The following is a 72,089-nucleotide window of genomic DNA, read 5'->3' as shown; positions in this document are numbered from 1 at the left end:
CTATAGTGAGAGTTTAAATGCCTTCTACAAGGTTTGTGAGTTATGATAGTCAACTATGTCTCCTTGGAACCTAGACCGCGTCGATACTGAAGCAGCATGGTAAGGCCGTGGAACCAAGTTATGCAGTAGTTTCTCAAAGAAAGATACTGAAGCAGCAGGCAATGGCTGCTATGCGATGAGAACGCTTGAAACGGTCTTAACATCTTCAGTCTATTATTTATTATATACTATCTATCTAGGTGTTTGATTATATGACCAAGTACATACTAGCTGCATGCCTAGCTCGTGTTCCCGCGTACTCTATATTCTACGCTTTCACCTACCGCACGTGTTTCTTCAACCCACCTGGCCATGAGTTTGTATATATAGGACCCAACACAATATGTATAATCTGATGCCATTTCGATCGGATGGGATCGACACGGAAAAGAATTCTATAAGACCAAGTCTCACGGGTTAGCAGGTGAAATCCATCCTGATAGATAACACGTGGCATTCACAAATCATAAAGTATCTAATCTCTCCTCATAAATCACAAAGCATCTATCACACCTCCCACCTGAAATGAAGGGGGGGGGAGGGGGGATTAAATGCTTTATGATTTGTGAATGCCACGTGTCATCCATCAGGACGGGCCTCACCTGCTAACCGTGAGACCTGGTCTCATATAATTTTTTTTCCAGATCGACACTGTAGCCATGCTTCTCTTTGGTGCGTTGGGCTCCTTTGGCAATCGTGTCTTTGCTGCATTTGTCAAAGCCAGGACATATGTACCTCAGTTATTAGTTATGGTGCCGTAAGGTAAAAACTCTAGCTTTGGCCTTTTATTTTTGAACCTGACAGTGGCAACACATTTTCTAAAAAGAAGGATAAACTCGGGCCTCTGCATCAAGTGATGCACGCATCCATATATTACTTATTATTAAAAAAATTCAGCAGCAGAACAACACTGACATGAAAACTAAAAATATCCGAGGCCACATGCCTCGCAATAGTAACTGCACCAGACATGCACTAACCCTATTATAAAATAAAAAGAAAGAAATCTTCACACGTGCGCCGATAATGACAAGTCCAACCCAAGGTCGATCTTCGGATTTCATTTCCAAAGCCAAGTTTCGATCCGCCACCTTCAGCAATGGTACCACGCAACGCGTGTCGATATAGCGTGATCAGAGTTCTAGTGTTTCCATCGGAGTGTGCATGCTCATCGCTAAAGTTGCTTCTACCACCAACACTTGTCCGCTACCGACACCTCGCTAGCCAGATATTGCAGTAGGTGAAACCGGAAGACAAAGACGTCCCATGTTGCCTCGCCTCCGGTCTCCGTCGCACCACCTTCGATACAATAGGAACAGGCTAAGCATGACAACTCTGTCAAACCCACCATATAGCATCTGCCGACGGCAAGCATGACTTGACGTCTGCGCATGAGATATCATGCATAGCACCTGCTGGTGGCAGGCATGCCATGACGCTTCCAGAAGAGATACATGTGTCACCCGCCGAGCCGCATCAAACCCGATTTGTTGGTGGAGGGGGCGTCCCATACCTCCGCCATCCTCATAGAAGCCGTCAGCACCACAAGACCCAGCCTCCACGCCATACACATGACCACGGGGGCCGCCACCACCGAAAAAGGCGGGTAGCCGCCCCATCGCACCCCATCGGACGACACTGCAGCGAGCAAGAACATGGCCAAAACGCCGTCGCCGGACCGGCTGGAGGCTACCGTATTGCCACACGACAACAACCACTGACAGCCACCACCTCACCGCCGCAAGTCGCTGCAGACCCCGCTCCAAAGGCCCGATGGCACGAAGAAGACGAGGCGGCCGCGACCTAGCACCGTTGCCTCTGGTCCCTCCAATCGTTGCAAGGTCCAAACACGATGTCCTCAAGAGGGATTACGACACGGAAGCACGACCGTCGCTCGACCCCGAGAGGCACTGAGCATAGACATGCATGTGTGTTGTCTCTATGTTATAGTCTCAAATCGCCTAGTAGCAAATTACATTGTGCATCAAGGGCTAGTTGAAAAAGATGGTGTTTCAAGGCTCGCCTCACATTAATACTTTTAGCGCATGCACCACAAATAGTTTCAAATGGATTAGAGACATCTATCCAACAATAATGATTATGTATCTATTCTTCAAGACTTGTTTATCGTTTTCATCAAAACTAGTCCCCGTCACCGGCACTATCTAGCCTTTTATTCCAGTAAAACTTTAATTCAATTTAAATATATATTATCAGTCATTATCTAAACCTTGTTTTTACAATCTAGGATGATGCAAAGTCAGTCATTTGTTCCGCTGAATGTTCGTGGGCTGAATGCCAATTTCCCAATTTCAAATTTTATAACTCTGTGGTACTAAAGCATTACTTCTTGAGCTTAATGTCATAGGAGTACTTTTTTGCCATAAATATATTTTGCTTTTAGGAGAGTTGTTACTTTTGATTCTTGAAATTTAAAAGCTGCAATTTTAATTAGTTGTGAATTTGTGATCCAGCTGGAATTCAGGTTGTTGAAAGCTGACAATTTTAACAGAGGAAGTTAGAGGCTTTTTTAGAGAGAGTTGAAATGCAACTGGGCAGTTGGATCTACGTCAGAAGGTATGTGATTGTGGCAGTCTACGTCATGTCTTGTAGACCGCGTCAATACTGGAGGAAAAGGAAAGGAAACACGTGAAAAGGTCAGCAGGCCAACAACACAGCCCGGTCTTCAGATGTTCAGTCGATCGATGATTATCATAGACTCCTACGTGTTTGAGTATGACCAAGTATGTACCAGCTTGCTTGTGTTCCCACCTACACAACATTCAAAGTCCAAAATCCAGGCACGTACGATAATAGTCCAGGCTTCCACCTACCGTACACGTTTCTTCAACCCACCAGGGCATAGCCTGTACTGTATATATATAGGACCCGACACAACCACCATGGGAAGCAAACACAATCTCCGCTCAAGGACCAATACAACAGCACCTGCATTATAATCTCCTCTGCTAGCTCTCCTTGCAGTTCAAACCTCAATGGCTGCCACGAGAACCATTTTTCTTGCAGTTGCCGCGATGACCGTCCTGAGCACGGCGTCTGCGGCAATCTACAACGTGGGGCAGCCGGGCGGCACATGGGACCTCAGCACCAACTACGGCACATGGGCGTCCTCCAAGAACTTCCAAACCAATGACCAGATCGTCTTCAAGTACTCCCCTCAGGCACACGACGTCCTCGAGGTCAGCAAGGCAGACCATGAACTCCTGTAGCACCGCCAGCCCTGTCACCACCTTCAACTCCGGGAATGATGTTGTCACTCTCACCGCCACCGGCACCCGCTACTTCATCTGCGGTTTCCCTGGTCATTGCGCTGGCGGCATGAAGGTTAAGATTGATGTCATGCCAGGCTCCTCCTCTACGTCACCCGCCCCGGCCAGCGGCCCAAGTGCAAGTAACGCTCCCCCGCGGACACCTGTCTCTGCTGCCACCAATGTGGAGGCCACGGGTTTCGGCCTCACCGTTTTGCTGGCCGTTGTCGGCCTCGTGGCTTGAGTGCATCTCTGTAGACGCAGGCACATGTGTATTTTATGTAGATTCAAGTAATTATTACTAGCAACTATCTGTGTGTATGGTCAAGTAGTTATGTGTATGTTGGACGTATTCGGGCTTTGTGTATTGCTGATTCATTTTGGAGGATTTATTAATACAGATTCTTTTTGTCTTATACAACATTTCTCTTGACACAGGTTAGTTCTTGTGGATTGTGAATATTTGCATTGATCGTATGCCGTAGCATATATAGGGTACATATAATAGAGTACCTATCTGAATTTTGGACTTTGAATGTTACGTGGGAACACAAGCAAGCTACGCAGCATGCAGCTACTACTTGGTCATCATAGTGAAACACGTATAGATATATAATAGATAATAGATCGATAGAAGATCTGAAGACCGGGCCTACTGACTGCTTCACTCGTTGCTTTTCTTTTCTTCGGTATCGACGCGGTCTACGCGATGTAGACTATCACAATCCATGTCCCTGATCACGTACATCAAGGGTTCGTTGATCAGCATTCAACTCGAACTTCTCTTCTCTCAAAAAAGAAAAACTTTTAACTTTGTTTATTCAATATTTCATCTTTACTACCTGAATTTCACTTTAGAACTAATTATGTTACAACCTCTAGTGATTTATTTTACACCTTTCAAGTTTCAACGACAAAAAAAGTCACAACCTCCAATTTAGAAGGAGAACGATGAACAAAATTCCAATGTTCAAATCAAGAAGTAAAGCTTTCATACAATATACAGTTAAGTTAACACGTTTTAAATTGCATCCACACACACACACACACACACACACACACACAAAACACGTTTAGAATTGGTAGAATGGAGCTATCAGCTGGCATGTTGAACCGTGCAATTGAGCCATAGTGCATCATCCTGGATTGCAAAATAACATCATCGAGTGAAATAATATTGTGCGACTCATTATTAAACTGAATTAAAGTTTACAAATATCCACTATGTCTTGGCGGGACTATCTCTCCTACCATTTGGCATGACTGGTGAGCTATCTCAAAAACAATGAACAATAGAATCTCTCCTCACACGCAAACTTGTAATTAAAATTTCATCACTTTGTGGTGCTTTGAGTAATTCATTCACATGGGGATCCTCTCCTTCGGTCATTGTTGATGGAAAACCTAGATATATCATGGTAACGAGGACTACTTTTGATACAAGTGCTGGATAGATTTCTCCGGTCTAATTTCCAGCTTTCTACTACATGAGTTGCACGGTACAACTAATTAAATTACAGCTTCAGTGTTACAAAAAGTTACAACACTGTTCCAACAAAACAAGTCAATACTATCAACATAGAAAGCAAGCGATATGTATTGCTTAAAAGACGAGCATCAAAATAAAGAATTAAAGCGTTAATACCACATACAAAGAGGAATTTAAAACTGGTAAAAATGGAGCTTCCAGCCTGCAATCAAGTAAATTTTATCTAAAACGAAAGGCCATGTTTATCTTGGCGGCAATGGTAGAAATTCGCTTGGATCTTGGCCTCTATATATATCCTCCATGTAACCTATTCAAGGCACGATCCTAATCAAGGCATGCAACAGGCCTCTGACGGCAGGCCCGTACCACGCACCTGTGGAGAGTGTTCGGCTGCACAGGGCCTCCAAATCAGTAGGACCTCCATTTTCTACTATGTGGTAAAAAAAAGCTCTTATTTATATATTCCCTAAAAAAATCTCTTATTAATATATAGGTATATAGGTTAACATTATAGAGTGACCAAATGTACCATTTGTACTTGATATTGAATTAGTGCATATAATTAAATAATCCCAACAACAACATTTTAGGGTCTCTTTAATATGTCGAATCCAGTAATAAAAAATGATTTGTCAACATTTTAGGATCTACGTCAGAAAGTATGTGGATCGTGTTAGTATACGTCATGTCTTGTAGACCGCGTCCATATTGAAGAAAAAGGAAAAGAACGCGTGAAATGGTCAGCAGGCTAACAGCACAGCCCGGTCTTCACAAACTCAGTCTATTTTGATCAAGTACGTACCAGCTGCTTGTGTTCCCACCTACACACAATATTCAAAGTCCCACCAACCGCACATGTTTCTCCGTCCCACCCGGCCAGGATTGTCCTATATATAGGACCGGACACCGCCGCCTAGGGAAGCAAACACATTCTCCGCTCAAGGACCAATACATCAGCACCTCCCTTGTAATCTCCTCTGCTAAGCTCTCCTTGCAGTTCAAGCCTCAATGGCTGTCACACGAACCATTTTTCTCGCCATGGCTGTGATGGCCATCCTGAGCACCGCATCAGCGGCGATCTACAACGTTGGCGAGCCCGGCGGAGCGTGGGACCTCAGCACCAACTACGGCACATGGGCGTCCTCCAGGAACTTCAAAGCCGACGACCAGATCGTCTTCAAGTACTCCCCTCAAGCGCATGATGTCCTCGAGGTCAGCAAGGCCGACTACGACTCCTGCAGCACCGCCAGCCCCATCACCACCCTCAACTCTGGGAATGATGTCGTCACCCTCACCGCCTCCAGCACCCGGTACTTCATTTGCGGCTTCCCTGGCCACTGCGCTGGTGGCATGAAGGTTAAGATCGATATTATGTCTGGCTCCTCCTTGTCACCCGCCCCAGCCAGCGGACCAAGTGCAAGCAATGCTCCCCCGCCGACCCCTGTCTCCACTGCCACCAATGTGGAGGCCATCGGGTATGGCCTCGCCGTTTTGCTTGCCATTGCTGGCCTCATGGCTTGAGTGCATATCTGCAGTCGCAGGCACATGTGTACTTTGTGTATAGTCAAGTAATTATTACTAGCAACTATATGTGTGTATAGTCAAGTAGTTATGTGTATGTTGGACATATTCAGGTTTTGCGTTTTGCTGATTCGTTTTGGAGATTAATAAAAATTCGTTTGGTCTTATACAATATTTGACTTGACACACATTCTTGCTAAACCGTGAGAACCAACAATTTCGTAACTTAAACTTGTATTACAGAAATATATACTTAGATTAGACATGTAATTTGTATTGCCCCGGATTGTAAATGAACTATCCTGAAGAACCTGCTGCCACAAATGGTGGAGAACAATTAGGATGCCCCCCAACCCCAAACATACTGGATCAAATTCGGCTGGGCAAAAATCCCGTCATTTGCTCGTGGAGTGCCATACATGTTCTTGTTTCTGGTGTTGCAAAGGGACAGTCGCCGTTATCGAGGGAGAGAGAGAGAGCCATGGGAGTCGGTGGTGGGTGCTTTTCGGGAACGAATTCTTCCCTGAGATTGATGGCTATCGACGCTGTGAAGGACCAAAATTTCCCCTGTCCAGGCCCCGTCCACTGTAAAAGTACCTTCGGCATTAGGTAAAGAACATTCATCAAGATGGTCCCTACTAGCTAACCGCCTATTTTATTTTGAGGGAATAACAGCTTATTTTATTAAAATGTTTTCCCTTTCCCTGTCTGCTTTAACTTTGTTTTGGGCGCTGATCTGCATGAAAACGCGACCGACTGGATAATATGGACCAGCAGGCACGTGTATAGATCGTCTGCTCTCACCATTTAAACCTCAATTCACCTTGAAGTAAAATGTACAGTGCATGAGGGTTAGTAGAAAATGCTGAAATTTCAAGGCTTACCTAGCAAAAAGATGCTATGAGCATGTACCCCAAATAGTCCAAATAGACCAGGGACGTCTATCCAATGTTGGTGGGCGTGTCCGGTGTACTTAACTTTCAAGAAAATTTTCATCACTATAATCAAAAGTAGTCCTCATTGGCGCCATTGTATATCCATCCTTTTATTACATAAAATTTACTTTAATATAATATGTGTTCACTCTTTTTTTAAGCTGTTATTTTGCAATTCAGGATGATGCAATGTCGGTCATTATTTCTCTGCTTAATCCGCGGTCTAAAAACTTTACTTCATGATTTTAATATTGGACTTTTACCTCTTAAGTTGAAAGTTCTTTTTTTGTGGGAACTCTTAAGTTGAAAGTAGTGACATGGAATTCATACAACAAGCGTTCCAGTTTTAATAAGAGGAAGTGAGAACTTTTTTTTTCTATAGTGAGAGTTTAAATGCCTTCTACAAGGTTTGTGAGTTATGATAGTCAACTATGTCTCCTTGGAACCTAGACCGCGTCGATACTGAAGCAGCAGGGTAAGGCCGTGGAACCAAGTTCTGCAGTAGTTTCTCAAAGAGAGATACTGAAGCAGCAGGCAATGGCTGCTATGCGATGAGAACGCTTGAAACGGTCTTAACATCTTCAGTCTATTATTTATTATATACTGTCTATCTAGGTGTTTGAGTGAGAGAGGTGAAACGACGTGGGGATGGGCGAAAGGGCGACTGGGCGGGCGACCGGGGCCACGGCCGCGGCTGTGCCGTCCCTAGCCGCCGGTGATGGCCGGCGAATCGGAGGCCGGTTCTGGGCTCTTGCCAATCCGGATGAGGAGGATGCAGACGACGACGGGGATGGGATCCCGGCGAGTTCTCTACCGTCTCCGACTCCGTCAGATCTCATATGTGAGTTTTTTCATTCAGGGTACAACAAAGATGAAGTGGCAACAACAATCGATAGTGTTTTGCCATCTGACGATCCGGCAAGAATTGGATTGCACGCGGGAGAGAAGAAAGAAATGATCCGTCGCGTAGTTCACCGGAGAACGGCGGCGACGGCAATCAGGCCATGGAAAGGTCCCCTCCCGAAGGTAAGTCTTCCAAATCTTACTCTTTTCGATTTGATTAGGCCGGAATCGTGGATCACAATTAAGAGGAAGAAGAATGTGCGCCGGCAAAACGCGTCTAGGGTGCCGAAGACGGATATGGCGTCATCGCCGGCGGCTCAGGCGATCGGGATCTCCGCTAAGCGGGCGCTGCATTTGAATTGCCTGTTGGGCCACGAGATGGGTGCGTGTACAGTTGGGCCGTCTCTGGGTGAGTTGGGCCCGAGCTTAGACGGGCCGGGGTTAGCTGGGTATGTGGCCCAGGCTAACCCGACCCCTATTCCTCCAAGCTGCGACGCCCCATGCACTCGTTCGATCACGTTTCCTCTGTGTTCGTCGTCATCTGCTCGGTCTAGGGTTCCGAGGCGCGGCAAGCCAGGGTTCCGGGCGTGTGGAACTGGTAGGGCTCGACGTATCCCCGCCTTCCCGGCTATGGCTGGCCGCGGGTCAGCCGCGCCGGCAGGCAAAAGCGCTGTCGCGGGTGGGGCGGCTACGTTGCCGGGAACCGGCCGCGCCACTCCAACGTTGCCGGCGGCTGGGGCTGGACGTGGGGGCGCGCTGCAGGCTGCGCCGCGGCCGCCAGCGCTGGTCGGTGCAAACCCCACTGCCGTGGGTCGTGGTGGTGGAGCGAACGGCCCGAGACCGCCGACTCCGATTGCTGTTGCCGCCTCGGGTCGGGGCGGGTCTGGCCTTGGTTCTCGGTCGCCGCTTCAGGGCCCGGGGATTGCTGGACGGGGAGCTCTGCTCGGCCCGCGACCTGCACTGACGGCGGGTGTGCCGACGGCGGTCGGGCGTGGTGATCTACGGCCTCCCGCACCGGCTAATACTACTGTGGGGAGCGGCTTTGCTCCGCCGGGGCCACCGAAACCTGCGGCTGTGGGGCGTGGTGCTGCTCCGCAGCCTCGTGCCGCACCACCGCCGCACTACGTCGTGAGGCCGACGCAAAAACGATCGGGCCCAACGCAGACGAGGCAGAACGAGGTTGCAGGAGAGTCCAATGAACCGCCCCGGGGATAGTGGGGGATGATGGATATGATGCTTATGGAGATGGCTAGCACCGTGGATCATCGTCTACGGGAGGTGGACGTGGTTATGCCTGGCAGGGTGATGGTTCTGCTGAGAGACCATTTCTCGGACCTCCAGGTGGTTTTGTCGAGGGAGCTTCTGGCCTAGACTACTGGCAGAGAGGTGGATACCGTGGTCATCGTGGTGGTCGTGGTCGGTACCGCAGACAGCCTCCGCCACCGGCGGCCGATCCCGTTCCGTCGACCGAACTACCTAGCTAGGCGATGGAGGTAGTGACGGCATTGGCCAACGTGGAGGTTCCTGCTACTGGTGTTTCTGCAGAGGCAGGTGACAGGTCAGAGTCTAAGAGGGCATCCAAGTGGGCGCGTAAGAAGGAGAAGATGCTATGCTATTGATGTGGTGAGAAGGGTCACTTCATTGCTGAGTGCGTGGCGGAGCTGTGCGATTCGTGTGGTAAGCCAGCACATGCCTCGGGGCATTTCCCACTTCTGCGTGATCAGGTCCCAGCTCTTACGATGTATGGAGTATATTGTGCTGAGCTGATGTTCTTTGAGTCCCCGGCTGCGATAGAGATTATGGTAGAGACGCAGAGCTTGACTACCGGAATTGTGAAAGCTAACCAGGGAGTGGTTTCTGAGGCTCAGATTGTGCAGAGACTTCAGGAACTGGCTCCAGGTGATTTTCAGTGGGAGCTTGTCCATATTGAGGACAATGTGTTTAGGGTTGATTTCCCAATGGTGGACGATTTGCAGAGGTTGCTGAGTTTTGGGTTGTGCAAGGTCCCCGGTACTAAACGCATTCTGGAATTTCACGAGTGCAAGAAGGTGGAGCCTAAGGGAAAGCTGCTCACTCAGGTGTGGCTGCGGTTTTCTGGGGCTCCCTTTGAGCCTTTGACAGATGCTCGAGTTGTGGGTACTCTGGGTATAATGGTTGGAAAAACTGAGAAAGTGGATATGGCATTCACCCGCGCCCATGGGGTGGCCCAACTCCTTGTGAGTGTTCTTGTTGGGGAACGTAGTAATTTCAAAAAAATTCCTACGCACACGCAAGATCATGGTGATGCATAGCAACGAGAGGGGAGAGTGTTGTCCACGTACCCTCGTAGACCGTAAGCGGAAGCGTTAGCACAACGCGGTTGATATAGTCGTACATCTTCACGATCCGACCGATCAAGTACCGAACGTACGGCACCTCCGAGTTCAGCACACGTTCAGCCCGATGACGTCCCTTGAACTCCTATCCAGCCGAGTGTTGAGGGAGAGTTTCGTTAGCACGACGGCGTGGTGACGATGTTGATGTTCTACCGACGCAGGGCTTCGCCTAAGCACCGCTACAGTATTATCGAGGTGGACTATGGTGGAGAGGGGCACCGCACACGGCTAAGAGACGATCAACTTGATGAACTTCTGTGTCTAGAGGTGCCCCCCTCCCCCTGTATATAAAGGAGCAAGGGGGAGGCAGCCGGCCTAGGAGAAGGGCGCGCCAAGGGGGGGGGAGTCCTACTCCTACCGGGAGCAGGACTCCTCCTTTCCTTGTTGGAGTTGGAGAGAAGGAAAGAGGAGGAGAGGGAGAAGGAAAAGGGGGCTGCACCCCTTGTCCAATTCGGACCAGAGGGGGGGCGCAGACCTCCTTCCTTTTGGCCTCTCTCCTCTATTACCGTATGGCCCAATAAGGCCCATATACTCCCCGGCGAATTCCCGTAACTCTCCGGTACTCCGAAAAATACCCGAATCACTTGGAACCTTTCCGAAGTCCGAATATAGTCATCCAATATATCGATCTTTAAGTCTCGACCATTTTGAGACTCCTCGTCAAGTCCCCGATCTCATCCGGGACTCCGAACTCCTTCGGTACATCAAAATACATAAACTCGTAATATAACCGTCATCAAACTTTAAGCGTGCGGACCCTACGGGTTCGAGAACTATGTAGACATGACCGAGACACGTCTCCGGTCAATAACTAATAGCGGAACCTGGATGCTCATATTGGCTCCCACATATTCTACGAAGATCTTTATCGGTCAAACGGCATAACAACATACGTTGTTCCCTTTGTCATCGGTACGTTACTTGCCCGAGATTCGATCGTCGGTATCTCAATACCTAGTTCAATCTCGTTACCGGCAAGTCTCTTTACTCGTTCCGTAACACATCATCCCACAACTAACTCATTAGTTGCGATGCTTGCAAGGCTTATAGTGATGTGTATTACCGAGTGGGCCCAGAGATACCTCTCCGACAATCGGAGTGACAAATCCTAATCAAGAAATACGCCAACCCAACAAGTACCTTCAGAGACACCTGTAGAGCACCTTTGTAATCAACCAGTTACGTTGTGACGTTTGGTGGCACACAAAGTGTTCCTCCAGTAAACGGGAGTTGCATAATCTCATAGTCATAGGAACTTGTATAAGTCATGAAGAAAGCAATAGCAACAAACTAAACAATCAAGTGCTATGCTAATGGAATGGGTCAAGTCAATCACATCATTCTCTAATGATGTGACCCCGTTAATCAAATGACAACTCATGTCTATGGTTAGGAAACTTAATCATCTTTGATTCAACGAGCTAGTCAAGTAGAGGCATACTAGTGACACTCTGTTTGTCTATGTATTCACACATGTATTATGTTTCCGGTTAATACAATTCTAGCATGAATAATAAACATTTATCATGAAGTAAGGAAATAAACAATAACTTTATTATTGCCTCTAGGGCATATTTCCTTCAGTCTCCCACTTGCACTAGAGTCAATAATCTAGTTCACATCGCCATATGATTTAACATCAATAGTTCACATCACCATGTGATTAACACCCATAGTTCACATCATCATGTGACCAACTCCCAAAGGGTTTACTAGATTCAATAATCTAGTTCACATCGCTATGTGATTAATGCCCAAAGAGTACTAAGGTGTAATCATGTTTTGCTTGTGAGAGAAGTTTAGTCAACGGGTCTGCCACATTCAGATCCGTAAGTTTGCAAATCTCTATGTTAACAATGCTCTGCACTAAGCTACTCTAACTAATTGCTCCCACTTTCAATATGTATCTAGATTGAGACTTTGAGTCATCTGGATCAGTGTCAAAACTTGCATCGACGTAACCCTTTACGACGAACCTTTTGTCACCTCCATAATCGAGAAACATGTCCTTATTCCACTAAGGATAATTTTGACCAATGTCCAATGATCTACTCCTAGATCACTATTGTACTCCCTTGCCAAACTCAGGGCAGGGTATATAATAGGTCTGGTACACAGCATGGCATACTTTATAGAACCTATGGCTAAGGCATAGGGAATGACTTTCATTCTCTCTCTATCTTCTGCCGTGGTCGGGTTTTGAGTCTTACTCAACTTCACACCTTGTAACACAGGCAAGAACTCCTTCTTTGACTGTTCCATTTTGAACTACTTAAAAATCTTGTCAAGGTATGTACTCATTGAAAAACTTATCAAGCATCTTGATCTATCTCTATAGATCTTGATGCTCAATATGTAAGCAACTTCACCGAGGTCTTTCTTTGAAAAACTCCTTTCAAACATTCCTTTATGCTTTGCAGAATAATTCTACATTATCTCCGATCAGCAATATGTCATTCACATATGCTTATCAGAAATGTTGTAGTGCTCCCACTCACTTTCTTGTAAATACAGGCTTCACCGCAAGTCTGTATAAAACTATATGCTTTGATCAACTTATCAAAGCGTATATTCCAACTCCGAGATGTTTGCACCAGTCCATAGATGGATCGCTGGAGCTTGCATATTTTGTTAGTACCTTTAGGATTGACAGAACCTTCTGGTTGCATCATATACAACTCTTCTTTAATAAATCCATTAAGGAATGCAGTTTTGTTTATCCATTTGCCAGATTTCCTAAAATGCGGCAATTGCTAACATGATTCGGACAGACTTAAGCATAGATAAGAGTGAGAAACTCTCATCGTAGTCAACACCTTGAACTTGTCGAAAACCTTTTGCGACAATTCTAGCTTTGTAGATAGTAACACTACTATCAGCGTCCGTCTTCCTCTTGAAGATCCATTTAATCTCAATGGCTCGCCGATCTTTGGGAAAGTCAATCAAAGTCCATACTTTGTTCTTATACATGGATCTCATCTCATATTTCATGGCCTCAAGCCATTTCGCGGAATCTGGGCTCATAGTTCGTAGGTTCGTCATGGTCAAGTAACATGACCTCCAGAACAGGATTACCGTACCACTCTGGTGCGGATCTCACTCTGGTTTACCTACGAGGTTCGGTAGTAACTTGATCTGAGGTTACATGATCATCATCATTAGCTTCCTCACTAATTGGTGTAGTAGTCACAGGAACAGATTTCTGTGATGAACTACTTTCCAATAAGGGAGCAGGTACAGTTACCTCATCAAGTTCTAATTTTCTCCCACTCACTTCTTTCGAGAGAAACTCCTTCTCTAGAAAAGATCCATTCTCACCAATGAATATATTGCCTTCGGATCTGTGATAGAAGGTGTACCCAACATTTTCTTTTGGGTATCCTATGAAGACGCACTTCTCCAATTTGGGTTTGAGCTTAGCAGGTTGAAACTTTTTCACATAAGCATTGCAACCTCAAACTTTAAGAAACGACAGCTTAGGATTCTTGCCAAACCATACTTCATACGGTGTCGTCTCAACAGATTTAGATGGTGCCCTCTTTAATGTGAATGTAGCTGTCTCTAATGCATAACCTCAAAACTATAGTGGTTAATCAGTAAGAAACATCATAGATTGCACTATATCCAATAATAGTACGGTTATGATGTTCGGACACACCATTATGTTGTGGTGTTCCAGGTGGCACGATTTTGTGAAACTATTCCACACTGTTTTAATTGAAGACCAAACTCGTAACTCAAATATTTGTCTCTGCGATCAGATGGTAGAAACTTTATTTTCTTGTCACGATGATTTTCCACTTCACTCTGAAGTTTTTGAACTTTTCAAATGTTTCAGACTTATGTTTCATCAAGTAGATATACCCATATCTGCTCAAATCATCTGTGAAGGTCAGAAAATAACGATACACGCCCCGAGCCTCAACATTCATCGGACTGCATACATCAGTACGTATTATTTCCAATAAGTCAGTTGCTTGCTCCATTGTTCCGGAGAACGGAGTCTTAGTCATCTTGCTCATGAGGCACGGTTCGCAAGCATCAACTGATTCATAATCAAGTGATTCCAAAAGCCCATCAGCATGGATTTTCTTCATGCGCTTTACACCAATATGACCTAAACGGCAGTGCCACAAATAAGTTGCACTATCATTATTAACTTTGCATCTTTTGGCTTCAATATTATGAGAATGTGTATCACCACAATCGAGATCCAACAAACCATTTTCATTGGGTGTATGACCATAGAAGGTTTTATTCATGTAAACAGAACAACAATTTATTCTCTTACTTAAATGAATAACTGTATTGCAATAAACATGATCAAATCATATTCATGCTCAACGCAAACACCAAATAACACTTATTTAGGTTCAACACTAATCCCGAAAGTATAGGGAGTGTGCGATGATAATCATATCAATCTTGGAACCACTTCCAACACACATCGTCACTTCACCCTTAACTAGTCTCTGTTCATTCTGCAACTCCCGTTTTGAGTTACTACTCTTAGCAACTGAACCAGTATCAAATACCGAGGGGTTGCTACAAACACTAGTAAAATACACATCAATAATCTCTATATCAAATATACCTTTGTTCACTTTGCCATCCTTCTTATCCGCCAAATACTTGGGGCAGTTCCGCTTCCAGTGACCAGTCCCTTTGCAGTAGAAGCACTTAGTCTCAGGCTTAGGACCAGAGTTGGGCTTCTTCACTTGAGCAGCAACTTGCTTTCCATTCTTCTTGAAGTTCCCTTTCTTTCCCTTTGCCCTTTTCTTGAAACTAGTGGTCTTGTTAATCATCAACACTTGATGCGCTTTCTTGATTTCTACCTTCATCGATTTTATCATCATGAAAAGCTCGGGAATCGTTTTCATCATCCCTTGCATACTATAGTTCATCACGAAGTTCTACTAACTTGGTGATGGTGACTAGAGAATTCTGTCAATCACTATCTTATCTGGAAGATTAACTCCCACTTGATTCAAGCGATTGTAGTACCCAGACAATCTGAGCACATGCTCACTGCTTGAGCTATTCTCCTCCATCTTTTAGCTATAGAACTTGTTGGAGACTTCATATCTCTCAACTCGGGTATTTGCTTGAAATATTAACTTCAACTCCTGGAACATCTCATATGGTACATGACGTTCAAAACATCTTTGAAGTCTCGATTCTAAGCCGTTTAAGCATGGTGCACTAAACTATCAAGTAGTCATCATATTGAGCTAGCCAAACGTTCATAACGTCTGCATCTGCTCCTGCAATAGGTCTGTCACCTAGCGGTGCATTAAGGACATAATTCTTCTGTGCAGCAATGAGGATAATCCTTAGATCACGGATCTAATCCGCATCATTGCTACTAACATCTTTCAACTTAATTTTCTCTAGGAGCATATCAAAAATAAAACAGGGGAGCTATAACGCGAGCTATTGATTTACAACATAGATATGCTAATACTACCAGGACTAAGTTCATGATAAATTAAAGTTTAATTAATCATATTACTTAAGAACTCCCACTTAGAAAGACATCCCTCTAATCTTCTAAGTGATCACGTGATCCAAATCAACTAAACCACAACCAATCATCATGTGAAATGGAGTAGCTTTCAATGGTGAACATCAATATGTTGATCATATCTACTATATGATTCACGCTCGACCTTTCGGTCTCAGTGTTCCGAGGCCATATCTGCATATGCTAGGCTCGTCAAGTTTAACCTGAGTATTCTGCATGTGCAAAACTGTCTTGCACCCGTTGTAGATGGACGTAGAGCTTATCACACCCGATCATCACGTGGTGTCTGGGCACGATGAACTTTGGCAACGGCGGATACTCAGGGAGAACACTTTTATCTTGAAATTTAGTGAGAGATCATCTTATAATGCTACCGTCAATCAAAGCAAGATAAGATGCATAAAAGATAAACATCACATGCAATCAATATAAGTGATATGATATGGCCATCATCATCTTGTGCTTGTGATCTCCATCTCCAAAGCACCGTCATGATCACCATCGTCACCGGCGCGACACCTTGATCACCATCGTAGCATCGTTGTCATCTCGCCAATCTTATGCTTCCACGACTATCGCTACCGCTTAGTGATAAAGTAAAGCATTACAGCGCAATTGCATTGCATACAATAAAGCGACAACCATATGGCTCCTGCCAGTTGCCAATAACTCGGTTACAAAACATGATCATCTCATACAATAAAATTTAGCATCATGTCTTGACCATATCACATCACAACATGCCCTGCAAAAACAAGTTAGACATCCTCTACTTTGTTGTTGCAAGTTTTACGTGGCTGCTACGGACTTAGCAAGAACCGTTCTTACCTACGCATCAAAACCACAATGATAGTTTGTCAAGTTGGTGCTGTTTTAACCTTCGCAAGGACCGGGCGTAGCCACACTTGGTTCAACTAAAGTTGGAGAAACTGACACCCGCCAGCCACCTGTGTGCAAGGCACGTCGGTAGAACCAGTCTCGTGTAAGCATACGCGTAATGTCGGTCCGGGCCGCTTCATCCAACAATACCGCCGAACCAAAGTATGACATGCTGGTAAGCAGTACGACTTATATCGCCCACAACTCACTTGTGTTCTACTCGTGCACAACATCAACGCATAAAACCTGGCTCTGATACCACTGTTGGGGAACGTGGTAATTTCAAAAAAATTCCTACACACACGCAAGATCATGGTGATGCATAGCAACGAGAGGGGAGAGTATTGTCCACGTACCCTCGTAGACCGTAAGCGGAAGCGTTAGCACAACACGGTTGATGTAGTCGTACGTCTTCACGATCCGACCGATCAAGTACCGAACGTATGGCACCTCCGAGTTCAGCACATGTTCAGCCCGATGACGTCCCTTGAACTCCGATCCAGCCGAGTGTTGAGGCAGAGTTTCGTCAGCACGACGGCGTGGTGACGATGTTGATGTTCTACCGACGCAGGGCTTCGCCTAAGCACCGCTACAGTATTATCGAGGTGAACTATGGTGGAGAGGGGCACCGCACATGGCTAAGAGACGATCAACTTGATCAACTTCTGTGTCTAGAGGTGCCCCCCTGCCCCTGTATATAAAGGAGCAAGTGGGGAGGCGGCCGGCCTAGGAGAAGGGCGCGCCAAGGGGGGGAGTCCTACTCCTACCGGGAGTAGGACTCCTCCTTTCCTTGTTGGAGTTGGAGAGAAGGAAAGAGGAGGAGAGGGAGAAGGAAAAGGGGGTTGCACCCCTTGTACAATTCGGACCAGAGGAGGGGCGCAGTCCTCCTTCCTTTTGGCCTCTCTCCTCTATTCCCGTATGGCCCAATAAGGCCCATATACTCCCCGGTGAATTCCCGAAACTCTCTGGTACTCCAAAAAATACCCGAATCACTCGGAACCTTTCCGAAGTCCGAATATAGTCGTCCAATATATCGATCTTTATGTCTCGGACATTTTGAGACTCCTCGTCATGTCCCCGATCTCATCCGGGACTCCAAACTCCTTCGGTACATCAAAACACATAAACTCATAATATAACCGTCATCAAACTTTAAGTGTGCGGACCCTACGGGTTCGAGAACTATGTAGACGTGACCGAGACACGTCTCCGGTCAATAACCAATAGCGGAACCTGGATGCTCATATTGGCTCCCACATATTCTACGAAGATCTTTATCGGTCAAACCGCATAACAACATACGTTGTTCCCTTTGTCATCGGTATGTTACTTGCCCGAGATTCAATCGTCGGTATCTCAATACCTAGTTCAATCTCGTTACCGGCAAGTCTCTTTACTCATTCTGTAACACATCATCCCACAACTAACTCATTAGTTGCAATGCTTGCAAGGCTTATAGTGATGTGCATTACCGAGTGGGCCCAGAGATACCTCTCCGACAATCGGAGTGACAAATCCTAATCTCGAAATACGCCAACCCAACAAGTACCTTCGGAGACACCTGTAGAGCACCTTTATAATCACCCAGTTACGTTGTGACGTTTGGTGGCACACAAAGTGTTCCTCCGGTAAATGGGAGTTGCATAATCTCATAGTCATAGGAACATGTATAAGTCATGAAGAAAGCAATAACAACAAACTAAACGATCAAGTGCTATGCTAACGGAATGGGTCAAGTCAATCACATCATTCTCTAATGATTTGACCCCGTTAATCAAATGACAACTCATGCCTATGGTTAGGAAACCTAACCATCTTTGATTCAACGAGCTAGTCAAGTAGAGGCATACTAGTGACACTCTGTTTGTCTATGTATTCATAAATGTATTATGTTTCCGATTAATACAATTCTAGCATGAATAATAAACATTTATCATGAAGTAAGGAAATAAATAATAACTTTATTATTGCCTCTAGGGCATATTTCCTTCAGTTCTGGACATTGAGTTCGTCCCGGATGTGGTCAACTGGACTTATAGGGGAGAGGTGTTTCCTCTTGAGATTGAGTTTGAGGATACAGAGTTGTTTGCCGAGGCGGTTAATGGGACTGATGTGGATATGCACGAGGGTGACGACAACGCGGGTGCTAGTGGGGACCCGACTGATGAGGCTGGACAAGAGAGGTCCAACGGATCGGGACATGTTGCTCAGTTGCCCGGGGATGGGCCCGGGGTGGAGCCGGCCCCAGCTCCGTCGGTGCGGATGAGTACTTTGCGGTTTGGGTCCTTTGAGCCAGCGTCTGCCCCTCCCAGACTTTGGAGCGACCGGGTGGATTCTGATGATGTTTTTGAGTGCACGCTTCCGGTGTTGGAGTTTGATGTTGTTGATAGTCCTGTGGTGGGAGGCTTGATGGGGACGCACTCGGCGACGACCTTGGTGGGGGGTGGGGAGGTGGAGCCTCAGGTGGTTTCGCTTTCCCCCGCTCCCCCAGTGGACTCGGGCCGGGAGACGTCGTCTGCTTCGGAGGTTGTGCCTGGGGGGGGGGAGTCCGGGGCAGGTGGCCTCGACCTCTTCTCCTCCTATCCTGGCGCCGGATACGCCGGTGACGCCGCCGATGGCCGGCCGTGGGGGAGGCCGTCTGGGTCAGGTGAACCTGGTTCCTTCTCCTATGGTGGCGGCTAGAGCGGCCGCTTCTCCAATGGTGCTGGGTGGGGGTCTGGGGCAGGTGGCCTCGACACCTCCTCCTCCTTCGGCAGTCAAGACAGCGACGCCTTCAGGACAAAGGGTTGGGGCGGGGGAGAGTTCGGGCAGGCGGCGCCCGCACCTCCCTCCCCCGGCTTCCCGTCCGTGGGGCTTCGGAGCCCACCGCTGCCTCCTCCGGTATCCTTGGCGGACTCTTCAGCGCGAGGTTTTACTCGGGAGGAGGTCATTGCCTTTGGTGGGCTCCCTGACCCGGTCTCTGCGAGGCGACAGATGAGTTCTCGTCTCCAGGACCACCCGGAGGTTGATGAAATGCAACAGAGGTGCGCTATGAGGGCGGCCAAGCTTCGTGACATTGAGGTCACCACTGGTATGTCAGTCAACATGTCTAATTCTATATTGCATTTTTCTAAAGATGAGATTATTAATAATGCCAACCAATTAGGAGTTTCGCTAGGGAGTACTAATAGTGAAATTTCTAACTCGGTTAATGATCTTCTAGATTTCGAAGCAAAATGCGCTTTAGAAACAATCTGAAACCTAGCAGCAGTAAAACCTATGAATGATGCAGAGATTGATGCATTAGGGGTAAGAGTGCTCGATAACTTCTGTGCGGATCTTGCACCATCCACTCTTGAATCTGAGGAAGAGGATGCAGTTCTAGAGGATGCAGTAGCAAGACCAACTGACCCCGATTATGAGGACCGGATGGAGGACCATAGTAAACCCAAGCGTAAGTGGAAGCAGAAGGTTTATCCTGCTTCCGCGGTTCGTAGGAGTGCTAGGATTCGAACGGCCAAAAAATTTCATGATGACATATGAAAGGAATCTTTTGGAATAGCAGAGGTCTGAAGGACTTGACTAAAAGAAGGTTTCTTGCTGAGGCGTCTCTTGAGCATCGACTAGATTTCATTGCTCTCTCTGAAACTGGTAGGGATAATTTTGCGCCTCAGTTTCTCAGCACTTTATCAGGTGGTGTCGATTTTGATTGGCATTGCCTTCCTCCGCGACGAAGATCGGGTGGGATCTTGCTTGTAGTGAGATGTGATTCGCTGGAAGTCCGAAGTGTAGTGATGGGTGACTTCGCAGTTAAATTTCAGGTCAGGTCCAAAGCTGATGGGTTTAACCGGGCTCTGGTGCCGGTGTATGGTGCTGCACAACCCAAGCTTAAACCGGAGTTTTTGGCTGACCTGGTTCTAATTTGCGGATCCGAGTAGCTCCCAATTTTGGTTGGGGGTGACTTCAACATCATAAGGAGGAGAGAGAAAAAGAATAATGATAATTTTGACGGCAGATGGTCGTTTATATTCAATACCATTATTGAAAGCTTGGATCTGAGAGAGATAGAGCTTTCTGGTAGAAAATTTACCTGGGCTAACGCTTAGCACATTTAAAACTGCTAAAATGGAGTTTCCAGTCTGCAATTCAACTAAATTTTATCTAAAATGAAGTCATATTTATCTTGGCACCAACGGTAGAAATTTGTATTGGATCACAGGCTTGATATGATCTACATTTTTGAAAAAATCAAAAATAACCGTTCAAAAAAATCGAAATTAAATTTTGAAGTGGCAAAAAAAAGGGGAAAAATTGACACACATGCAAAGATGTATTTTACGCATGTGTAAAATTTCATTACGAGATACTTTAACGTGTCATTTAAAAAGCAAACACGTTGATTTTGAAAATACTAATCTTGCTATTAGAATCAGTCCACAATTTGAAACCGTCCGTAAAAGGTCTCTATATAGCATATATATATATAGTGTTACTATTCATCACCCAGGATACAAAATAAGTTATTCTTCACCCGAGGTAATCCTACGATCGTTTCCTAAATAAATTACGTTTAGAATATAAATAGTTACATGCATATTGATTCAATATGTAAAATTTGGTATAAAAAAATAAAAATATAGGTTATAAACCAGAAAAATCACATTTTATGTATGTTTTACACTATGTTTTTGCATTCGTAATTTTTTTTACGGTGAGTACATATTTTCTTATGTTCTCTTTTTATATATGAAATAAGAAAAAAAATTACGAAACATAAAAATACGGTGCATTGATGTCAAAATAGAGAGGGGGTGATGAATAACTATTCATCACCCAGGATGACGAATAGCGCGACAAGCACGAGCAACTATTATTGGCCATAGATATTATTATAGTTGACGGCGATCACTGTGCTTTCCTTGCACTTTTTTTTGCTGAGAAAATCAAGATTCTACACTAGTGTGTAGTGTCTACGATCCAAATCAAGGCACGCAACAGGCCACCCGTACCATGCACCTGTGCAGAGTGTTCGGCTGCACCGGGCCTCCAAATCAGTAGGACCCCCAATTTTCTATGTAATAGAGTAGTACTAATGGCTAGTTTAGCTCTGTTAACTTAGGTATATAGGATAACATTATAGTGACCAACTGTATCATTTGTACTTGTAATTTTTCTTTTCGCAGGTGTACTTGTAATTAAATCATTCCAACAACAAAATTTTAGGGTCTCTTTAATATGTCAAATGCACTAATAAAAAAAACTTTGTCAAAATAATGCTTTGGACAATTGGATCAACGTCAGAAGCTATGTGGATCGTGATAGTCTACCTCATGTTCTTGTAGACCGCGTCGATACTGTAGAAAAAGGAAAGAACGCGTGAAATGGTCAGCCCGCCAACAGCACAGCCCGGTCTTCACATCCTCGGTCTATTTTGATCAAGTACGTACCAGCTGCTTGTGTTCCCACCTACACACAATATTCAAAGTCCAAAATCCAGGTACACAAACTTCATTCTACGCTCCCACCAACCGCACATGTTTCTCCATCACACCGGGTCTAGCCTGTGTATTGTTCTATATAAAGGACCCGACACTGCCTCCTAGGAAAGCAAACACATTCTCCACTCAAGGATCGATACACACCTGCCTTACAAGTTATAATCTCCTCTGCTAGCTCTCTTTACAGTTCCAACCGCAATGGCTGCCAAGAGAACCATTCTTCTCGCCATGGCTGCGATGGCCGTCCTGAGCACCGCGTCAGCGGCAACCTACAACGTGGGTGAGCCGGGCGGCGCATGGGACCTCAGCACCAACTACGGCACTTGGGCGTCCTCTAGGAATTTCCAAACCAGCGATCAGATCGTCTTTAAGTACTCCCCTCAGGCACACGATGTCCTTGAAGTCAGCAAGGCAGACTACGACTCTTGCAGCACGGCCAACCCCATCACCACCTTCAACTCCGGGAATGATGTTGTCACCTTCACAGCCACCGGCACCCGGTACTTCATCTGTGGTTTCCCTGGTCATTGCGCGGGCGGCATGAAGGTTAAGATCGATATCATGCCAGGCTCCTCCTCTAAGTCACCCGTCCCGGCCAACGGCCCAAGTGCAAGCAATGCTCCCCCACCGACACCTGTCTCTGCTGCCACCAATGTGGAGGCCACGGGGTTTGGCCTTGCCGTTTTGCTTGCCATTGCCGGCCTCATGGCTTGAGTGCATCTCTGTACTCGCGGGCACATGTGTATTTTATGTATATTCAAGTAATTATTACTAGCAACTATCTGTGTGTGTGTATGATCAAGTAGTTATGTGTATGTTGGGTGTATTCAGGCTTTGTGTATTGCTGATTCATTTTGGAGGATTTATTAATAAATATTCTTTTGGTCTTATACAACATTTGTCTTGAAACACGTTCATTCTAAAACGTGAGAACGAACAATTTCGTAACTTAAACTTGTAGTACAGAAATACATAATTAGATTAGACATGCAATTAGTATTGCCCCTGATTGTAAATGAACTATCCCGAACAACCAGCTGCAACAAATGGTGAAGAACAACTAGGATGCCCCCGACCCTGGACATACTGGATCAAAATCGGCTGGGAAAATCCCTGCTTTTTGGATGATGGAGTGCCTTACATGTTCCTGTTTCTGGTGTTGCACGGGACAATCACCGTCGTCGAGGGAGAGAGAGCCATGGGAGTGGGTGACGGGTACTGCCCTATTATGTTCTTGCGGCTGGAGGATGATCACTATCAACGCTCTGAGGGACCAAAATTTCCCCAGTCCAGGCACCATCGTTCAGTAATGTAAAAATACCAGCTGCATTGGATAAAAGTGCTTCATCCAGGGATAGTCATGGCCCATGCAGCGCGACGCAGCATTCATCAAGATGGTCTGGTAGGAAATGATAGATTTCAAGTCTTATACATAGCATAAAGATGCTATGAGTACGACAAATAATACAAATATACCAGACTTCTATCCAACATTGGTTGACAAATAATACTTATCCTTCGAAAATCTTTCATCACTATAATCAAAAGTAGTCCTCGTTAGTACATAAAATTTACTTTAATGTAATATTACCACTCAGTCTTTTTTTCATGAGCCGTTATTTTGCAATTCAGGATGATGCAATGTTGGAGCTTTTACCTCTTAAGTTGAAAGTTGTGACGGGGAGTTCATATATACAATAAACCTGCCAATTTTAATAGAGGAGGTTAAAACTTTTTTTAGACTGAGAGTTTAAATGCGGCTGGCCCTATGGATCTACTTATACAAGATTTATCAGTTATGATAGTCAACTACGTCTCCTTTGAGGATTGGAGCCCAGACTGCGTCGGTATTGAAGCAGCAGGCCAAGTACAATGGCTTCTATATATGCCATGAGAACGCTTGAAAAGGTCTTAACATCTTCAGTCTATTATTTATTATATATCTATCTAGGTGTTTGAGTATGACCAAGTACGTACTACTTGCATACCTAGCTCGTGTTCCTACGTATTCCCTCCGGTCCTTTTTACTCTGCATATAAGAATTGTCTAAAGTCAAATTTCATGAAGTTTGACCATATTTAAATAAAAAAATATTAACATCTACAATGCTTAATTTATACAATATAAAAACTAAGGTCAGGACGCATCTAATGTTGTTGATCTCATATTCTGAATGTTGGTAATTTTTTTCTATAAACTTGGTCAAAGTTTACGAGGTTTGACTTCAAACAAATTTTATATGCAAATTAAAAAGGACAGGAGGGAGTACTCTATATTCTACGCTTTCACCTATCGCCCGCGTTTCTTCAACCCACGTGGCCATGAGTTTGTATATATAGGACCCGACACAGACACCTAAAGAAGCAACATAATCTCACCTCAAGGTTCAGTATAGTAGCAATCCGACTAGTATCTCCTCTACTAGCTCTCACTGCCTTGCTTCCAGCAGGTCCTACTGCCATGGCCGTCACCAGAAACATTCTCCTCTCTGTGGCCGCCATGGCCATCCTGAGCACCGCCTCGGCTGCAATCTACAATGTCGGCGAGCCCGGCGGAGCGTGGGACCTTGGCACCAACTACAGCATATGGGCGTCCTCCAGGAACTTCCAACCCGAGGACCAGATCGTCTTCAAGTACTCCCCTCAGGCGCACGATGTCCTCGCACTAGTAGAAAACAGGGCTTTGGTCCAGGCCAGGTCAGCCCATTAGTCCTAGTTCAGTCCAGAACCGGGACCAATGGGGGCATTGGTCCCGGTTCGTGAGCTCAGGGGGCTGGCCGGGCCACGTGGACCATTGGTCCCGGTTCATTTGGACCTTTTGGTCCCGGTTGGTGGGATGAACCGGGACCAGTGGGCCTCGCTCCTGGCCCACCACCATTGGTCCCGGTTGGTGGCTTGAACCGGGACCAAAGGCTCCCCTTTAGTCCCGGTTCATGCCACCAACCGAGACCAATGAAGTGCCTATATATACCCCCTCGCGTAAGAGCAGAGCACACTGCTCTGTTTTTTTCTGGCCGAGGGGGAGAGGGCTTGGTGGTGCTCTAGCTCACCTCCTATGCACACAAGGTGTTCGATGGAATGCCCGAGCCACACTACTTAAGCTTTCTCCTCTCCAAGCTTGACCTCCAGGCTTCATTTTCCACAATATTTGTCTAGGTTTAGCGGTCCGTCACGCCGCGTCCCCGTCTTCACCGCCGTCGATCACCCGCGCCGAGCTCATCGCCGGCACCACCATGGTGAGCCTCTTGTTCTTATCTTCTTTCTGCAAGGAAAAATATTCTTACTTGTATGTTTACATAGATACTTGTATTATTTTCTTACTTTTATTATTGCATCTTATATAGTGCGATGGTTTTGGTATCCGCCCCCATCGGCCCTCGTCCTGTCTATGATTCGGATGTCGTATATATATTATCTTTATAACTATTGGTTCATTTATTGTTTGTGAAAATTATGCCGACCAACGTGACATAGATTTTATTTATGTAGGATGTATGTGAATCAGAAATGCCAACCGACCCTATTGTCAAGAGGTTAAATTTAGTTGAAGAAGAAAACAATTTGTTGAAGGAAAAAATAAAAAAATTGAGGAGGAGAAGATGATATTGGAGTTACATGTTGCGGATGTCGTCGATAATCACAAGATCAAGATGGATGCAATGCGCTTGAAGATTAGAAAGATTAGAAAATATGCCATTCATACCGAGGCTTGGTATCATTATGCCGTTGGATCAATTGTTACCTTGGTTGCGATTATGATCGCATTTGTTTTCGCATTGAAATGTTTTACATAGTTTCAATGTATGGTTTAATTAATTAGATGCTCTGGAGAGCTATATGTTGTTAGATGAGAACTATGTATACACTTTGGTTTTAATGTGATGATGAACTTCTATTAATTTGGACACTTAATTATATATAATGTACGCAGATGAACCGGCAATGGATGTACGGTGACAGACACACCTGCGAGTACATTATGGGCGTGCATGAGTTTCTCGATGCGGCTGAGGCAAACAAGCAAAATGGTTTTATGTGTTGTTCATGCACTGAATGTGGGAATACGAGGTCTTACTTTAACCGGAAAATCCTTCACTCCCACCTGCTTTACAAGGGTTTCATGCCACACTATAATGTTTGGACGAGACATGGAGAAATAGGGGTTATGATGGAAGACGGCGAAGGAGAAGAGTACGATGACAACTATGTGCCCCCTGAATACGGTGATGCTGCAACGGGGGGAGCTGGTGAAGATCAAGAGGAACCAGACGATGTGCCCAATGATGCTGCAACGGGTGAAGCTGCTGAAGATCAAGAGGAACCAGACGATGTGCCCGATGATGATGATCTCCGCCGGGTCATTGTCGATGCACTACTAAGGAAAACCTTATACACAGAATCTTAGCAGCAGTGCGGCATAAAAACAGGCGCTGCTGCTAAGTAGTAGCAGCGCGGCTACGGAAAGCTCGCTACTGGTGCAAACTTAGCAGTAGTGCGTGACGCTTAAACCGCGCCGCTACAAAAATCCACCGACAGTACACAACGACATAAGTTTACCAGTAGCGCGGCGCCAGGGAGCGCGCTGCTACTAATGCCATAGTAGCAGCGCGCTTTTTTGTCACCTCGCTGCTGCTAATTTTGAAATTGTGCACAGGGTTGGCCCGTTTAGCAGTAGCGCGTGACAGGAAAGCGCGCTGTTGCTACGCTCTTAGCAGCAGCGCGCTTTCTCTCCCACGCTACTGCTAAGACGCAGCACCCACCACCTTTTCCACCTCCCCTCCCCATCTCCTCTCCTCCCTTTCCCCTACCTCCCACATCCTCCCTCTCTCACTCTTCTTCTTCCTCAATACTTCTCCCCCCAGTACTCTCCCTCTTCTACCTACCTTTCTCTCTCTTCATTACTCCTAGCTATAACTACACCACCTCCATTAATTCATCTCCTTTCTCTTTTTCCTCCCCCCTCCACTAGTTGAAGTTGTCTCCTCCCAAATTAGCTAGCTAGGTAGATGTAGAATTTAGTTAAGTGACCTATTTGCCCCCTAACTAGATCTTTCTTTGTCAAGAAGAGCTTTGTGCACTTTTGACCTCCCTACATCATCATCTCCACCGTGTGCTCGATCTCGAGATAGAGGTGTGATTAATATTTCATGCTTTTGCAATGTTCCTATTTTGTATACACACTTAATTGTTGGGGAACGTTGCAGAAAACAAAAAAAATTCCTACGGTTTCACCAAGATCCATCTATGAGTTCATCTAGCAACGAGTGGTTGGGTGCATCTACGTACCTTGTAGATCGCAAGAGGAAGCGTTCAAAGAACGGGGATGAGGGAGTCATACTCGACGTGATCCAAATCACTGGAGATCCTAGCGCCGAACGGACGGCACCTCCGTGTTCAACACACGTACGGTCAGCGTAACGTCTCCTCCTTCTTGATCCAGCAAGGGGGAAGGAGAGGTTGAGGAAGATGGCTCCAGCCGCAGCACGACGGCGTGGTGGTGATGGAGCTGCAGTACTCCGGCAGGGCTTCGCCAAGCTCTATGGAGAAGGAGGAGGTGTTGGAGAGGGAGAGGGAGGCACCAATGGCGTAGGTGAGAGGCCCTCCCTCCCTCCCACTATATATAGGGAGCCTAGGGGGGGCGCCGGCCCTAGGAGATGCAATCTCCTAGGGGGGCGGCGGCCAAGGGGTGGGGGGCTTGCCCCCCAAGCAAGGGGGCGCCCCTCCTTTAGGGTTTCCCCACCCTAGGCGCATGGGCCCTAGGGGAAGTGGCACCCCAGCCCACTTTGGGCTGGATCCCTTCCCACTTCAGCCCATGGGGCCCTCCGGGATAGGTGGCCCCACCCATGTGGACCCCCGGGACCCTTCCGGTGGCCCCGGTACAATAACGGTGACACCGAAACTTGTCCCGATGGCCGAAATAGCACTTCCCATATATAATTCTTTACCTCCGGACCATTCCGGAACTCCTCGTGACGTCCAGGATCTCATCCGGGACTCCGAACAATATTCGGGTTACTGCATATACATATCCCTACAACCCTAGCGTCACCGAACCTTAAGTGTGTAGACCCTACGGGTTCGGGAGACATGTAGACATGACCGAGATCGCTCTCCGGTCAATAACCAACAACGGGATCTGGATACCCATATTGGCTCCCACATGCTCCTCGATGATCTCATCGGATGAACCACGATGTCGAGGATTCAAGCAACCCCGTATACAATTCCCTTCGTCAATCAGTATGTTACTTGCCTGAGATTCGATCATCGGTATCCCAATACCTCGTTCAATCTCGTTACCGGCAAGTCACTTTACTCGTACCGTAATGCATGATCCCGTGACCAGACACTTGGTCACTTTGAGCTCATAATGATGATGCATTACCGAGTGGGCCCAGTGATACCTCTCCGTCATACGGAGTGACAAATCCCAGTCTTGATCCGTGTTAACCCAACAGACACTTTCGGAGATACCCGTAGTATACCTTTATAGTCACCCAGTTACGTTGTGACGTTTGGTATACCCAAAGCACTCCTACGGTATCCGGGAGTTACACGATCTCATGGTCTAAGGAAAAGATACTTGACATTGGAAAACTCTAGCAAACGAACTATACGATCTTGTGCTATGTTTAGGATTGGGTCTTGTCCATCACATCATTCTCCTAATGATGTGATCTCGTTATCAATGACATCCAATGTCCATAGTCAGGAAACCATGACTATCTGTTGATCAACGAGCTAGTCAACTAGAGGCTTACTAGGGACATGTTGGTGTCTATTTATTCACACATGTATTACGATTTCCGGATAACACAATTATAGCATGAATAAAAGACAATTATCATGAACAAGGAAATATAATAATAATGCTTTTATTATTGCCTCTAGGGAATATTTCCAACAGTCTCCCACTTGCACTAGAGTCAATAATCTAGTTACATTGTGATGAATCAAACACCCATGGAATTCTGGTGTTGATCATGTTTTGCTCTAGGGAGAGGTTTAGTCAACGGATCTGCTACATTCAGGTCCGTATGTACTTTACAAATATCTATGTCTCCATCTTGAACATTTTCACGAATGGAGTTGAAGCGACGCTTGATGTTCCTTGTCTTCTTGTGGAACCTGGGCTCCTTGGCAAGTGCAATAGCTCCAGTGTTGTCACAGAAGAGCTTGATTGGCCCCGACGCATTGGGTATGACTCCTAGGTCGGTGATGAACTCCTTCACCCAAATTGCTTCATGCGCTGCCTCCGAGGCTGCCATGTACTCTGCTTCACATGTAGATCCCGCCACGACGCTCTGCTTGCAACTGCAACAGCTTACTGCCCCACCATTCAAAATATACACGTATCCGGTTTGTGACTTAGAGTCATCCAGATCTATGTCGAAGCTAGTGTCGACGTAACCCTTTATGACGAGCTCTTCGTCACCTCCATAAACGAGAAACATTTCCTTAGTCCTTTTCAGGTACTTCAGGATATTCTTGACCGTTGTCCAGTGTTCCTTGCCGGGATTACTTTGGTACCTTCCTACCAAACTTACGGCAAGGTTTACATCAGGTCTGGTACACAGCATGGCATACATAATAGAACCTATGGCTGAGGCATAGGGGATGACACTCATCTCTTCTATATCTTCTGTCGTGGTCGGACATTGAGCTGAGCTCAATTTCACACCTTGCATCACAGGCAAGAACCCCTTCTTAGACTGATCCATATTGAACTTCTTCAATATCTTATCAAGGTATGTGCTTTGTGAAAGACCTATGAGGCGTCTTGATCTATCTCTATAGATCTTGATGCCTAATATATATGCAGCTTCTCCAAGGTCCTTCATTGAAAAACTCTTATTCAAGTAGGCCTTAATGCTGTCCAAGAGTTCTATATCATTTCCCATCAAAAGTATGTCATCTATATATAATATGAGAAATGCTACAGAGCTCCCACTCACTTTCTTGTAAACGTAGGCTTCTCCATAAGTCTGTGTAAACCCAAACGCTTTGATCATCTCATCAAAGCGAATGTTCCAACTCCGAGATGCTTGCACCAGCCCATAAATCGAGCGTTGGAGCTTGCACACCTTGTCAGCATTCTTAGGATCGACAAAACCTTCCGGCTGCATCATATACAATTCTTCCTTAAGGAAACCATTAAGGAATGCCGTTTTGACGTCCATTTGCCATATCTCATAATCATAGAATGCGGCAATTGCTAACATGATTCGGACGGACTTTAGCTTTGCTACCGGTGAGAAAGTCTCATCGTAGTCAACCCCTTGAACTTGTCGATAACCCTTAGCGACAAGCCGAGCTTTATAGATGGTCACATTACCATCCGCGTCTGTCTTCTTCTTAAAGATCCATTTATTTTCTATGGCTCGCCGCTCAACGGGCAAGTCAGTCAAAGTCCATACTTCGTTTTCATACATGGATCCTATCTCGGATTTCATGGCTTCTAGCCATTTGTCGGAATCCGGGCCCGCCATCGCTTCTTCATAGTTCGAAGGTTCACCGTTGTCTAACAACATGATTCCCAAGACAGGGTTGCCGTACCACCCTGGTGCGGAACGTGTCCTTGTGGACCTACGAAGTTCAGTAGCAACTCGATCTGAAGTTTCATGATCATCATCATTAATTTCCTCTCTAGTCGGTGCAGGCACCTCAGGAACATTTGCTTGAGTTGCGCCATTTTCCGGTTCAAGAGGTAATACTTCATCAAGTTCTACTTTCCTCCCACTTACTTCTTTCGAGAGAAACTCCTTCTCTAGAAAGGATCCATTCTTGGCAACAAAGATCTTGCCTTCGGATCTGAGGTAGAAGGTATACCCAATAGTTTCTTTAGGGTATCCTATGAAGACGCATTTTTCCGACTTGGGTTCGAGATTTTCAGGTTGAAGTTTCTTGACATAAGCATCGCATCCCCAAACTTTTAGAAACGACAGCTTAGGTTTCTTCCCAAACCATAATTCATACGGTGTCGTCTCAACGGATTTCGACGGAGCCCTATTTAAAGTGAATGCGGCAGTCTCTAAAGTATAGCCCGAAAAAGATAGCGGTAAATCGGTAAGAGACATCATAGATCGCACCATATCTAATAGAATGCGATTACGATGTTCGGACACACCATTACGCTGAGGTGTTCCAGGCGGCGTGAGTTGTGAAACTATTCCACATTTTCTTAAGTGTGTGCCAAATTCGTGACTCAAGTATTCTCCTCCACGATCTGATCGTAGGAACTTGATTTTCCTGTCACGTTGATTTTCAACCTCACTCTGAAATTCCTTGAACTTTTCAAAGGTCTCAGACTTGTGTTTCATCAAATAGATATACCCATATCTACTCAAGTCATCAGTGAGGGTGAGAACATAACGATACCCACCGCGAGCCTCAACACTCATTGGACCGCACACATCAGTATGTATGATTTCCAATAAGTTGGTTGCTCGCTCCATTGTTCCTGAGAACGGAGTCTTGGTCATTTTACCCATGAGGCATGGTTCGCACGTGTCAAATGATTCGTAATCAAGAGACTCTAAAAGTCTATCTGCATGGAGCTTCTTCATGCGTTTGACACCTATGTGACCAAGGCGGCAGTGGCACAAGTATGTGGGACTATCATTATCAATCTTACATCTTTTGGTATTCACACTATGAATATGTGTAGCATTACGCTCGAGATTCATTAAGAATAAACCATTCACCATCGAAGCATGACCATAAAACATATCTCTCATATAAATAGAACAACCATTATTCTCGGATTTAAATGAGTAGCCATCTCGTATTAAATGAGATCCTAATACAATGTTCATGCTCAAACTTGGCACTAAATAAAAATTATTGAGGTTCAAAACTAATCCCGCAGGTAAATGTAGAGGTAGCGTGCCGACGGCGATCACATCGACCTTGGAACCATTCCCGACGCGCATCGTCACCTCGTCCTTCGCCAGTCTCCGCTTATTCCGCAGCTCCTGCTTTGAGTTACAAATGTGAGCAACTGCACCGGTATCAAATACCCAGGAGCTACTACGAGTACTGGTAAGGTACACATCAATTACATGTATATCACATATACCTTTCATTTTGCCGGCCTTCTTGTCCGCTAAGTATTTGGGGCAGTTCCGCTTCCAGTGACCACTTTCCTTGCAATAAAAGCACTCAGTCTCGGGCTTGGGTCCATTCTTTGGCTTCTTACCGGCAGCTTGCTTGCCGGGCGCGGCAACTCCCTTGCCGTCCTTCTTGAAGGTTTTGTTACCCTTGCCTTTCTTGAATATAGTGGTTTTATTCACAATCAACACTTGATGTTCCTTTTTGACTTCTACCTCTGCTGATTTCAGCATTGCAAATACTTCAGGAATGGTCTTTTCCATCCCCTGCATATTGAAGTTCATCACAAAGCTCTTGTAGCTCGGTGGAAGCGACTGAAGGATTCTGTCAATGACCGTGTCATCCGAGAGATTAACTCCCAGCTGAGTCAAGCGGTTATGCTACCCAGACATAGTGAGTATGTGCTCACTGACAGAACTATTTTCCTCCATCTTACAGCTGAAGAACTTGTCAGAGACTTGATATCTCTCGACCTGGGCATGAGCTTGGAAAACCATTTTCAGCTCTTCGAACATCTCATATGCTCCGTGTCTCTCAAAACGTTTTTGGAGCCCCGGCTCTAAGCTGTAAAGCATGCCGCACTGAACGAGGGAGTAGTCATCGGTACGTGCCTGCCAAGCGTTCATAACGTCTTGTTCTGCAGGGAGAACAGGTGCGTCACCTAGCAGTGCTTGTAGGACATAATCTTTCTTGGTAGCTATGAGGATGATCCTCAGGTTCCGGACCCAGTCCGTGTAGTTGCTGCCATCGTCTTTCAGCTTGGTTTTCTCTAGGAACGCGTTGAAGTTGAGGACTACGTTGGCCATTTGATCTACAAGACATATTGTAAATATTTTGGACTAAGTTCATGATAATTAAGTTCATCTAATCAAATTATTTAATGAACTCCCACTTAGATAGACATCCCTCCAGTCATCTACGTATAACATGATCCGAGTTAACTAGGCCGTGTCCGATCATCACGTGAGACGGACTAGTCAACATCGGTGAACATCTTCATGTTGATCGTATCTTCTATACGACTCATGCTCGACCTTTCGGTCTTCTATGTTCCGAGGCCATGTCTGTACATGCTAGGCTCGTCAAGTCAACCTAAGTGTTTGCATGTGTAAATCTGTCTTACACCCGTTGTATGTGAACGTTAGAATCTATCACACCCGATCATCACGTGGTGCTTCGAAACAACAAACTGTCGCAACGGTGCACAGTTAGGGGGAACACTTTCTTAAAATTATTATGAGGGATCATCTTATTTACTACCGTCGTTCTAAGTAAACAAGATGGAAAAACATGATAAACATCACATGCAATCAAATAATAAAAGTGACATGATATGGCCAATATCACATAGCTCCTTTGATCTCCATCTTGGGGCTCCATGATCATCTTGTCACCGGCATGACACCATGATCTCCATCATCGTGTCTCCATGAAGTTGCTCGCCAACTATTACTTCTACTACTATGGCTAACGCGTTTAGCAATAAAGTAAAGTAATTTACATGGCGTTTCTCAATGACACGCAGGTCATACAAAAAATAAAGACAACTCCTATGGCTCCTGCCGGTTGTCATACTCATCGACATGCAGGTCGTGATTCCTATTACAATAGCATGAACATCTCATACATCACATATATATCATTCATCATTCATCACAACTTTGGCCAAATCACATCACAAAACACTTGCTGCAAAAACAAGTTAGACGTCCTCTAATTGTTGTTGCAAGTTTTACGTGGCTGCAATAGGGTTCTAGCAAGAACGTTTTCTTACCTACGTGAAAGCCACAACATGATTTGTCAACTTCTATTTACCCTTCATAAGGACCCTTTTCATCGAATCCGCTCCAACTAAAGTGGGAGAGACAGACACCCGCCAGCCACCTTATGCAACTAGTGCATGTTAGTCAGTGGAACCGGTCTCACGTAAGCGTACGTGTAAGGTTGGTCCGGGCCGCTTCATCCCACAATACCGTTGAAGCAGGATAAGACTAGTAGCGGCAAGAAAGTTGACAACATCAACGCCCACAACAAATTGTGTTCTACTCGTGCATAGAGAACTACGCATAGACCTAGCTCATGATGCCACTGTTGGGGAACGTTGCAGAAAACAAAAAAATTTCCTACGGTTTCACCAAGATCCATCTATGAGTTCATATAGCAACGAGTGGTTGGATGCATCTACGTACCTTGTAGATCGCGAGCGGAAGCGTTCAAAGAACGGGGATGAGGGAGTCGTACTCGACGTGATCCAAATCACCGGAGATCCTAGCGCCGAACGGACGGCACCTACGTGTTCAACACACGTACGGTCAGCATAACGTCTCCTCCTTCTTGATCCAGCAAGGGGGAAGGAGAGGTTGAGGAAGATGGCTCCAGCAGCAGCACGACGGCGTGGTGGTGATGGAGCTGCAGTACTCCGGCAGGGCTTTGCCAAGCTCTATGGAGAAGGAGGAGGTGTTGGAGAGGGAGAGGGAGGCACCAATGGCGTAGGTGAGAGGCCCTCCCTCCCCCCCCCCCACTATATATAGGGAGCCTAGGGGCGCCGGCCCTAGGAGATGCAATCTCCTAGGGGGCGGCGGCCAAGGGGTGGGGGGCTTGCCCCCCAAGCAAGGGGGCGCCCCCCCCCCTTTAGGGTTTCCCACCCTAGGCGCATGGGCCCTAGGGGAAGTGGCGCCCCAGCCCACTTTGGGCTGGATCCCTTCCCACTTCAGCCCATGGGGCCCTCCGGGATAGGTGGCCCCACCCGGTGGACCCCCGGGACCCTTCCGGTGGTCCCGGTACAATAACGGTGACACCGAAACTTGTCCCGATGGCCGAAATAGCACTTCCCATATATAATTCTTTATCTCCGGACCATTCCGGAACTCCCCGTGACGTCCAGGATCTCATCCGGGACTCCGAACAATATTCGGGTTACTGCATATACACATCCCTACAACCCTAGCGTCACCGAACCTTAAGTGTGTAGACCCTACGGGTTCGGGAGACATATAGACATGACCGAGATCGCTCTCCGGTCAATAACCAACAGCGGGATCTGGATACCCATATTGGCTCCCACATGCTCCTCGATGATCTCATCGAATGAACCACGATGTCGAGGATTCAAGCAACCCCGTATACAATTCCCTTCGTCAATCGGTATGTTACTTGCCCGAGATTCGATCGTCGGTATCCCAATAACTCGTTCAATCTCATTACCGGCAAGTCACTTTACTCGTACCGTAATGCATGATCCCGTGACCAGACACTTGGTCACTTTGAGCTCATAATGATGATGCATTACCGAGTGGGCCCAGTGATACCTCTCCATCATACGGAGTGACAAATCCCAGTCTTGATCCGTGTTAACCCAACAGACACTTTTGGAGATACCCGTAGTATACCTTTATAGTCACCCAGTTACGTTGTGACGTTTGGTATACCCAAAGCACTCCTACGGTATTCGGGAGTTACACGATCTCATGGTCTAAGGAAAAGATACTTGACATTGGAAAACTCTAGCAAATGAACTATACGATCTTGTGCTATGTTTAGGATTGGGTCTTGTCCATCACATTATGCTCCTAATGATGTGATCTCGTTATCAACGACATCCAATGTCCATAGTCAGGAAACCATGACTATCTGTTGATCAACGAGCTAGTCAACTAGAGGCTTACTAGGAACATGTTGGTGTCTATTTATTCACACATGTACTACGATTTCCGGATAACACAATTATAGCATGAATAAAAGACAATTATCATGAACAAGGAAATATAATAATAATGCTTTTATTATTGCCTCTAGGGCATATTTCCGACATTAATTAGCCATTATTATGCATGGGTCCAATGATGTAATATATATATGTTCCTATTTTGTATACACACTTAGCCATTATTATGCAAGGGTCCAATGATGTAATATATATGTTCCTATTATGCTGAGGAAAAGAAAAAAGGGAAACTGATTATAGCAGTAGCGCTTTAGTGAAAAAGAGCTATAGCTAGTCTAGGTAGCAGTAGCGGTTTCTGCAGAAAATCGCTATAGCTGCTCATAATAGTAGTAGCGCGTTTCGTGTAAACGCGCTACCGCTACGTCCACTTAACCCAAAATTCTCACTCTCCCTGCTTCATCCCGTCTCTTTTCCCCCAAATCCCCACTCTCTCTTCCCCGGCCCCGTCGCACCGCCGCGCCCGCCCCCGACCTCGGCGCGCTCGCCCTCGACCCCGCCGCGCCCGACCCCGGCGTGCTTGCCCCCGACCCCGCCGCCCCTGACCTAGGCGTGCTCGCCCCCGACCCGTCAGCCCTCGCCTCGCTCCTCTGCTTCCTCCCCTCCCAACCTCGGTCGTCGTCGGGCCTGCCTCCTCGCCCTGCACCCTCTGGAAACCACCCCCCCCCTCTCTCTCTCTGCTAGCTAGGGTTAATTTACTTAGGTTTTAGTTATGTTAATTAGGTTATCTATTTAGTTATGAATTTAGATAGGTTTCAAAATTTGCTGAATTTATATGCAAATTTGAATTGGACATGTGATATGTGGATATGTCATGTTTTGGACATGTCATGTTTTGGTAAATGATCCGAGTTGCCTATGTTACGCCGGAATGTTGATTCATTTCCGTTCCGGTGAATTTCAGGCGCTCGATGTGTCCATTTTTTAGCAAAGGTCATGCCGAAATTTCCCGTGAATAAAGGCATGATTTGTGCTACATAGTTGGCATATTGAGTGCTGGCACATAGATTTCTTTTTTATCTCATTTCTCATTTATTCATACTTTTAGAAATAAATGAGGACACTTAATCATAGGAAACATGTCGAACAACGAAGAAACTGGGCCTTCTGACCAAGATGCAGACGAGATGGATTATGAGGGTGAACAAGACTACCTCAACTTTTTGACTGCTAAGCAAGGTTTGCAGGTCCGCCTCGATGATGGTACTGACGCCGACACCGACACCAACGGCGCCGGCACCGATGGCGGCGCCGAGACCGGTGGGGAAGGTACTGCCGGGGAAGATACCGGCGCCGATGCCGGTACCGAAAAGAGGCATAAGAAGTAGAGGATACGAAAACCTAACAAACTAGGGATTGGACGACTTGTGATCACAAAGATGGCACCTGGCAAGTTTGAGCCGTTAGAGCCGGAAGAACCTCGCAAGTGCTATGGGAACCAAGTAGGATGCATCCTACGGGAATGCGCGAGCATCAATGACGATGACTTAAGGAGTAAAGAACATTTGACGCAGTTGCTCCTAACGAAGTTGCACAAGAGAGTCAAGTTCCCCGATTGGGATGATAACATAGAACAACCGTGGGATGATCCGAAGATGAAAAAGATTAACAATCACGCCATGGGCATGTTCAGCAATGATTTGGCCTCCTGGAAATCGAGGGTGAAACGAGCTATTGAGGCTGAGGAACCCCTGTCCAAGATTCTGGAGGAAAATCCGACACTTACGGAAGAGGAGTTCGAAGAGTTCAAGGACACTTGCGCTACCGAGGACGCCAAGGCTAAGGCTGCGAAATTCAAGAGCCTTCAGCAAAGGAACACGGGGAAGCATCGCCTCGGAAGCCGTGGCTACCTCGGTAAACGGCCCAGATGGGATAAGGAGGACGCGGAACGTGAAGCCGCGGGTCTCCCAGACCCCTTCGCGAAGTTCACCAACCCCTTGGAGCATGACTTCATCAGGGCCCGCTACAAGTGGGACAAGGAGAAAAAGGTTTTTTACATGGACAAGATCACGAGGAAATTGATTAGACTACTGGAGAAGCAACACCAGCTTGCAGCCGAAAACCCTACTTCTCCGATGAGGCCCAAGTGGGACACCCCTCTCAACCGGGCCTTGAACGAACTTAAGGGACTCCCTTTGGGCCAGTGGCCGCAATATGGTCGTGTACACGGCGCTGGAGATGGAGCCACGTGGAAGGTGTTTTACAACGAGGGCCCGGAGGCCAAGAAGCAAAAAAGAAGTTTAGTCAGGCGGACATCGACGCGAAGGTGAAGCTTGCGGTCGAGAAAAAAGCAGCTGAGGACGCGAAAAAAGCAGCCGAGGACAAATATGAGTTGTTACAGCAGGCAGTCAATGCAGTTGTAACTGCCTGCAGAAATGATTTCGCTACTAACTTGGTTCGAGTTATCATCAACTGGACGAAGGAAAATCCAGACAAGACGGTACATGATTTCCCGTTGCCCAGTTTCAACGGGAGCAACTCCATGAACAACAACATCATCGCACCATCACTTGCCCAGGCAACCGGGCCTCCTCTCGCAGCCGCTCCCGCTCATAGCAGCCCGTCCTCAGTCTCTGGCGCGCTCGGTGGGCCTTCATCTTTGGCTGAGCTCGACGCCATCACGGTAATTACATGTCGCACCACCATATATATATAATATTCCATTTTTGTTGCCTTTCGGATGTTTTACGCCACAGACATATGTGTTTGCAGGCAAAAGAAACCCCGTGCACCATACTCTACTTGATCAAAGGCCAGAAGGTGGACGTGGGAAAGGGGATGATAATGGACCCCTTGCAACCCACGTTCCACAACCAGCCAATCCCTGCTGGGCACTTCAGGGTTAGCTTGTCCAGTGTGAAATCGGGGCACGAGGATTTGCCTCCTCCAGTACAGCATGTGGGAGCGGACGATGAGACCCCGCCGCGGATTGGAAGCTGCAAGGGTTGGGTGCTGCTATGGCCGAAGAATCTTATTCGTCTGGAGCCGGCCGAGAGCACACCAATAACCACACATCAACAAGCATGTGCGGAGACCACCACCCCACCTACGCAATTACCAGCTCATGTAGTGCCGGGTGAGAGCGGCGGACGACATGATGAAGGGGGTGCAATAGTGCTGGCTAATGCAATTTGTCCTGTAGAACAGAGAATGGATGATGAGACAGAGGTCGACCCTATGGATTTCCTCAATACAAACGCGTATGACTGTGACATAGAATTGATGAGTCAACCATATGACGAATCAGGCTATCAGCTTGCTAATGAGGATATGGATGATATGCCCGGGCAGGAAGGTCGTAGCAGGGATTGCAAAAAGTCTCTCTTCATGAAATCCTCACAGGACACGCCTGAAGATGCCGCATCAACACAGGCTCAACTATCCCAGCGCGAGGGTCGTACAGTACTTAGCCCGGGAACACTGGGGCAGGGGTTAAGGAAGGGTCTAGAAGGTGTGCCCAAGAAAAAGGAGAGAAAGAGATCGGGGAAGATAGCTGCCTCCTAACAAGCCAGAGCACATAGCAGCCAAACGATGCATTCTGAAGAGCGTGTACCCGTGAAAGGTGCGGCCATGTTCCATCTCACGGGCGAGCCGATGCTACCGACGAAACCGCTAGAGGCACTATCAGGGGATCTCAGGAGACTGCACAGCCATGTGCTGTCGACTGAGAAAAGCCTACTAGCCTCAAAGGATCCAGGATATCCGACATACGCGGCTCGTGTGCCTAAGGGGAAGTGCTACGTCGAGACACGGCCCGCGGAGGTGTTCTTCCTGCGGTTTGACCATATCTTTGAGATGTTTCTGACAAGGCGGCTCGATTTTACAATCGTCCGCCTTTTTGCGCTACATATGAGCTCTGTCATGAACAGTGAAGAAATCTCGCAAATCTGTGTGGCGGATCCGTACTACATGCACGAGTCTTTCTTGAGTCTCGGCGACTTTGAGCGTGAAACTGCTAGGGACTACCTCCAAAACTTCATGGTACAGAATAAGGACCGGGAAATTGTCCTCGTGCCTTATCATCCAAAGTAAGTCAGTTTCGAACAACCCTTTCATACATTTCAATCATTCCTTCTCTCTCTATGGGGAATAATTTGAGGTGTCTTTTCCCTGCAGCAACGGGCGCGCCGTCCTTATCGTTCTTTATCCGCAAGTCTCCCACGCCGTGTATTTTGACCCTTCCATAGACTACGAGAAAAAAGACTACACCCACATAATGAATATTCTAGATGATGCTCTCCAAGGCTTCAGCTTTAGAGGTGGCCACATGCAGATCAGGAAACAAAGGAACAAGAAGATGGGTTTCACGCATAAAACTAACTTCTCCTGCATCCAAGTCCCAAAACCAAGCAAGAAGGATGGATTGTACATCCTCCATCTCATGATTCAGTTCAACACGGATCACCAAAAGCTTCGCATGAGAAGCAGAAAATGATGATCATATCCACAAGTGGCTAGAATCTCATGGAGAAGCGGATTATAAACTTAGAGATGACTTCTTTCGCATCCAAAGCGACATTGCGATGATCATCATGAAAGAAGTCGTCGATGAGAAGGGGATGTTCCACCATGGCCCTATATCGCGAGCTAACATCCGAACTCGCATAGGCATGCAACGTCTAGACCTCACGTCGTTCAAGAAGCTAGGGTCCATCCTCCATGATATGGAAGGATGGAACTTCTAGTGATTTATGATGCCGATGATGATGATATGTGTCGGTTGAACTTGTATACTATTTGTAGTGATGCAACTTTGTGATGTCCACGATCCCTGCCGAACTTGCGTAACGCTACTTTGTTAGTTTGCGTACGATGACATGCGTACCTCTAGTTAATTAATTTGCGTACTGTATGTTGCATCTAGTTGCTAACCCTTTCTTTTTCGGTGTTCTCTAGTATGTTTTGTTGCATATATATGATTGTACATCCTCTTCATGAACATGCATCTCTAACAGGTACCTAGTTTCTTGATGGCGAGATGGAACTGCTATGTTGTGTACAAAGGGAAGGTTCCGGGGGTGTACAACGAGTGGCATGAGTGTCAGGCGCAAGTGAATGGGTTCTCGGACGCCAGCCATAAAGGCTTCAAAAGCAGACAACAAGGAGAAGCTAGTTACTTGAGGTTCACTATAGCGCGAGAGAGGACTCGTAACCACCATCTCATGTACTGCATAGTTCCACTCTCACTCATAGTGATAGCTCTTCTCGCGTATACCTTTGTTTAGATGGTTGACGTTGTAGTTGCAAGTATTCGAGACTTGCATGTATCGCTATTTTCGAGATGATGACAAGATACCACTTTGTGTTGGATGATCATTATGACGAGACTATTTGTATGTATATGCTATGATTACATTTGTGGTCTCGCAGGCATTTGTATGTGTATCATGATGACATTTGTATGTGCTAAAGATTCTTCTATAAAGCCTGTTCAAATACAAAACAAATATGCCGAAAAAAAACAAAAAAACAACTAAAATTAGCAGTAGCGAGTGGAGAAAAGTTAGCAGCAGCGCGGTTGTAGCAGTAGCGCGCACAGGGGAAGCGCGCTATAGCTATTAGCAGCAGCGAGGTTCCTTTAAGCGCGCTGCTGCAACACTTGTGTAGTAGTAGTGCGGGTGGACCAGCGCTACTGCTATACGTTAGCTGTAGCGCCGGCCCCCGCGCTACTAAAAGGCCGAAAACCCGCGCTGCTGCTAGGCTTTTCCCTAGTAGTGATGCAAGGACGCAATGTGAAAGTCAAAAGGAGAAGCTGAAGTTCGATCGCATGTTAGAGGATCACAAAAAAGGGTTGTACCCCAATTGCGAAGATGGCAACACAAAGCTCGGTACCGTACTGGAATTGCTGCAGTGGAAGGCAGAGAATGCTGTGGCTGACAAAGGATTTGAGAAGCTACTGAAAATATTGAAGAAGAAGCTTCCAAAGGATAACGAATTGCCGACAGTACATACGCAGCAAAGAAGGTTGTATGCCCTCTAGGATTGGAGGTGGAGAAGATACATGCATGCCCTAATGACTGCATCCTCTACCGCGGTGCATACAAGGATCTGAACGCATGCCCGGTATGCGGTGCATTGCGGTATAAGATCAGACGAGATGACCCTGGTGATGTTGACAGCGAGCCCCCCAGGAAGAGGGTTCCTGCGAAGGTGATGTGGTATGCTCCTATAATACCACGGTTGAAACATCTGTTCAGAAATGAAGAGCATGCCAAGTTGATGCGATGGCACAGTGAGAACCGAAAGAAAGATGGGAAGTTGAGAGCACCCGCTGACGGGTCGCAGTGGAGAAAAATCGAGAGAAAGTACTGGGATGAGTTTGCAAAGGACCCAAGGAATGTATGGTTTGCTTTAAGCGCGGATGGCATTAATCCTTTCGGGGAGTAGAGCAGCAATCACAGCACCTGGCCCGTGACTCTATGTATGTATAACCTTCCTCCTTGGATGTGCATGAAGCGGAAGTTCATTATGATGCCAGTTCTCATCCAAGGCCCTAAGCAACCCGGCAACGACATTGATGTGTACCTAAGGCCATTAGTTGAAGAACTTTTACAGCTGTGGAATGGAAACGATGTACGTACGTGGGATGAGCACAGACAGGAGGAATTTAACCTTAAGGCGTTGCTGTTCGTGACCATCAACGATTGGCCCGCTCTCGGTAACCTTTCAGGACAGACAAACAAAGGATACCACGCATGCACGCACTGTTTAGATGACACTGAAAGTATATACCTGGACAAATGCAGGAAGAATGTGTACCTAGGCCATCGTCGATTTCTTCCGACCAACCATCAATGTCGAAAAAAGGCAAGCATTTCAAAGGCGAGGCAGATCACCGGAAGAAGCCCGCCATGCGTACCGGTGATCACGTACTTGCTCTGGTCAATGATTTACACGTAATCTTTGGAAAGGGTCCCGGTGGACTAGCTGTTCCGAATGACGCTGAGGGACACGCACCCATGTGGAAGAAGAAGTCTATATTTTGGGACCTACCCTACTGGAAAGACCTAGAGGTCCGCTCTTCAATCGACGTGATGCACGTGACGAAGAACCTTTGCGTGAACCTGCTAGGCTTCTTGGGCGTGTATGGGAAGAAAAAATATACACCTGAGGCACGGGAGGACCTGCAACGTTTGCACGAAAAAGACGGCATGCCTCCGAAGCAGTATAAAGGTCCTGCCAGCTACGCTCTTACGAAAGAAGAGACAGAAATCTTCTTTGAATGCCTGCTCAGTATGAAGGTCACGACTGGCTTCTCGTCGAATATAAAGGGAATAATAAATATACCAGAGAAAAAGTTTCAGAACCTGAAGTCTCATGACTGCCACGTGATTATGATGCAACTGCTTCCGGTTGCATTGAGGGGGCTTCTACCGGAAAACGTCCGATTAGCCATTGTGAAGCTATGTGCATTCCTCAATGCAATCTCTCAGAAGGTGATCGATCCAGAAATTGTACCAAGGCTAAGGAGTGATGTGGCGCATTGTCTTGTCAGTTTCGAGCTGGTGTTTCCACCATCCTTCTTCAATATCATGACCCACGTCCTAGTTCATCTAGTCGACGAGATTGTCATCCTGGGGCCCGTATTTCTACACAATATGTTCCCCTTTGAGAGGTTCATGGGAGTCCTAAAGAAATATGTCCGTAACCGCGCTAGGCTAGAAGGAAGCATCTCCATGGGCAATCAAACAGAGGATGTTATCGGGTTTTGTGTTGACTTCATTCCTGGCCTTAAGAAGATAGGTCTCCCTAAATGGCGGTATGAGGGGAGACTGACTGGAAAAGGCACTCTTAGAAGAGACTCAATAATATGCAGGGACGGATATTCTTGGTCTCAAACACACTACACAGTTCTACAGAACTCTACCTTGGTGACCCCGTATGTCGATGAACACAAGAATAGTCTGCGCTCCAAACACCCGGAGCAGTGCGACGACTGGATTACATGTGAACACATCAGGACTTTCAGCAGTTGGTTGGAAACACGTCTCAGAGGTGACAACACTGTTTGTGATGAGTTGTACTTGTTGTCCAGGGGACCATCTTTGACTGTATTGACTTACAAAGGATACGAGATAAATGGGAATACATTTTACACGATCGCCCAAGATCAAAAGAGCACCAACCAAAACAGCGGTGTCCGCTTTGATGCAGCAACCGAGAGCGGAAAGGACACATATTATGGTTACATAGTGGATATACGGGAACTTGACTACGGACCTGATTTTAAGGTCCCTTTGTTTAAGTGCAAATGGGTCAATCTGTCAGGCGGCGGGGTACAGGTAGACCCACAATACGGAATGACAACAGTGGATCTGAAAAATCTTGGGTACACTAACGAACCGTTCGTCCTAGTCAATGATGTGGCACAGGTTATCTATGTGAAGGACATGTCTTCCAAACCGAGAAAAAGAAAAGATAAGGAAGCGAATACATCATACGATGAGCCAAAGCGCCACATAGTTCTTTCAGGAAAAAGGGACATCCTGGGAGTGGACGGCAAGACAGACATGTCTGAAGATTATGAAAAGTTTCATGAAATTCCTCCCTTCAATGTCAAGGCTGACCCAAGCATCCTGATAAACAACGAAGATCATCCATGGTTACGGCGCAATAAGCAAATGACACAAGCGAAGAAAAAGTGAAGACTTTCTCCCGCAACTGTTATGATGATACCATGCCAACTTTGTAACACACGAACATGCTACCATTGTCCGTTTTGTACATGCACATGCTATGTGGGTGAAATTATGATACCATGCCAACTTTCAACTTTTTCAGAGTTCATTTGAAATGCTTTAATGCCTTATGGTTCGGCCCTCATAATACCATTATTCAAATTTTAACTATTCAAATTTGAAAACTAATGGCACTAACAGAAAGTTTATAATTTTTTCTAAAAGTGATGACACTAAGGTCACTTGTGGGACGTGGATGTACTGTCCGACACCGACGGCCACATGTATCTCACACCGACGATACTTGCTATTTAGGGTTTCCTCTACCGCTCGGCGACCCTCGACGACCCTCGTTCCCGATAAAAAAAAGAGGAAGAAGAAGAAAAAAAGAGGAGAAGAAAGAATAGAGGAGTATCTATTCTTTCTTATCCTCTTTTTTTTTCTTCCTTTTATTTTTTTATCCTTGAAGCATTGTCGAGGCCACCCCAAACCCTAGAGAAGCAGCGTCGAGGCCACCCCAAACCCTAGAGAAGCAGCGTTGAGGCCACTAATTAATATTAGTTCTACGTTTGCCACTAATATATCCATCTGTCATGTTTGAATAATAATTGCCATGTTGTCAATATTTGTAGAAACTATGGACACCGCCCGAGACGAAGTACAAGAAGAGTTGTTGGGGGACATAATCGCACGAGGAAGTGATGCCGTCTGCTCGTTGTTTCTCAACGACACCGATGGTCTGGAAGCAGCTGGCTATGATTATGATGGCTCGGGTGACCTAATGCCGGTGCAAGAAGGAGACCGTGAGGACGGCTCCGGTGACCCAATGCCGATGCAAGAAGGAGACCGTGATGACGCCTCCGATGACCGAACCGAGTCCGGCCAGGTATATATATTAGTTAAGCTTCTGCTGACTAGCAAATTGATGCATTCATTGTTTTGGTATGTACACATATTAATTAAGTCTTTGTTCTTTTTTCTAGCCCTCCGAATCGAGCACAACTTCGGTAAAGAGACGAGGCCCGAAGAAAAAGTTGAGCTCGGATGAAAAGTTTGAGATCATAGCAATCGCGCCCGACGGCCAAACGATTGAACCTCTCCGGACAAAGAGTGCATTTGTTGCTCAGTGCGGGGTTTTGGTTAGGGACAAGATCTCGATCAGCATCCAGCAATGGTTAAAGCCGGCTACAGAAGACCCTAAGGTGTCTTATGTCAATGATATGCAGAAAAATGATCTTTGGACTGAGCTGAAGTCAAATTTCACCCTACTGCCAGAGGATGATCCAGAGAAGCCAGTTAAAGAGCAATTAATCAAGTCTCTTGCTCTTAAGAGGATGGCAGAACTATTCAGGAGGTGGAAGAAAGAACTGAATAAGTTTGTCGAAAATAAAGAGACACCAGAATTCAAGGGCAGATATGAGAAGATCAGAGATCACTGGCCTGCATTTGTGGCCCATAAGACATCGGAAAAGAGTAAGAAGATGTCGGCGACAAACAAGCAAAATGCTGCGAAGAATAAGCATCACCATCGCACGGGGTCAGGTGGCTACCTCGTAGCACGGCCTAAGTGGGCCAAGACTGAGAATGATCTGGTTGATAAAGGGATCGAACCAGAGACAATTAACTGGCAAGACCGTTGCCGGACTTGGTTCTTCGGGGCTGGTGGAACCTTGGACCCTGTAACAGGGAAGTGCATTTGGACAAACGATCAAATGGACATACCAGTCAGGAAGCTTTAGCAGTATATCGAAGCAGCACAGCAAGGGACGTTCTTTCCAGACAGAGAGAACGACGAGCTCACAATGGCCCTCGGGAATCCTGAGCACCCTGGACGGACACGAGGCACGCCAGGCTCCATTCCGTGGAAGGTTGGGTTTCCGGACGCAGGCGGTTACAAATCCCAGGAGAGGAGGAAAAAATTGCAGCAGACCCAAATGCAGGCGCTGCAAGCAGGGGTACAAGCAATAGAGGAACGAGAAGCAAATCGCAGCAAACGTACTGCCGAAGCTTCCCCCGAAGCTACCCCGCCATCTCAGCGGAGAAGCAGCGTGGCTTCCACCGAGCTGCTTCAGCCGGAGCATGCCTTGACGGCCCCTACCAACTATCCCGTGGATGCTATCACGGAGTCTCAAAATTACCGCCTTATGACGCAACGGATGAATTTGAAGGTCAAGGCGGCTGTTGGCTCTGTTTATCCTACTGAACCCGGCGCAACTTTTCACTGTCGGCCGATTCCAGAAGGATATGCTAGGGTGATGGTGGATGAAATAACGGAGGGATTTGAGGACCTCCAGGTTGACCACCCTACCGGTGAAGGGGAGACTAGGCTGGGGTCTGCTCTGAAGACTCCATGCCTATGGCGGAAGGAGCTCATCAACCTTTCGAACCAGACGCCTCCGCCTCCTCCTCCTCCTCCAGCAAGTCAGGACACTCCGCCTCCTCCACCGCCTCCTCCTCCGGCAAGCCAGGGCACGCCGCCTCCTCCACCGCCTCCTCCTCCGGCGAGTGACGATCAGGGCACTCGACAGGCTCCTTCTCCGGCGCGTGGCGGCACTCCGCCTCCTTCTCCGCCTGCGCCGACACGCCCGAGCAGCCAGCCTCCTCCTTTTCCGCCTCGTCAGCAAGGGCTGAAGAGACCTGCCGCCACTCCGGCTGCTCCGGCGCGTCGTAGTCCTTCTCCTCCGCCTCGTAAGCAAGTAAAGAAGACAACCGCTCCGTCTGATCTACCGGCGTCTAGCAGTATAGCCAGAGGCAGGAGGAAATACAGATTCGGTCCTTCTCTGAAGACTCCAGAGAAGTTACCATATGAGAGGACCCCGGGGAAGAACGCCGAGATCGCACGAGAAGAAGTGAGGAACTACTTTGAAGGGGTGAAAGCAAAGAAACATCCACCTCCGGAGGAGAAGGTAGATCTGGTGAATGTGAAGCGCACTCTGGTTGCCCTGACAAAACCACCCAAGTCTCCGCCGAAAGGAAACTATGAGCGCTTTATTGGAAAGGAATTTGCCGAAGCGGAGCGGTCGGGAAGTACTGTCAGTGATCAAAGGCTGAAAGAACGACGAGCTGGGAAACAAGTTTCCTAGCTCGGCGAACAAGCGAAGCAATCGTGCCCCCCGCTCAAGGTGCCTAGCGACAACGTCGCTAATGATCCGAGGATGGTGCCCGGTTATAGCAATCTTGGCGATTACCTGCCCGACGATGTACATTATGATTTCATGGAGGTGCAGATACAAAGATACGAGTACGGGAAGCCTCTTGTCAAAGATGAAAGATCTCTATCAACGATGATGCGAAGATTGCATGATTGGTACTTGAAAATCTGCAGAGACTCTGGGGGGAGAAGTACTTTGTATGTGAAAGTTAAAAAGGAGCATGACCTCATTGGAATTGAACTGTTGCCTGTTCCATTTGAGGAGTTCTTTCAGTTTTTCAATCAATTGCCCCTCGATAAAACAACGGTCACCTGCTACTGTCTGTAAGTAGTACTACTTCTGTCATTAAGTCTCTCTATATAGCTCAGCTCTTTCATTGCATGTATTTATAATCATCCTCACTATATTATGCAGATTGAAGATCGCCGAATTGAAGAAAAGACAAGTCGGTGATATTGGGTTCATTAACACATATCTCATAGATGCAACTCAGATTAAATTTCATGCCGCAGATACCGAGGCCAACTTGCTACGATCGTTGGTAATAAATGAAAACAAAGATATAATACTCTTTCCTTACAACTTTAAGTGAGTGTTACTGTCTTGTGCGTATTCGGTTTCCCTTATATATTAGTCAAGGTTATAGTAATGTAATTGATGAGTTATGCATGCGTGTGCAGTTACCACTATATTCTCCTAGAGATTAAGCTTGAGCAGGGACTAGTAACCGTCTTAGACTCAAGACGAAAAGATCCCCAGGACTATGCGGACATGACTCAAATGCTCGAGAAGTAAGTTAAATCGATCATTATCCACCATATCAGCAACTTTGTTCATTTCCTGATATATCAAGTAATTGTTTTCTTTATCTGGCAAGGTTTGGAAAAAAATCTCCAAAAAAACTCCAGGACTCCCGAAGAAGCTGCAATTTAGACACCCGAAAGTAAGTACTATAGTAGCATGTTCCGCGCATCTCCTATTGATTCAAGCGCTAGTTTCATCAATACCATTTGGCATTCTTGCTTATCAGTTTGATTGACCTCTATTTCTTGTAAAGTGGTTGTGGCAGGAATAAGGGAATGATTTCTGTGAATACTATGTTTGCGAGTCCATCCGCCACACGACCTGTGAGCGGGGCTACACTGACGAACAATATGAAGTACGTAAATAACAACATTCACAATTTTATTTTATTACCATCATTTGTGTTGAGTTTCATTCATTCATATATATATATATATATATATATATATATATATATATATATATATATATGTATTGACCCCCTTCTTCAAATTAGATGTTTCGGAAGCGGGATGAACTCCTAGCACCAGCTCACATGTGAGCAATTCAAGAGGAATTGGCAGCATTCTTTCTTGACCACGTGATCGCTGAAGACGGAGAATACTATCTGGACCATGAGTCCGTATGATTATATTTGTAAGAGATAATTATTGTATATATGTAGCCGGTAGTGTCGGATAGATATACGAGAACTTGTTGTTCGACCAATCTCTCGGAGAAGGAGAGGTGGTCGATATCACTTCTCTCTGTATGCATATATGTTCATGACGATCTTCTATTTCCTTCGTTTGCTTACTAGCTAGCTAGCGTGTCTAGTCCTCTCTATACGTATGTATAGTACGTAGCGTCGACCAAGCACGGACATAAGAGAGGACACTTCTCTCTATTAATTATAGCTAGCTAACACAATATATGAAACACCTAAATTAACCCCCCAAAACCCCCAACCCCCCCCCCCTTCAAAAAAAAACCCCAGCCACAGTAATGCTGACGCGTGGATGCCTATTGGTCCCGGTTGGTGCCACCAACCGGGACCAAAGGGTCTCCTGCCTGGGCTCCGCGCACAGGCCACGTGGAGGCCCGTCTGTCCCGGTTCTGGATTGAACCGGGACTAAAGGGACAGGGCATTAGTACCGACCCTTTAGTCCCGGTTCAGGAACCGGGACAAAAGGCCCTTACGAACCGGGACAACAGGCCCTTTTTCTACCAGTGTCGAGGTCAGCAAGGCCGACTACGACTCATGCAGCACTGCGACCCCCATTGCCACCCTCAACTTCGGGAATGATGTCATCGCCCTTAACGTCACCGGCACCCGCTACTTCATATGCGGCTTTCCTGGCCATTGTGCGGGTGGCATGAAGGTCAAGATCGATGCCATGCCAAGCTCCTCCTCTTTGTCGCCTGGCCCGGCCAGCGGCCCAAGTGCAGGCAACGCTCCCCCACCGACGCCTGTCTCCGCCGCCATCTCTGTGGAGGCTACGGGCTTTGGCCTTGCTTGCCATTGCTGGCCTCATGGCTTGAGTTCATTTGTGCAGCTGCACATACATGTATAAAGTCATGTATAGTCAAGTAATTATTACTAGCAAGTATATGTGTAGCCAAGTAATTATATGTGTAGGTTGTATGTATTCGGGCTTCTTCTTTAATAAAGATTTTTCTTGTCTCTCTTATACAACATTTGTCAAGAAACATGTTCATTCTAGAATTTGATAAGCTAGACTTGCATAACTTTGACTTGTAGCAGGCAGAGGTTTATACTTAGATTAGATATATAATTAGCATGATTGTTTGATTTGTCTTGAAAATATGTATTTGTAGGCTATAATTGAACTTGTAATTAGTGAAGTATTACATATCTAAGTGGAGCACATGTTAACATATATCTCGGGTCTAATATATAAGCTAACATGTGGTAACCTACAACGTGGGCGAGACGGGCGGCGCATGGGACCTCAGCACCAACTACGCCACTTGGGTGTCCTGAGCACTGCGTCTGCGGAAAGCTACAACATGGGCGAGCCGGGCAGCGCATGGGACCTCAACACCAACTACGTCACTTGGGCGTCCTCTAGGAACTTCCAAACCAGCAATCAAATCGTCTTCAAGTACTCCAATCAGGCACACCACGTCCTCGAGGTTAGCAAGGCAGACTATGACTCCTGCAGCACCGCCAGCCCCAGTCACCACCTTCAACTCCGAGAATGATGTTGTCTCCCTCACCGCCACCGGCACCCGCTACTTCATCTGCGGTTTCCCTGGTCATTGTGCGGGCGGCATGAAGGTCAAAATCGATGTCATGCCAGGCTCCTCCTCTTCGTCACCCGCCCCAGCCTGCAGCCCAAGTGCAAGCAACACTCCCCCGCCAACACCTGTCTCCGCTGCAACCAATGTGGAGGCCGTGGAGTTTGGCCTTGCTGTTTTGCTTGTCGTTGCCTACGTCGTGGCTTGAGTGCATCTCGGCAGTTGCACGCACATGTGTACGTTATTGTATAGAGAAGTACAACTATCTGTGTGTATAGTTAAGTAGTTATGTGTATGTTGGACGTATTCGGCCTTTGTGTTTTGCTGATTCATTTTGAAGGATTTGTTAATGAAGATTCTTTTGGTCTAATACAACATTTGTCTTGAAACATGTTCTTTCTAAACCGTGAGAGCCCAATATTTCGTAACTTAAACTTGTATTACACAAACCCCTGCTAATTATTTTCAGCCGTTGATTTAAACTATTAACTAAAATTATCAGTCAAGGGAATTATGGTCCTGTGTGAATGTTTTTTTAGAAAGATTTGACAATCCATCAATCCCGAACGCATCTCGCCAATCCCATCTCTCGCCCGTGTGTAGATGGCGGCGCGAGGATCCCCGGCTGACCATGGTCATAGTTGTTGCTCCCCACGGCCCCGGACCCCGGCTGCCACCCGTCCGCCTGGCCTAGCTCGTCGTTGCCACTCTCCCACCTCTTCGCCGTTGTAGCTCCGCATCAGGCTCCCTTTTTAGGTGTGACCGTGCTTCGCCCGCCGCCAGCTACCCGCTCAGCGTCCGCTTCCCTTGTGGCGATCAGCAAATTCCACATTGGGGATGCTTGAACCGTGATCTTCAAGTACCACCAGGAATTCCGAGGAGGCCATCCTCAGCGACCTCGCCTCGCTCGGCCTCGACTGGGACCAAGGTACATATTAGAACATTCATTTTGGAATCTGTATTCTAGATTGCAAGTAGACAATGAGAGATCTCCGGCAGGATCAAATACTATGGTTGATTGCAAGTTGTCCTTCTGCAAATTACAAGTGAACATCAGTACATCACTGTATTCTAGAGCAAACACTGTTCCTAACCATGTGAATTCCCAACGCAAGAGTTGATAATGCCACAAGGTTGTACTTGTGTAATATTGCACATACAAACACTGTTTCTAAATTCTAACCCTACGAATTCCCAACACAAGACTTGATAACGCCATGTCCGTTTTAGCAGCCGAATCAGTATGCGGCATGAGGCAACATGGACCGTCCGATCTCACTTCAGATTAAGGGCCACCACATGCCCCCTTTCTCTCTTACCTGGAGTCGCCGACGGGTGGACCCCATGGATCATCCCCTTCCTCCTGCATGGTATAAGCTTGATCCCGTCGATTTGTTGCTAGCTTAGCTTTGCCGCGATTTCGTGATTATCTCACTGACCCAGACAACATATACCCCCTATAAATACCAGACACCCTCCGTCAGAGTCGAGCTCTATGAGCTCTGGAAGCTCCACCAGCTAGACTCGCTTCTACGGTTGATTCTAGCGGCCGTAGGCCCCATTGACCACCACAGGCACCTCCATCTCTCTCTCTCTCTCTCTCTCTCTCTCTCTCTCTCTCTCTCAATGGCGCGCCTCTTTGACCCATTTACTCGCGCAGATCCACACGGAAAAGACCACCCTGGCGTCCGGCGAATCTTGCCGACGCGCCCGTGCTCCAGACACAAGCGGTAGTTGACACAAGTTTTGCCCGATGACATTTAAGTTATGAAAGTGATCGCTGTGACCAGGGGAGCCCCATTGTGCTCTTCGCTGACGCGGAGGACCACGGAGGACAGCGCCCACTTCGACCAGAGCCCGCCCCTGGCCGCCGCCGTCTTCACCTTCTCCTGCTGGGATTCCAATGAGCGTCGCGACCCCGTGACGTGGACGCAGCACATGTGTCCATTGACACATATACAACAGCCCCTGATATTTCCTGAACGAACCTTTACTGAGCAATATCACGTCGCCAGTTGTTCCCCATTTAAATTCAAAATATCATGCCGCGTAGAGTTATATGGCAATTTGGCAGAAAAGTACCTGAGATTTAAAACCGTCATAACTTTTTAGCTCCAAGTATGAATCCAAGGGAACTTTTTGCAAAATGATATTCATAAAATGCATCATCATATGCTACACTTGGTTTCATCTTTTGAACATACAAATTTGATTGTGTTCAAATTTGTATTTAAACCTTTAATAGGGTCTTGTTTGCAAACCAAATGTCCAAATTTAGTGAAATCTACTGCATTATGATCGTTAGGTTATTCTTTATTCATATATACCACTTGATCCAGACTTTCAAACTTTTCATGATTCAATATGAATTTTGAATTCAAACCATAGAATTCCTATAATTCAAAAAATATATTCCTCAAATAATTCATTTTGCATTTTGTTTTCTTATGATTCACTTTTATCCAATGAACCCTAGCTTTAGTTTATACTTTTAGGGATATTCAAATTTGAATTCAAGCCTTGTTTTAATCATCACTTGTAAACTAGAAATCCTTTTCAGGTGATTGTTTTTGCATAAATCTCTACTAAAACCTCATCCATTATGTAACTTAGTTTCAAATATTCAAGCCATTTGTATCTATTCAAATTTGAATCCTGGCTTAACTATATCTTTATTTTCATTAACTCTTTTGAGTTAATTCTTTTCCTTTTATCCTAAAACATCATAAGAATCTATATTAGATATAATACTTAGTATGTTGTTGTTCTTTTATACTATGCCATATTTGTTCTTGTGTTCTTTTTTATTCTTCTATATGGCATGCTTGTTCACTGAGTGTTATTTACTTACATCAGATTGACCAAAGAGCGAAGCAGAATATTATCAGACTTTGTACTATTACAAGTGAAGACCAAGACAAGTTCCATCTCTTGTTCATGCACATGAACCTATATTTTACTATGCATTTAGTCCCTTTTGAGTAGTATGCATGAGTAGGAGTATGTATGATAAATATGTAGTATGATCCTAGTGTAGTTCAATGAGTAGGTCTGAGCTTACTTCCTTGTCGCCATCATTGTAGAAATATTATATTTTATTTGCTAAAGTGGATGGGGTTCATGTGAAGTGATATTCATGATGAGATGTGACTGGCAATGTAGTAAATAGGACCAACATAGTTTCATGAAATACCTAGGCAAAATAGTATAAATGGTGGCAAGGTACAGTGTTACCATCATGGGAGAGCACACTAGTGGGCCATTCGATCAGGCTCAAAGAGATCAACCACCTTTTTATTACTACTAGCTTACATGCGCAGCCACAACTACTACGTGATCTAACTTGGTTTAGTAGATATGTAGGTGGGATGGGCACTATCAGAGTTAAGGGAAACTCTTCTGTAAGACCTCATCACAATCTCCCAATTTCCGTACAATTGAGTGTGGGAGCTACAAAGTGATGATTGTGTCTTGTGGGGAACATGCACCAATCTCTGCAGACTATATAAAACTCATTGATTAGCCGTGTCCCTGGTTACAGACAACTTGAGCAGCTAGAAGTGGAAATGTTGAGAGATATCATTACATTTAATAAATTTGAGCGGGATAATCAACAAAGGGAATTGATTGAATTGGTGGTGCCCAATTAAATCATATAATATTTGCCGACATAGCACAATCTTTTGATAGTAGGATAAATTTTGATTTATGCAAGATATTAATTTAGTACCACTGCACAAGCCAACATGCATGTATGATAGGTATTTTATAACACCTTAGATATGACTTGGCAGTACATTCAATGTATTGACCTATATGGCTGCAAAGTTTTATGTTACAGATTTTCCAGACGAAGAGTAAGGATACAAAATAGGGTTATGAGGTTTAAACTCAACTTTGTCATTGACGTTGATGGGACTCCGCATCTTTATTGTTGTTTTTGTTGTGTATTCTAGCCCTAGGGCTATCAGGTAATAAATAGTTAAATACTATGGATTGACATTACATTTCATGTGATTTTGTGGTATTTCATCGAGTATTGTGTGTGCTAGCTACCGATTCAAAGACAGCACAGCAGATCACAAGAGATTCGGATCCTTATTGGAAGCGGGTCGTTAGAAGACAGATCCAGCAAGCCATGCTACCATGGCGTCCGACACCGTGCCCCATGCGAGCACAATGCCTCAGTTCGGTCGGATCGTCCCGCGGCAGCCGTCGATGAGCGGGCAAATGGAAGGAGAGGCCCCACCGACGACGATGCCGGTCAGGCCTCTCCATGCGGCGCCTGATGTAGACTCGGCTAGACGATGAGTCGCTGGTTGGTCCGGTCCTTCACGGTACTTGCAAAATATCAATGAACAGCAGCAACCGTCGCAGAAAAAAAACAGACCGACGTAGAAGAAGAAAAGCCTTTGGATAAAAACGATATAGCAAGAAGCCAAACGAGTAGACTTGTACCGAATATTGATACAAGACCAACACAGGAACAGCAGCAACGAAACCTTAGGAACCGCAAAAACGCATCGTTGGTGCCCCTCGCCGTGAGGCGTTTTCTGGTATTTTTTATTCAACTCCCAACTAATCTGGGTACAAGACTCAGGACGCTGCCTTTTATACCCTAGACACCAGCCGTAAGGGCCTAAATTACTAACTGTCTCGAACTAATTCGGAGGTTCCCTCCTTTTACATCTCGGAGAGAAAGAAAAAAACAAGCTAACTAGCACAACCTGTACGTGGACCCTCCTATTCTGAAGTACTCCCTCTGTCTTATAATATAAGAGCATTTTTTAACAGTAGTGTAGTGTTAAAAATGCTCTTATATTATGAAACGAAGGGAGTAATATTCTTTAATTAGAAAGCTACTTAATCAACCGGCCACGCTGATCACACATGACTAATTTAAAATAAAAGAATTGTTGGCGCCACCTCCTTGTAGCGCGGCTTCTTCTCTTCCTCTAGATTGCCTCACACAACTCTCTCATCTCTCTCAAGAACACACCATGAAAAGGCTCAAAGAAAACACACACGCGTGCATACTTCACCATGGAGAAATTAGCTTTGCCTCTTTCCTCCCAGTGAGACACACATATGCTACATCTTTTCTGCTGGCCCTCTTGGCCACAAACTTTCTCATTAACTCAGTGCAACACTTATATACACAAGAGAGGTTGGCTGACTTGCCAAGCCAGCCACCATACCCGGGCACACTAACCACTAACCCATGTACTCACGCACTAACTTGGCCGGCACACTCGACCACTAAATAACTCACCCATGATCCAAATGACCCGGCCGGCATGCACATGCACATGGCTAGCTAACAAACTACATGCGTGACTACATCAACTAACTAATCTGACCCACTACTAGCTTGCATGCACACACATGATCATATCTTTATGTGAGTACACTGCCGCAGCCTAGTATATGGACACGACTACATGCATGACTCAAGAAAAACCAAGAAATAATCTAAATCTAGCACTAATAACAAGATTTTAGTTCTAACATTCACCTCCCTAATCTTGTTAACTTATTTCTCTCTTGAAGCCTGTGGTCGTCGTTGTCGTCGGTGCAACACGTAGATGACCGCCAATGCCATCTTGTCACGCCGATTGTCACCGTCACCGCTGGCCTCGATGAGAACCACACCTTCTACGCCTTCACCACGAGCGCACCGCCGTGGCACACTCGCTGCCGCATGTTTGTCACCGGTGCCGCAACTTGCCGATGACTTGTTCGTCACCGGTGACGCAACTCGCCGGTGAGCCGCCTCCATGTTGTCGATGATGACGCACCTTGTCGATGACTCGGACATGGAACTCGTTGTGGCAATGGCCTCCGCTTCATGGCCATCACCTCCTTGCCGCCGGTGACACAACTTACCGGACAACATACCTTTCTCCATCGCTCATGACGCAGCTCGACGATGAGGGAGACACACACCGGCCACTAGCAGCATCACACCGCCAATGACCTCCATCTTGCGCCGACGACCTCCACGTCACATGAAGTCCGCCGCGTCGCCATCACCGCCTCGGATCGACAAGGCTCTGATGCCAATTGTTGGCGCCGCCTCCTTGCAGCGCCGCTTCTTCTCTTCCTCTAGGTTGCCTCACACAACTCTCTCATCTCTCTCAAGAACACACCATAAAAAAGCTCAAAGAAAACACACGCGCGCACACACTTCACCATGGAGAAACTAGCTTTGCCTCTTTCCTCCCAGTGAGACAAACATATGCTACATCTTTTCTGCTGGCCCTCTCGGCCACAAACTTTCTCATTGACTCAGTGCAACACTTATATACACAAGAGAGGTTGGCTGACTTGCCAAGCCAGCCGCCATACCCGGGCACACTAACCACTAACCCATGTACTCACGCACTAACTTGGCCGGCACACTCGGCCACTAACCAACTCACCCATGATCCAAATGACACGGCCGGCATGCACATGCACATGGCTAGCTAACAAACTACATGCGTGACTACATCAACTAACTAATTTGACCCACTACTAGCTTGCATGCACACACATGATCTCATCTTTATGTGAGTACACTGCCGCAGCCTAGTATATGGACAGGACTACATGCATGACTCAAGGAAAAACAAGAAATAATCTAAACCTGGCACTAATAACAAGATTAGTTCTAACAAGAACTACTTATTTGCTTGCATGCTTGAAACTACTTCACCGGACATGAAATACTACCAATATTACTGCACTTCGGAGGGGTTCTGAAGTTTGGCTTCACCGTGTCCTTCTTCGGCTCCATCGGCGAAACCTCAAAGAAGAAAGAGCCAAGCTGTAGCACAGTCGGAAGATTAGAATCTGAAGCATCTGATATACTTGCGTCAAAACAAATGGTTGTGCTTGTCTTTTGTTCAACACTTGGAGTCACCCAAGTAAACCTACGGCATTGGTGCACACATCAGCGCCTGACATCGGCGGCAGGAGTGAAGGGAGGGACAAAAGGGGAGGGTTGGCCGGCGGTAGGGTTTCTCTGAGCTGCTCACAGGAGTGACGTGGGAGGGAGGGGAGTATCGTATGACCTTGATATCTATAACTTAGTCGTGACGGCGGCTCGTTCTGGTGGTGGTAGTTGTCGTTCAGTGGCCTCTGAGTCTATGTAATTTTTGTTATGTTTGAGATGCTTTGTACTTTCGATGCACTTTTATAATAGATCTGGATCCTTTTTGCAAAAAATATAACTTAGCTGAAAAGCTATATTTTTATACTTGAAATACTATGGAAAGAAGTCAATGCATGTAGAGTACAGAATGGAGCATGTACAGGTAAACTGCAGTAAAAAATAATCTGACATTTGTGGTCTCTACGTATTGTGACATATTTCATTTACATTACGGTTACTTGTTAGCTAATTTGTTGTTTTTCCCAGCTTAAAGATCATACAGTATTATTTTCCAACCAAATTTGGCCCGTAACCCCTAAGGTATCTAGTACTCCCTCTGTAAACTAATATAAAAGCGTTTAGATTACTAGTAATCTAAACGCTTTTATATTAGTTTACAGAGGGAATACTAGATAGCCCCGTTCCGATTAGGATTTGTTGTCAACTGTGCGCCGCCAAACGATTCAGATACGGAAAGCCGCGCGTGTCCGGCTAGAGCACGAGCCCTACTCTTCTCCGTAACGCAGAACAAAGGCCGTCCTCTCCAATACTATATAGTCCTCAACTACTTCCCAAACACCGCATATCGATCCAGCACTCGCCATTGTTCCTCGACACCATGGCCCAAGACGGAGAAAGCAAGTGCTTCCCGTTATGCATGATCGTAATAGCGATAGGCCTCATGGCAGGTTTTTTGTATTTTCTTGTGTGGGAAAACAATAGGCTAGGTGACACCAAGTACACGGTGACAATCACCAGCGTCGACGGCCTGGACCCGGCGCTGGATCTCCATAGCGACCGGCGGGCGCTCAGTCCGGTGTTCGGCATCAACGTGCACATCGACAACACCCACAACCAGATCGTCGAGAAGTGTGTCGGTGGCGTCGGCTCCTCGGCGATCGTGTCATACGGGGATGCGCTGCTCGCCAAGGGCACCGCGCCGTGGTTCTGCGTGCAGACAACGAAGGTGGGAGAGGCTGCTACCAAGGCGTGGGGCTTGAACGTGCAGCTGCCCCACTTCCTGCGGGACCGGCTGGCCGGCGAGCTGGAGAGGGGCCAGGCGGTGGTGGACGTGGCGGTGCGGACTCCCGCGGGTGCTGGCTGTTACATAAACAGATGCCTGGACACGGTGCTTGTCTGCAAGGCCAAGATCGGAGGAGGTCCATCCCCGTGTTTTCGTGCCACGACTGTCAGCGGCACGACATGAAACAGATAGTTAATCAGTGTCTTGGTTTTCATTTTATTTTTATTTAGGAGGATAGCGTGGAGCCTCGATGTGAATCTTTGTTTTCAGTCAAAAGGTACATATGTCTTATAGTGGTATCTGAATTTTGTATTTCCAGCCCAAGAACTGTGTTTTATAGTGGATCTGAATGTATATTTTCTACTACCGAGTACTGTGCTCCATATATAGTGGATCCAAACTTTATTCTTCCAGTGAAGATGATTATAGTGGTTGATACGGAGTTGATTGCGATAAGTGTATGACATACTACAATCTAGTTGTCCGACTACTTTTTGAGTTTTGGAGTTACTAGATTTCTAGTTTGACATAAAAAAAATATGTATTACTTATAAAAGTGCACATACTATCTTTTCTAAACAAACCGCACAAGACGTATACGGACTCATCACCACCACATGATTAGGCCCACAAAACTCAATTCAATAGCTAGCTTTAACCTAATGTGTTCTCCGGTGTGCACTTAGTAGCTTACATTGCTTGAACATACTCCAACGCAGAGGAAAATACAGAACTTCAGACTCCATGTCTGCAACCCATACAATCATGTAAGGCACGCAAAAAAAAATCATCACAATTGGATCCCCCAATCTAAACCTCGGCGACTCCCCGTCTTGCGTCACCACAATATTAGAAGCCGCATTTCAGGACAATAATAGCTCCCTTGCCGCACGGCAGCACCGTCGCCTTTCTGGACGGCGACCTTGCCGCCCGACAGCACCGCCGCCTTCCTCGACGATGCCCTCGTCGCCCTGTACCGCGTCGTCAAGTGAGCTGCCATTCCTCCATCACCTCCTCATCCTTGCCGCGAGGCAGCACTTCCTAAACGGTGAACTTGCCACCCAGGAGCACTGTCTACTTCCTGAACGGCGTCCTCACCGCCCTGCGATGCGCCATCAAGTGGGCGGTCATTCCTCGGTCACCTCATTGCTGACAGGTCATCAGCGCCATGCACTGACGTCGCCATCCTATGAAAATCGTGAACCAATACTATGTTTTCTTTAACATCATGGTGACGTCACACATTGGTGCTTAAGTGCATCTCCAACGACGACCCGCAAATTTCCTCCGTATCTGTCCGCGATCAGTCCGCGGACATGGATGCTGGAGACCGCCATTCAACGCTATCATGTATAAGTCCGCCAGTAAATTCAAATATACTCTGATCCACACAACGCGCCTGATCACACCAACGCTGGATCGCATGCCCAATCTGTCATGGTTTTGTCATGGCGCTTATCCTAGTGTGAGGACTTAGACGCGAGGCCATCGCAATGGTGATTAGCTTGTCGGGGTTGAGCGGGTCGAGAGACGCGAGATTACGCAGGTTTGGCCCCTCAAGGTGGAGATAAAAGTCTACTCCTGCTTGTGTTGCTTATTGCTTGAGTATCGATTACAAGGGAGCGGAATCACTTGACCTAGCTATCGATTGATTGTAACTTGACATATTCTATGCTGGGGACTCGTCTTTATATACAGGTCGAGACCTCCGGCTTACAAGAGTCCGGGTCGGGTCACGATCCGTGACCGATCCTAACTTCAAGTCGCCTTGCCTCCAACGACAAGGCATCTTGACAGGAAAAATAAAAGTTAGACACCATGTCATCCATTACGTACATAAGATACTACGTAACAACCAGCCCGTAGATGTAGCATTGCTCTCGACAGTGTAGTTCGAATGAATGCGGACGGTTTGTGGGAGCCTTGCTTAAACGTATGCAAGCACGATTTGCACACATGCTTTTGTTGCGTTTTTGTTTTTTTGCACATGCGGTGACTAAGTCGTGCCTTCCCCATGTGATGGGGCTTTGTAACATGAATCCCGACTGAAATCTACCGGCGAGAACACAAACGATTGACACACGGAAAGCCGTACGTGTCCAGCAAGAACACGAACCCTTCTCTTCTCCGAATCTAAAAAAAAAACATCTCTTCTCCGTAACGCAAGACAAAGGCCCTCCTCTCTCTCCTCTCCAATAATAGTGGTATAAGTTCCCCAACTACTTACCAAACACCGCATATCGATCGAGCTCACGTCATTGTGACATTGTTCCTCGACGCCATGGCCCAAGAGGAAAGCAAGTGCGCGAAGTGGACGTTCAATTTATGCATAGGCGCAATAGTGCTAGGGATCATGATAGGTTCAGTATATCTTCTTGTGTGGATAATCACGGCGAGAGCTGACACTAAGTATACGGTGAACATCACCAGCGTCCACGGCCTGGACCCGGCCCAGGATCTCCATAGCGACCGGCAGGCGCTCAGCCCGGTGTTCGGCATCACCGTGCAAATCGACAACACCCACAACAAGCTTACCGGGGAGTGCGTCGGCGGCGACGGCTCCTCCGTGGTCGTATCGTACGGGGACGCGCTCCTTGGCAAGGGCATGGTGCCGGGGTTCTGCGTGCAGCCAACAAGGGTCGGAGAGGCCGCGTCCAAGGCCTGGGGCATGAACGAGCAGATGCCCCACTTCCTGCGGTACCGGCTGGCCGGCGAGCTGGAGAGGGGCCAGGCGGTGGTGGACGTGGTGGTGCGGACTCCCGGGGGCGGGGGGTGTTACATAAACAGATGCGTGGACACGGTGCTTGTCTGCAAGGCCAAGATCGGAGGGGGTCCATCCCCGTGTTTTCTTGCTAGGACAGTCAGCGGCACGACTGGGAATAGATAGTTTAGCGCGTTGGTTTTTATTTTATTCTTATTTAGGACAGCATGAAGCCAGCATGCGAATTCTTGTTTCTCAATCAAGAAGTATATAGTGGATGATCTCAATTTTGTATTTTTCTACCAAGAACTGTGCTTTATAGTGGATCTAACTTTTATCCTTCCTGTCAAGATGATTTATAATAGATACTGAGTTGATTGCAATAAGTGCATGACGTCTATATCTATACCTAAAAAAAAGTGATAATCAACATTTTACCTTTTTTAAGAACAAGGCTATTTTTAGTTTATAGCATGGCAATTTTTCAGTTTAGTGGCGCCTTGGAAAATTTTAAGTTTTATTGCCATGGCAATTTCTACTTTTTGTTTATCCATGGCAAATTTACATTTTCTTGCCATGGCAAAAATATTCTTTACATGCATGTCAAAATTTTACTTTAGTCGATCATGGCAAATTAAATTTAATTTTCAAATTCTGCCATGGTAAATTCACCTTCATTGACATGGCTAATTTACCTAAATCATCGTGGCAAACTTTAACTTTTATTGCCATGGAAATTTCTACTTTTTATTTTTCCATTGAAAAATTACATTTTTTTTACCATGGCAAAATTATCTATACCGCCATGGCAAAATTACTTTTTAGATACATATCAAAATTTCACTTTAGTCGGTGATGGCAAATTAAATTCACTTCTATTCTGCCATGGCAAATTCATCTACATTGACATGCCAAATTTACCAAAATCACCAACGCATTTTTTACTCTATTCCATAATCTGTCCTAAAATTCTATATTACTAATAAACAGTATAACGCAGCTAGTTACGCACTTCCTCAGCGATTTCACGTTTTTTGCCGTTGGATCGCGGTACTGGACGTTCCAGATCACAGTAGCCGGGCCGCTTCTTTTGTTGCTTCGTCTAGGGCGATGTCCATAGTTTCTACAAATATTTACAACATGGCAATTATTATTCAAACATGATAGATGGATATATTAGTGCCAAACGTAGAACTAGCTACCTAATCATAGTAAGCTATCGGGAGGGGGTATATATCGACAACGACGACACTACATCTATGTCCCTCGACGACCCTCGTTCCCGATAAAAAAAATAGGAAGAAGAAGAAAAATAAGAGGAGAAGAAAGAATAGAGGAGAAGATCTCCTCTATTCTTTCTTCTCCTCTTTTTTTCTTCTTCCTCTTCTTTTTTTATCCTCTTCTTCCTCTCATGTTCGATAGGATCGCCGAGGGGTCGGGAGGTTGCGTAGTGTCTCAGGATTCAACAAAACCATGTCTTCATCATTAGGCGAAAGTAACATGTGCATGATGGTACGAAGCTCTTCAAAGTTGTTCTGGAACGGACTCCCAGATAGGATAATCCGCCTTTTGGTACAAAGTTCAGCAAGAGCCTTCCGAATATCGCTATTTGGAAGGCCTTTGCTGAATTGGTACCAAAAGGCGGATTATTCTATCCGGGACTCCATTCCAAAACAACTTTGCAGAACTTCGTACCAACATGCCCTGGTTACTTCCGGCTAATGATGAAGGCATGGATTTCTTCAATACTTTGACACTAGGAAACCTCTCTCGACCCCTCGGCGATCCTCGACCCCTCGAACCCTCGACGACCCTGGAACCCTCGACCCCTAGACGACCCTCTTCTTCCTCTCATGTTCAAGAGGATCGCCGAGGGGTCGGGAGGTTGCCTAGTGTCAAAGGATTCAACAAAACCATGTCTTCATCATTAGGCGAAAGTAACATGTGCATGATGGTACGAAGCTCTTCAAAGTTGTTCTGGAACGGAGTCCCAGATAGGATAATTCGCTTTTTGGCACAAAGTTCAGCAAGAGCCTTCCGAATATCGCTATTTGGAAGGCCTTTGCTGAATTCGTACCAAAAAGCGGATAATTCTATCCGGGACTCCATTCCAGAATAACTTTGCAGAACTTCGTACCAACATGCCCTGGTTACTTCCGGCTAATGATGAAGGCATGGATTTCTTCAATACTTTGACACTAGGAAACCTCTCTCGACCCCTCACCGATCCTTGACCCCTCGAACCCTCAACGACCCTGAAACCCTCGACCCTTGACCCCTTAACGACCCTCGACCCCCTACCCTAGCTAGTTCCCGACCCTCGACCAATAGAGGAGAAGAAGAAAGGAATAGCTAGAGGAGAAGATCGAAGAAAAAAAGAAGAAAAAAAAGAGGAGAAGAAGAAAGGAATAGTGGAGAAGAAGAGAAAATAGAATATTTTCTCTTCTTCTCCACTATTCCTTTCTTCTTCTCCTCTTCTTTTTCTTCTTTTTTCTTCTTCTTATTTATTTCTCCTCTTCTTTTCCTCTCCTCTTCTTCTTTCTTTCCTCTTCTTATTTTCTTCTTTCCTATCCTTCTTTTTCTAAAATTGTAACTTTTGCATATATAAAACTTTTCTAAAATTGTAACTTTCTATATAAAACTTTCCTATCGGGAAGGGGAGAAGATCGAAGAAAAAAAAGAAGAAAAAAAAGAGGAGAAGAAGAAAGGAATAGAGGAGAAGAAGAAAAAATAGAATTTTTTTCTATTTTTTCTTCTTCTCCTCTTCCTTTTCTTCCTCTCCTCTTCTTCTCCTTTTTCCTCTTCTTTTTTTCTCCTCTTCTTCCCGACCCTCGCCCCCTCGAACACTTGGCGACCCTCGACCCTCTACCCTAGCTAGTTCCCGACCCTCGCCCCCTCGATCCCTCGAACACTCGGCAACCCTCGACCCTCGACCCTCGGCGACCCCCTCCCCCCATGATGTCGAAGTTATCGGGGAGGGGGTATATCGACCCCCCTCATGTCGAAGTTATCTGGTACACACATATACATACAGACACATATACACTACACACATGCATACATACACATACATACACATACATATACATATCTGCATGCACACACATATACACTGCACACATATACACTGCACACACATACACATACATACACATATATATACACTACACACATGCATACATATATCTCAAAAAAATTAACAGAGGCGGGCGGCGGCGCGGCAAGCGGAGCGCGGCCAGGCGGCGGCGGCGAACCAGCGGCGGCGCGGCAAGCGAAGCATGTACGGGCAGAGCACGGCGGGCAGCGGCGTCGGGGCGCGGCAAGAGCACGGCGGGCAACGGCGTCGGGGCGCGGCTGGCGGCGGTGGCAGGGCGCGGCGGGGGGAGAGGAGGAGAGGAGGGGAACGGCACGGTGGCTCACAGTGGGAGCGGGCCGGGAAGGCGTCGGGGTAGGGCTCGACGGCGGCGGCGAGGACGGCGAAGTGGAGCAGCCTGACGGCGTCGGGGCAGGGCTCGGCGGTGGCGGAGGCGATGATGAGGGGCAGGGCTCGGCGGCGGCGACGGCGACGAGGAGGACGAGCAGCCTGGCGGCGTCGGCGATGGGGAATGGAGTAGTTGGCGAAAATTTCGCAAGGGTTGTATATATAGCCAGAGCAATGGTCCCGGTTCGTGGCACCAACCGTGACCAATGCCCCCCTTTACTCCCGGTTGGTGCCACCAATCGGGACCAAAGGCCGCTGCTTCCCGCCCTTTGGGCTGCTGAAAATTGGCCTTTGGTCCCGGTTCATGGCACCAACCGGGACCAAAGGGGGGCATTGGTCACGGTTGGTGCCACGAACCGGGACCAATGCCCCCTTTAGTCCCAGTTGGTGCCTCCAACCGGGACCAATGCCCTTGTGCTGCCCCGCGCCCATAAGTTTAGTCTCACATCGCTAGTTGACAGCGCCCAACACCAGTTTATAAGGTCTGCTGCCTCCTCCCTCTTGAACTCCTCTGAACAGCAGGCCTATGGGCCTAATTTGACACTGCTTTGCCTGTGGGCCTATTGGGCCTTCTGCGGGCCTGAATCCTGGCCCATGTAGGGTTTCTAGTCGTATTCAGGCCGTGGATGCCCAGTAGGTGGCATTTTTTTTGGTTTTTTCTTTTTTATTTCTATATTTTTTTGGTTTTTTATTTTTTTATTTCTACTTAAAACTAAATACTTACAGTTTTTTAGTGATTTCTTTTTGCTTTTAGGTCACAAAAATTATAAACTTTCTGTTAGTGCCATTAGTTTTAAATTTTAAATAGTTTAAATTTGAATTTTTAAAAATTTGTGTGAATCACTAGTTTATGAATAACTTTACTATAAAATTAGAATTTTTTTCTATTTATTTTTTATTTCTACTTAAAACTAAATACTTACAGTTTTTTAGTGATTTCTTTTTTGCTTTTAGATCACAAAAATTATAAACTTTCTGTTAGTGCCATTAGTTTTAAATTTTAAATAGTTTAAATTTGAATTTTTAAAAATTTGTGTGAATCACTAGTTTATGAATAACTTTACTATAAAATTAGAATTTTTTCTATTTATTTTTTATTTCTACTTAAAACTAAATACTCACAGTTTTTTAGTGATTTCTTTTTGCTTTTAGGTCACAAAAATTATAAACTTTCTGTTAGTGCCATTAGTTTTAAATTTTAAATAGTTTAAATTTGAATTTTTAAAAATTTGTGTGAATCACTAGTTTATGAATAACTTTACTATAAAATTAGAATTTTTTTCTATTTATTTTTTATTTCTACTTAAAACTAAATACTTAAAGCATTTCAAAATGAACTCTGAAAAGGTTGAAAGTTGGCATGGTCTCATCATTTCACCCACATAGCATGTTCCAAAAAGTAGAGAGGGTTACGACAAAAACTTGATGCACTTCGTGTACAAAATGGACAATCACTTTCGAAGTATCAAAGTTTCGAACCATAAGACATGAAAGCATTTCAAATGAACTCTGAAAAAGTTGAAAGTTGGGATGGTATCATAATTTCACCCACATAGCATTTGCTTATTGCGGAAGAAAGTCTTCACTTTTTCTTCGCTTGTGTCATTTGCTTATTGCGCCGTAACCATGGATAATCTTCATTGTTTATCAGGATGCTTGGGTCAGCCTTGACATTGAAGGGAGGAATTTCATGAAACTTTTCATAATTTTCAGACATGTCTGTCTTGCCGTTCACTCCCAGGATGTCCCTTTTTCCTGAAAGAACTATGTGGCGCTTTGGCTCATCGTATGATGTATTCGCTTCCTTATCTTTTCTTTTTCTCGGTTTGGTAGACATGTCCTTCACATAGATAACCTGTGCCACATCATTGGCTAGGACGAACGGTTCGTCAGTGTACCCAAGATTTTTCAGATCCACTGTTGTCATTCCGTACTGTGGGTCTACCTATACCCCGCCGCCTAACAGATTGACCCATTTGCACTTAAACAAAGGGACCTTAAAATCAGGTCCGTAGTCAAATTCCCATATGTCCACTATGTAACCATAATATGTGTCCTTTCCGCTCTCGGTTGCTGCATCAAAGCGGACACCGCTGTTTTGGTTGGTGCTCTTTTGATCTTGGGCGATCGTGTAAAATGTATTCCCATTTATCTCGTATCCTTTGTAAGTCAATACAGTCAAAGATGGTCCCCTGGACAACAAGTACAACTCATCACAAACAGTGTTGTCACCTCTGAGACGTGTTTCCAACCAACTGCTGAAAGTCCTGATGTGTTCACATGTAATCCAGTCGTCGCACTGCTCTGGGTGTTTGGAGCGCAGACTGTTCTTGTGTTCATCGACATACGGGGTCACCAAGGTAGAGTTCTGTAGAACTGTGTAGTGTGCTTGAGACCAAGAATATCCGTCCCTGCATATTATTGAGTCTCTTCCCAGAGTGCCTTTTCCAGTCAGTCTCCCCTCATACCGCGATTTAGGGAGACCTATCTTGTTAAGGCCAGGAATGAAGTCAACACAAAACCCGATAACATCCTCTGTTTGATGGCCCAGGGAGATGCTTCCTTCTGGCCTAGCGCGGTTACGGACATATTTCTTTAGGACTCCCATGAACCTCTCAAAAGGGAACATATTGTGTAGAAATACGGGCCCCAGGATGACAATCTCGTCGACTAGATGAACTAGGACGTGCGTCATGATATTGAAGAAGGATGGTGGGAACACCACCTCGAAACTGACAAGATATTGCGCCACATCACTCCTTAGCCTTGGTACGATTTCTGGATCGATCACCTTCTGAGAGATTGCATTGAGGAATGCACATAGATTCACAATGGCTAATCGAACGTTTTCCGGTAGAAGCCCCCTCAATGCAACCAGAAGCAGTTGTGTCATAATCACGTGGCAGTCATGAGACTTTAGGTTCTGAAACTTTTTCTCTGGCATATTTATTATTCCCTTTATATTCGACGAGAAGCCAGTCGTGACCTTCATACTGAGCAGGCATTCAAAGAAGATTTCTTTCTCTTCTTTCGTAAGAGCGTAGCTGGCAGGACCTTTATACTGCTTCGGAGGCATGCCGTCTTTTTCGTGCAAACGTTGCAGGTCCTCTCGTGCCTCGGGTGTATCTTTTGTCTTCCCATACACGCCCAAGAAGCCTAGCAGGTTCACGCAAAGGTTCTTCGTCACGTGCATCACGTCGATTGAGGAGCGGACCTCTAGGTCTTTCCAGTAGGGTAGGTCCCAAAATATAGATTTCTTCTTCCACATGGGTGCGTGTCCCTCAGCGTCATTCGGAACAGCTAGTCCACCGGGACCCTTTCCAAAGATTACGTAGTGTAAATCATTGACCATAGCAAGCACGTGAACACCGGTGCGCATGGCGGGCTTCTTCCGGTGATCTGCCTCGCCTTTGAAATGCTTGCCTTTCTTTCGACATTGATGGTTGGTCGGAAGAAATCGACGATGGCCCAGGTACACATTCTTCCTGCATTTGTCCAGGTATATACTTTCAGTGTCATCTAAACAGTGCGTGCATGCATGGTATCCTTTGTTTGTCTGTCCTGAAAGGTTACTGAGAGCGGGCCAATCGTTGATGGTCACGAACAGCAACGCCTTAAGGTTAAATTCCTCCTGTCTGTGCTCATCCCACGTACGTACACCGTTTCCATTCCACAGCTGTAAAAGTTCTTCAACTAATGGCCTTAGGTACACATCAATTTCGTTGCCGGGTTGCTTAGGGCCTTGGATGAGAACTGGCATCATAATGAACTTCCGCTTCATGCACATCCAAGGAGGAAGGTTATACATACATAGAGTCACGGGCCAGGTGCTGTGATTGCTGCTCTGCTCCCCGAAAGGATTAATGCCATCCGCGCTTAAAGCAAACCATACATTCCTTGGGTCCTTTGCAAACTCATCCCAGTACTTTCTCTCGATTTTTCTCCACTGCGACCCGTCAGCGGGTGCTCTCAACTTCCATCTTTCTTTCGGTTCTCACTGTGCCATCGCATCAACTTGGCATGCTCTTCGTTTCTGAACAGACGTTTCAACCGTGGTATTATAGGAGCAAACCACATCACCTTCGCAGGAACCCTCTTCCTGACGGGCTCGCCGTCAACATCACCAGGGTCATCTCGTCTGATCTTATACCGCAACGCACCGCATACCGGGCATGCGTTCAGATCCATGTATGCACCGCGGTAGAGGATGCAGTCATTAGGGCATGCATGTATCTTCTCCACCTCCAATCCTAGAGGGCATGATGAGGACATCAATACCATTGTTACACCCACAGCCCCTACTGTTACATATACTGGACCAATTACTAGAGCTCGCGCACGCCAATTAAATTACCAGGTACTTTCGTTTCTTGGTAATGATTCTAATGTTCATGAGATTATGATGCTGCCTAAATTGGATACATTTGTTTTGCTTTCAAATGAAGGGCCTAGCTTGGAGAAGGATGAACATTGGAGCAAGAACACGCATGAAGTTGATGGCATGCGCAAGGGGATCAAGAACGGAGTTACAAGTGATGATTTCAGGACTTTGAAGCCGCCATAAGGAGTGCATGAAGCCATGGACGAAATATACAAGATGCCACTTCATAATATTCGTCCATAGGCTATTCTAGGTGCTGCGTCACCTTATTAATGGGCCAGGCCCATGTAATTTCGAAATACTTAAGTATAGGCTATTTTTAGAGTCCGTATGTGTGGGGAAACAAGAGTTAGGGTTGGTTTCGGACCCCACCCTCAAGGGCCACGAAATTCCCCTCTCTTCCTCCATATATACAGCCCTTAGGGCGTCGTTTAGACTTTGGGTTTTGTTTAGATTGAAAGTTCGCCATAGCTGCAACTTCGCGTACTTCGTTTGTGTCCAACGACCAGACCAAGACGTCACAGAACCCCACCTTGATCAATAAAGCTTTCATCTTATATTCGCAATATCCAGATTGCAATCTCAGTTTCTTGCTTGTTCTTCGTTTGCTCGCAGGAAACAGGCCCTCGTGGTCAGGTTGATCGTGCTCCGGCGTGGTCAATAACCCCTCGGAAGTTGGTTTAGCGATTGCTAAGGCGCGACGTCTCGCACGTTCGTAGTCGGATCGTCAAGGTCGACTCCCATAGAAAACGATAGCCACCATCTCATCGAAACATCGGGAGACCTTTGCCTCTATCAAGTGGTATCAGATTTCCAGGTTGCTCGGTGAGATTTTACAGTTTTTCGTAGATTAGATCGAGTCTGTTCTTCATACCTACAGTCCACGAAAAAGCCACAAAAAAAATTAGGGTTAGTTCATCATATCCGAACCAATCTGAGCCTTTGCATAATCTTTTTAGGGTTTTTGCTTTGTTGAATTTGCGGTTGCATCGTCGTGTCAAGTTGCTGGTCTTAGAGTCTAGTCTTTTAGAGTTTCGAGTTCTGGTCACAAGTTGTCACGCCGCCGCCGCACCATTATCATCGCCCATCTACCACTTTTTCTTATCCGCCACCGCTCTGAATCCATATCGATATACCACCACCAATCCGTATCCATATACCACCATCAATCTCTATCCATATACCACCACCGCTACCATATACCACCACCGCTGCCATATACCACCACCATATATCCACCACCAATCCGAGTTCTTCTCATATTAGCTTTGTTCTTGAGATCAATCTCAATTCCGATTCGTGTTTCCTTGCCTGCGTAGGTCTCGGAAAAAAAAGGAGTCTGGAGACCCCCGGGCAGTTTTTAGGCCAAAATTTTCACGGGCAAAAATATTTTTTCCCTATCCTATTTTTAGGCTTTTCTGAGTCTTTTGAGCCACGTGCCATCATAGTGATTTTTTGTCGCACTTTTTCGTCGTCGCTGCCCTGATTTCCGAAAAAAAAGTGAAAAAAAAAATTTCGTGCCCATCCTATCAGTTTGACGAGGGAAGAGTTTTGAGACACTCGCCATTATAGTAATTTTTCGCAAAAAAAAAGAGGAGCGCAAAAAAAAAGAGGAGCGCAAAAAAAAAGCGAAGAAAAAAGTTCCAGAGTGTGCTTTTCCCTTATTCACGTGCAGCGCCGTGATTTTGTTAGTGTTCTAGGCTCGCGTCTCTAGCACGGTCTAGCCTAGGACCAGCACAGTACCGTCGTTGAGCGTTTATTCAACTTTGCATCTCTGAATTGATTATTGCTGACCCTTTTTGCTACCATACTATAAGCCTTCCCAGCTCCACATACCTCTACGTCGTGCGTTTGACTCTCCCTGGCAATCGCTCTATCCAAGCTTTTGAGAGTTTTGACTACAACGGTTGCCGATCACCGCCTGCTGCTGGGTAAGAACTGGTAAGAATTTGAGATTTGCTTGACGGATTTGTGACACCCGCCACCACCACCTCTTGTTAGTATTCTGTAGGATCATATTCTTGTGTGTTTTCTATTGTTGCTAACCATGGCAGGATCACAAGCCGACGAGACTGACTGGAGAACATGACGAATCAGGAGTTGCATGATAAATTTCAGCAAATGATGAATGGACAGGTGCAGGATGTGCTAAACAGATTTGAAGAGGCCATGGAGAAGATAGATGACATGGAGAAGACGTTCGAAACAAAGCTCGATAACAGGTTTAATGAATTGCTCGCGCGTCTTCCACCACCACCACCGGCTGCACCTAACGCACCTCTACAACAACAACAACGACGACTACCTACAC

The 72,089-nt window shown here is 46.1% G+C and overlaps 2 protein-coding genes and 5 pseudogenes across 2 annotated transcripts; all 7 read left to right on the top strand.

Annotated features, from left to right (window-relative positions):
• Positions 1-2,950: 2,950 nt before the first annotated feature.
• On the top strand, positions 2,951-3,723 carry LOC147987447 (mavicyanin pseudogene; annotated as a pseudogene).
• Positions 3,724-5,704: 1,981 nt separating this feature from the next.
• On the top strand, positions 5,705-6,490 carry LOC147987446 (mavicyanin pseudogene; annotated as a pseudogene).
• Positions 6,491-22,462: 15,972 nt separating this feature from the next.
• LOC147987445 (mavicyanin pseudogene) lies at positions 22,463-23,246 on the top strand (annotated as a pseudogene).
• A 1,565-nt stretch (positions 23,247-24,811) lies between these two features.
• LOC147987444 (mavicyanin-like) lies at positions 24,812-50,336 on the top strand (annotated as a pseudogene).
• Positions 50,337-50,759: 423 nt separating this feature from the next.
• Positions 50,760-51,264, top strand: LOC147987443 (mavicyanin pseudogene; annotated as a pseudogene).
• A 7,546-nt stretch (positions 51,265-58,810) lies between these two features.
• Positions 58,811-59,398, top strand: LOC147987442 (uncharacterized). The gene has a single exon (XM_087540342.1). It carries the CDS (start codon positions 58,811-58,813, stop codon positions 59,396-59,398), a length of 588 nt encoding a protein of 195 aa, XP_087396468.1.
• Positions 59,399-61,053: 1,655 nt separating this feature from the next.
• Positions 61,054-62,102, top strand: LOC147987441 (uncharacterized). Its single transcript, XM_087542378.1, has one exon. It carries the CDS (start codon positions 61,497-61,499, stop codon positions 62,100-62,102), a length of 606 nt encoding a protein of 201 aa, XP_087398504.1. The 5' UTR covers positions 61,054-61,496.
• Positions 62,103-72,089: the final 9,987 nt, after the last annotated feature.

This window comes from Triticum urartu, chromosome 2A (genome assembly GCF_056163025.1).
Source record: "Triticum urartu cultivar PI428250 chromosome 2A, HENAU_Tu73, whole genome shotgun sequence".
Taxonomy (NCBI): Eukaryota; Viridiplantae; Streptophyta; class Magnoliopsida; order Poales; family Poaceae; genus Triticum; species Triticum urartu.
The sequence above is the reverse complement of the archived record's forward strand: the minus strand, read 5'-3'. Positions and strand labels throughout refer to the sequence as shown.

Excerpts from the sequence above, each read along its gene's own strand:
- LOC147987442 (XM_087540342.1), top strand. The coding sequence starts at position 58,811 with ATGGCCCAAGACGGAGAAAGCAAGTGCTTCCCGTTATGCATGATCGTA.
- LOC147987441 (XM_087542378.1), top strand. The coding sequence starts at position 61,497 with ATGGCCCAAGAGGAAAGCAAGTGCGCGAAGTGGACGTTCAATTTATGC.